General features: G+C 33.2%; 1 protein-coding gene, 2 long non-coding RNA genes, 6 other non-coding genes and 1 pseudogene across 12 annotated transcripts; 2 read left to right on the forward strand and 8 right to left on the reverse strand.

Annotated features, from left to right (window-relative positions):
- Nucleotides 1-801: 801 nt before the first annotated feature.
- LOC137833733 (U1 spliceosomal RNA) lies at nucleotides 802-960 on the reverse strand. Its single transcript, XR_011084801.1, has one exon. It is a non-coding gene; the product is annotated as a U1 spliceosomal RNA (small nuclear RNA).
- A 7,641-nt stretch (nucleotides 961-8,601) lies between these two features.
- LOC137833713 (U1 spliceosomal RNA) lies at nucleotides 8,602-8,762 on the reverse strand. The gene has a single exon (XR_011084782.1). It is a non-coding gene; the product is annotated as a U1 spliceosomal RNA (small nuclear RNA).
- A 3,760-nt stretch (nucleotides 8,763-12,522) lies between these two features.
- On the reverse strand, nucleotides 12,523-12,683 carry LOC137833719 (U1 spliceosomal RNA). Its single transcript, XR_011084788.1, has one exon. It is a non-coding gene; the product is annotated as a U1 spliceosomal RNA (small nuclear RNA).
- Nucleotides 12,684-13,150: 467 nt separating this feature from the next.
- LOC137831108 (uncharacterized) lies at nucleotides 13,151-16,052 on the reverse strand. The gene is made up of 4 exons (XR_011084340.1): nucleotides 15,459-16,052; nucleotides 14,581-14,670; nucleotides 13,832-13,912; nucleotides 13,151-13,419 (listed from the first exon to the last, which is right to left on the reverse strand). It is a non-coding gene; the product is annotated as an uncharacterized lncRNA (long non-coding RNA).
- A 1,324-nt stretch (nucleotides 16,053-17,376) lies between these two features.
- On the forward strand, nucleotides 17,377-21,233 carry LOC137831107 (pentatricopeptide repeat-containing protein At3g49710-like; annotated as a pseudogene).
- A 510-nt stretch (nucleotides 21,234-21,743) lies between these two features.
- On the forward strand, nucleotides 21,744-24,671 carry LOC137831109 (uncharacterized). The gene is made up of 2 exons (XR_011084341.1): nucleotides 21,744-24,040; nucleotides 24,244-24,671. It is a non-coding gene; the product is annotated as an uncharacterized lncRNA (long non-coding RNA).
- A 20,160-nt stretch (nucleotides 24,672-44,831) lies between these two features.
- On the reverse strand, nucleotides 44,832-44,991 carry LOC137833716 (U1 spliceosomal RNA). The gene has a single exon (XR_011084785.1). It is a non-coding gene; the product is annotated as a U1 spliceosomal RNA (small nuclear RNA).
- A 1,053-nt stretch (nucleotides 44,992-46,044) lies between these two features.
- Nucleotides 46,045-46,209, reverse strand: LOC137833748 (U1 spliceosomal RNA). Its single transcript, XR_011084813.1, has one exon. It is a non-coding gene; the product is annotated as a U1 spliceosomal RNA (small nuclear RNA).
- Nucleotides 46,210-48,579: 2,370 nt separating this feature from the next.
- LOC137833747 (U1 spliceosomal RNA) lies at nucleotides 48,580-48,739 on the reverse strand. The gene has a single exon (XR_011084812.1). It is a non-coding gene; the product is annotated as a U1 spliceosomal RNA (small nuclear RNA).
- Nucleotides 48,740-49,659: 920 nt separating this feature from the next.
- On the reverse strand, nucleotides 49,660-63,343 carry LOC137831110 (PH, RCC1 and FYVE domains-containing protein 1-like). 4 transcript variants are annotated; one of them, XM_068638645.1, is made up of 10 exons: nucleotides 59,135-62,341; nucleotides 58,291-58,377; nucleotides 56,896-56,985; nucleotides 56,154-56,234; nucleotides 55,545-55,739; nucleotides 53,310-55,448; nucleotides 51,906-52,052; nucleotides 50,730-51,145; nucleotides 50,192-50,331; nucleotides 49,660-49,837 (listed from the first exon to the last, which is right to left on the reverse strand). In XM_068638645.1, exons 1-9 carry the CDS (start codon nucleotides 59,252-59,254, stop codon nucleotides 50,199-50,201), a joined length of 3,408 nt encoding a protein of 1,135 aa, XP_068494746.1. In that variant the 5' UTR covers nucleotides 59,255-62,341; the 3' UTR covers nucleotides 49,660-49,837; nucleotides 50,192-50,198. The 4 variants fall into 4 exon arrangements, with proteins under 4 accessions (XP_068494746.1, XP_068494748.1, XP_068494747.1 ...); XM_068638647.1 differs by lacking the exons at nucleotides 49,660-49,837; nucleotides 59,135-62,341 and adding exons at nucleotides 62,431-62,538; nucleotides 62,701-63,337 and having other exon boundaries at nucleotides 49,885-50,331; XM_068638646.1 differs by lacking the exons at nucleotides 49,660-49,837; nucleotides 59,135-62,341 and adding an exon at nucleotides 62,701-63,343 and having other exon boundaries at nucleotides 49,885-50,331.
- Between the last annotated feature and the right edge of the window lie 7,889 nt (nucleotides 63,344-71,232).

A 71,232-nucleotide genomic window follows, 5' to 3' on the forward strand; every position in this document is an offset into this window, starting at 1 on the left:
AACACATGCAATTTGCTAAAATCCTCTCGAAATATTATAGTTGAGTTTTCCATATCTCGATTTAGTAACTTCAGAAATATTTTACTTCCTTATCTTGTAAAATAATAATTGAAGGGTACAACACTACAAAAGACATCAAACACCTATAAATACTGCAATTTTGAAAACCCGCTTCTTCAAAAAGCAACCTTGAACACGTTGAAAGGATAATACTTAAAAGAAACAAAAACTCTTCAACATGGTGCACAAACGTGAGCACAAAGAACTTTTGCACATATAAATCCTGAAAAGTTGGTCCCAAACCTTAAATTCCAAAATTTTAGATTCACATAGAAGAAAAAACCTAGAAACTATGTATCACACTTTCGATAAAAGACGTAGCAGAAGATGTATTGTTCCTTTGTTAAACATACAAAGGTAAGGTAAAGATATTTGTGCAATTTGTCGTACCCGACGTAGCAAAAGATATTTTGTGCACTTTGTCGTGTTTATAATAATGAAAAAAAAGGTCCATACTCTACTATCTAAAGTTTACATACATAGGAAGAGATAAAGAACAACGATAAATATAGCTTGTTAAAATAATCCTACAACTAGTAAGTACACTATATTTCATTGAAAACTGAGAGCATATGTTAAATTAGTAATTTTTTTAAAGAATAAAATTACATAAATCTTAAACAATGATAGTATAATATATAGACACAAAAGCTAATTGAACAAGAAGAAAAATACATATTATAGATAATATAATATCACCAAAAAACCATACAAAACAATCAATATTAAAAATTGTATAGAAAGAGCTGCGCGAACGCAAGCTCCATTGCCACAAATTATGACGTAGGCTCTATCATTCTTGACAGACCTTAAAGCAATACCCCTCCAATGTGCAATGGAAGTTACTACCTTAGGCCATGGACCTTCTTGATAAGCCATAGACCCCGTCCAGGTAAGTATGGAAAATAATTGTAGGCACTTTTATTTTATATTCTTTTGTTCATATTAGTTAATTTACACTAAGCAATGTGGGATTAAGACATTTGTATACTTTGTATGTGTTTTTACTTAATCATTTTCATTGACAAGTGATTCTCTTCATCGACATATGTTAGTTTGTAGGAATATGAAGCTTCTTTTATTTCTATAAAGAATAACAAATATTATCAAATTTGGAGTTGATGTAATTTGTTTGTTGCCAAAAAGTAATGAAATACAATAGAGCTACACCTGTTTTAAAATCTATTACACAAATTGATAATGAAGGAAATAACACATACAATTTGTTAAAATCCTCTTTAAATATTATAGCTTAGTTATCCATATTTTGATTTAGTATATTTTACTTCCTTATCTTTTAAAACAACAAGAAGACATCAAACACCTATACATACTATATTTCTTCAAAAAAACAATTTTGAACTTATTGAAAAGATACTTAAAAGAAAAAAAAAATCTTCAACACGGTGTCCAAACGTGAGCAGATGCACATATAAATGTGTGAAATTAGTAATTTTTTTAAAGAATAAAAACACAGTAATCTTAAATAATGATAGTATAATATATAAACACAAGCTAAAGAAAAGATAATGCACAATCCATTCAGTCTCATTATCCTTTGTTTTGCTTCCATTTCTACTAGTTGCATCTCACTGACTTTGCTTAATGTGACCTGCAGTTCGGTTGATGATGGTGCTTCTTCCATTTGAGAGTAACTGGTTATTGGATCCAGTCGACTCTGATTTTGAGTTTGTTTTTTGGATATTCAATCCAAAGAGAGGTGGTGATCTCACAGTTGCATGCACATGCTCTGATGTAATAATAGCTTGGGCACAAGTTCTTATTTTATCACCATACACTATTTGATCAATCAAGCATAAGTTCAACCATTTTTTTTCTCTTTCTTTTATTCATCCCATATTCATCATACACACTTATACTAAAAAACAGAAAAACAACTTCATCACCCACTCCCGTTGCCTCTACCGGTTTCACCTCCAATCACTCACTGCTCGTCCCAGCACAGCTCCACCCTTCTCCACCCTGCACCGCCGCCACGCCACTACGTCGTTAACCGCACCTCCAATTCCCATGCAAATGCATGTACCCCTTTCAAGTTCAAACCTTCCGCAACCTTCTTAAAGCCTGCATAGCCCGAAGAGATCTCATAACAAGCAAAACCCTCCATGTCCTTTACTTCAAGTCTCTCATCCCACCCTCCACCTACCTCTCCAACCACTTCAACCTTCTCTACTCCAAATGTGGTTCCCTCCACAGTGCCCAAATCTCCTTTCACCTCACTCAACACCCCAATGTTTTCTCTTACAACATCCTCATCAATGCATATGTCAAACACTCCCTTATCCATCTTGCCCACCTGCTGTTAGATGAAATTCCCCAACCAGACTTAGTCTCTTACAACACCCTTATAGCTGCCTATGCTGATAGGGGTGAGTGTGGGCCAGTGTTGAGCCTCTTTGAGGAAGTTCGAGAGCTCAATTTGGGCCTTGAGGGGTTCACGCTGTCTGGCGTGATCACCGCCTGTGGTGATGATGATGTTGGATTGGTTCGGTAGTTGCACTGCTTTGTGGTGATGTGTGGGTATGATTGTTATGCTTCGGTGAATAATGCAGTGCTCCCTTGTTATAGTAGGAAAGAGTTTTTTAATAGTAAGGTAAGGTTATGCTACTGCCTTACTAATTACACACCTTAGTCAAGTTTTGGTAAACACCTATCTAGCAAGATTGACACATACACATGATACGACACTGAAAATACAAAATAGAGTTATTATCATAGTTTATTGCAAAAAAAATTACAATAAAACTAAAAAATGTTTGTGAACCAGATTTAAGGTCTGGTGTCGCTTACGTTTATAGGGAAGGTAGTACACCCATATAACACATGTCTGAAAACAATACCTTTAATTAAATATTCAAATTAGTGTGGGTTTTTAAAATGTTATTTTTTCCAAAAAAAAAAAACATATTTAAAAACTAATTAAATATTTTTGGAACGTTTTTTATTTTGGGTTGACAAGAATTGACCTTGGTGCTAACAAAAATTCGGAATTTACAAAGTTATAAAGGTTTGACTACTATTAAAAAGGGTTGTTTCAGTGTAAACTAGGCTTTTGAAAACGAAAAATGAGGCATGACGTAGTTTGGTGGTTTAACATTTTAAAAGAGAGATTTTTTATTTTTTTTTAATTTTGAAATTTTATATATATTTATAATTTTTAGACAATATGAGTTGATGGGTCTACAAATAAAAAGGAGGGGTGTGGTAAATACCCAAAGTTCTGGGCAAGCTGCATAGGCCCTGGGCTTATCAAAATCAATGTGGTGCAGTTATAAAAAGCGTTAGTGACAAATGGTAAAAATGCTGGTGCTCTGAATATATGGAGAACGCAAGTGACTAATAGCATAAATGCTGGGCCAGAGAACGGACCCAGATTTAAAAAAGCTGGTAGGGGCGTTTGTATGGAAAGCGCGAGTGAAAGATAGCTGGACTTTTTCTTCCTGCACCTCCATATCTTCTTCTGCCACCTCCATACACAACATGAAAATACATTTTTGTCCTTCTTGTGTCACCCCCTTAGAGTAGTTTCCGGATTATGTAATTTGGAAACACATTTGGAAAAAGACTTCCGGATTACATATTCCGGAAGTTAAATAATACTTCCGGATTATGTAATCCAGAGAATAATCATGCATCTGAAAAATGGCTTCTGGATTATGTAATCCGGTAGCTAATTACAAATTTGAAAAATGACTTCCAGATTACGTAATCCAAAATATTATAAAGGAGCATTTTTAGAAATTTGAAAACTTATGGAGGTGAGAGAAGAAGGTATGGAGGTGCAGGAAGAAAGAGTCAGATAGCTGATATGCTCGCCAGTGTATAGGTCCAGCAATAAAAGGCTGGAGGCATGTATAAAATGAAAGAAAGATGAAAGGCAATTTCTCCCTGCACCATAACAACTTACTTTTGGAAATGACAAAATTGCCCCTACTAAATGACGAAAATAACCTTACATAAAAGGAGGAGTAAATAAAAATTACTTTCAGAACCTTTTATTTGGAAATATTCCGGATTTCGTTTTCCATAACACATTTTTTAATTTCAAAAATTTTTATCCTGAATACATTTTTAATTTTGTGTTCTGGATTTTTTGTCCAGAATGTTTTTTTTTTTTTGAATTTTATTTACTATTCCAAATTTTCAAATCTTAAATAAGGATAATTTTCAAAATTTGTAAAAATGATAGGATACAGATTAAAATTGATATGGTGCAGGAAGAAATTGCCAAGATGACATATAGCAAAAGTATTCTTGAGCTGAATGGGCTCAGGGTTCAATAGAAACATAGTGGTGCACATATAAGAAAATGTGTGTGGCAAATAGAAAAATGCGGGACAACAGAATGGGCCCTGGGCTTTCTTCTTTTTTTAAATAAAAGGAATGGGATGCGAGTTTAAAAGAAAGACAGTTTCTTCCTCTATCTCTACATTTTTCTTCCTGTACCCCCACAATATTGGGCAAAGACAAAATTGTCCTTATATAAAAACTGTACATTTATTTTTTGCATTCTAGATTACAAAATTTAGTAAATTTTTGGATTGGCGCTTCCGGTAAAACTTCGGATTGGCACGTCCTATAAGTTCTCGGATTGATGCTTCTGATAGTACATGAATGACGGTGTTAATCCAAAATAAAAAAAAATCCAGAACATTCATAATTAAAAAAATCATTCTGGATCCGTCAATCTGTAATTCAAAATATGCATTCTGGATTCAAAAATCCATAATTGAAAAAAATCATTTCGGATTCACCAATATGTAATAGAACTTCTGGATTCAGCAATCCGGAAATCAATAATTTACGCAAACTTTTCTTCCAAAACACCCCTTATCCAGAAAGCAACATGATTCACTTCCGGATTGATGCATCCGTAGTACACTCCCAGTTTCCAATTTCAAATAAAAGGTGTAGGTCAGTTTTGGGATTTAGAAAATTGTGGAGATGCAAGAAGAAAAATGTAGGGCTGCAGGAAGAAAGTTCCTAAAAGAAGAGGTGCTGCAAGAAAACCATACTGAGCCACATAAATGATTCCAATTTTTTTCGTTTTGCTTTTAAAAACCCATGGGACTGTGACAGGTGAGTGCGGGTGTGTGAACAGAATGCTGAGTAAGGGTCCAAGAAAAAAAAAACAGCGTGTGTGAAAAAAAATGCTGCGAGTGTGCGTGTCTCCTCCCAAGTGCGGTGGGGTGTGTGATGTAAGAGTGGGGTGTGAGAAGGAGAGCAGTGAAGTTTGGGAGGAGATGCACTGAGTAAGAGTGGGGTGTGAGAAGGAGATCAGTAAAGGTGGGTTGAGAGGTAAAAAGGGAAATGAAAGGAAAAAGAAGTGATAAGAAGGAATCTCCATGTGTGAATAGTAAATGTCGTCTTTTTTAACTTGTTTTTTTAAAATATTTTAGTAATATGGAAAATTTATCATTTTTAATATATTTTTTCTTCTTCTTTCTTTTCATCTTCTTTCCCAAATTTTATTTGTTATTTACCCGAACGATATCGGGTGTTAACATATCATTACCAATCATCATGATTAAAAAAAATATTTAAGTTTAAATTTATGTAAAGATAAATTAACAACTTAAAAAAAAATCACATGAAGATATGATATGAGATTAAATAAAAACATTCATAATACTATAAATATAATCTAAATATTCTTGTTGATTGTATATAGAATTTCTACCTTATTTCTATAATCAGAATACAAAGTTATAGAATAAGTTTGAGTTTTTAAAAAATCAGGGTATTTGTTATCTTTAAATTGTGTTGTGATTGATTTAGAATTGTTAAAGATCGAAAAAATATTTTTTGAATTGGTCACTTCACCACTACGTATCGTATGAGTGTCATACATGTGTTAGTGTTTGATATTTGTTGATACAGGGACTCACCATTTAATAGATAGTCTATTTAAAGGACACACTATTTAAGAGATAGGCTATTTAAAGGACACACCATTTAAGAGGTATGTCCAAGATTCATAGTTAAACACTTTTTATCACACAAAAGCTTAATTCATTAGCTTGACTTTAAAGCTTACTGAAACAAATTAGAAAGAACTTATTTTACTAAGAATCATTGTGGTAGGAAGGCCATAAATGTTTAGGTAACAAAAGGTTATGGTTGTTATGAACCTTTGGGTTATCAACTTTATTTTTTCCCAAGTATAAACCATCCAAAAGGTTGAGATCTCAATCTGCAGAAAATTGTTGTGTTATAACTTTAGGTGAATAATTTCAACATTGCATGTCATCCCAATTTTCCTTTGTTTTCCTTACGTGAGATTAGAGGGGTATCCATTCATGATGTTATGATGAATGAATTATGCAATTATTTGTTAGCACATTTTTTCAAGACAAGCTCTATTTCTTTTCCTTTTAAAAAACCAAAACAATGTTATCTATAATACAATACCCAATTGCATATACATGTTCTTAAATAATTTAAACTATAGGGTCTATAACATCTAATTTAAGTTTTTTTTAATATTCTTCATCAAAACTAGTTTCATGATACAACCTGTTAGAATGTATGGCTTTAAGCTAGAGGGGGGGGGGTTTGAATGGTTTAAAGGGGGTTTTCACAAACTTTTTAAGATATAATGAAATTCTTTGCAAGAAACCAGATTTAAGAATTCAGTTTGCCAAGAACAAAGCTCAAAACAGAAAAACAACATAAAAACAATCGGTTGTTTCGCAGAAACAATCGGTTGTTTATACCAGTAAAAATAACAACAATTGAAATTAAAGAGTTTAAGGAAAAGAGAAATGCACAAACAGTTTATACTGGTTCACTCTTAACCCAAGAGCTACATCCAGTTTCCCAGAAACCATTGGGGAATCCACTAGGTAATCAAATTCTGATTACATACACACACCACCAAAGAAGTGACCTTGATCCCCTCAAGACACTGCACATACACCACCAAGAATGTTGATCTTGACAACCTCAAGAGAACACAACCCTTCTTGGCTTTACAACACCAGAATGTACACAAATCACAGAATGAATTACACTATTACAAAATCAACTGAAATCAATACAGAGTAATCCTATTCCACTTCTCTCTTGAATAACCAAAGCTCAAGGTAAAAACTCAAATGCTTGAAAACTCTTTGAAAAACTCAAATTTGTTTTTCTTTCTTGTTTTTTGTTATAAAACATTAACAAACTATATATAGTATCCAAATCTTGGTCAAAGCATTTAAAGCAGAAGCGTATTTAGTTATGAAATCAATTAAAGCTCTTTTAACAAACAAAACTATTTCTGTTAGGATTTCAAACAAACAATCAGTTGAAATAGCGAATCAATCGGTTGTTTTGGTTTGACAACAAGTCGACCATCCAAAACAGTTTTCAAACTTTTTCAAAGACACCTAAGTATAAAACAATCGGTTGTTTCGACAAAACAACAGGTTGTTTTTCACTTAGTTTGAAAAACACTTTAAACTTAAAAAATTTGAAAACACTTAAGCTTTAGATTCAACAAAGAGTGGATTACAAATATAATCTACCCCAGATCTTATTCTAAAGCACCTCAGCAACATCAAACACCTCCAGTCTTCCATCAAACGCTTAGAATTTGGATTCTTCAAAGCTTGAACACACTTGATTCAACACAACCATATACTTTTCTTCAAAAATTTTGTTGAGTTGGTTGCTGGCAGAAGTGTGCATACTGGAAACTTTGCACTTTGTTGATAAACAACTAGGACAGACACTATTATATTGGGGAAGTTAGGTCATTGAGAAGATCTCAACTTAAATTTCAATAACTCTTGAGAATTTTTGAATTATGTGTTGTGTATTGTACACACTTGACATCTATATTGGAATACAATTAATTACAAGGTTAAAGGCTTGTTTGTAAAGGATTTGTACACTATTATCCAATCACAAACAACTATTTATGGTAAGTTTATTTTTTTTTACAATAACTACTTTGAAAGTTAAATTATTGATGATTTTTTATTGGTTGATAGTGTAAGTTTTACAATGAATACATAGATGTAAGACTTTAAAGATTGGATATGGTATGAATACATAAATGTAAGAATTTAAAGATGAGATATAGTAAGAATACTTAGATGTACTCTTAATATGATGTGTTAATTCTGAAATTCTCTTTTATGATTTAACATAAAATCTACATTAAGAAAACTTCTAAAAAAATATAAGAGTTTATCTTGATGATAAGATTTTTTTAATTCATTAAAATATATTTTTAATATATTAAAATATTAGAACCATAAGTAGACATGAGTTTATTGAATAAGTTTACAAATATAATTAACATTCTAAAATACAATTTTAATTCATTAAAGTAAAGTGTAAGATTTATATAACTCTTAATTCAAAATCATTTATATGAGATTGAAATATTTTCTACCATTGAGACTGATTTATTTATTTTTACTATAGTTGTTACTGTAGCAACTACAAAAGACATCAAAGACAAATACTAAATAAAGAAAATATATATTATATTATATAATGTGCATTCAAAAATTCATGACTATAAATATAGGGGCTGCGCGAACGCAGGCCCCCTCTGCCACAAATTATGACATAGGCTCTACCACTTGGGCAGACCTTAGAGCAACACCCCTCCCAAGTGCAATGAAGGTCATTGCCCTACACCATAAGCCTTCTTGATCACTTATTGGTGTTGTCCAGGTAAGTATGTTGCCCATTCACACACACTTCTATTTTGTAATCCAAGTTCCTCACTTCTTACTACTTTTAAAGCAATGTGGGACTTGATATACTTCTTTTGTATCTTAAAAAATCAAGCTTAATCATTATTCCCTTAATGTCTCTCTTCATCTACCGCTATCACCAAGTGCATTAAAATACTTGCTTTTTTCTCCACAGAATAATTAATTATTTGAAAATACCAACTTGTAAAAAAAATAGAGAAAAGTAATATTAATTACTTGCACTTGGTGTCACAAAATGATTTTTCATTTAGGACACATCACAACAACAAAGTGCAATCTTATTGTTGGATTACAAACTTAAAAACTAGAATATGTATTAAGATAATTAATTAACAAAGCACTATGATATGAAAATATGAGAGGTATATCCTTATGTTGTAATAATGGTGTCTTCTTCGTTAAAAGCAGGAATATTCCCTCAAACCAACATAAATAACACATAAAAGTGAATGTCTCTCTCCTTTTTTCTGATTCTAACGGTCATAATTCTAGTTCATTTTTGCATAACTGAAATAGGTTTTGATTGAAAAAAAATTGGACATGCATGTGCTACATGAGAGAAAGAAAACACTTTGTTCCATGTTGAATGCAATTATTATTTGAAAACTACATCACTACTGAATAATAAAACTATATCAAAGTTCACAGGTAAATAATGGAAACACATAAATATAAAATATTCATGACTTGTGGGATTTCAATTTAGGTGGCCTATATAAGGTTTTTCCACCCAATCAAACTAGAGTGGAACTATACCAAGCAACATATAGTAAAAGAAAGAGTCTTCACAACTCTAGCTAACACAAACTAAACACATCCTTTACACACACACCAAATGAGTGACATCCTCACTATGCAATGGTCAACTAGTAAATCTTGTGCACTTTGTGATGTTTATAATAAAAAAGTCTTCATTCCATATTTTACTATGTAAATTTTACATATATAGGAAGAGATAAAAAAACAATAAATATGACTTATTAAAATAATCTTGTTATCAGTAAATAAACTATATATATATATATATATTTCATTTAAAACTAAGAACATATGTTAATTCTTGAAACAATGATAATATAATATATAGACACAAAAAATAAATGAACAAAAAAGGAATATATGTATTATAGATAATATAATATCACAAAAAAATAAAATAAAAAATGATATTAAAAGAAATAGTAGAAATTTAAAAGACTGTATAGAGGGATCTGCGCAAACGCAAGTGCCACTACCACAAGTTATGACGTAGAAATGGAATATAAATAAATCTTAAGGTAATTGTAGAAGGTGAAGAAAAATAATATGTATGACTAATCGACGGTGTCGTCAATAGCAACACCCAAACCAACTTTATCAGTACAACAAGCGAGACTACTGTCTAAACCTCTAAAAGTGAAAACACAAATATTCTTGGTTTTATAATAATCTCTTGCTCTTTGTTTAAGGAATGCATCAAATTAAATTTTAGATTTAACTTTTTTTCAAATTATAATCATGACAAACAAATTAATCTATAAAATAAATAGAATAATAAAATGACTACAAATTATGCAATGGGATTACAATGACGCTTCTCTAACTAACAAAGTAAATTATATTTTCTATTACTTCTTTCCTTAATATGTTGTATGTTTTTTAAGGATTTTTATAAATGAGATGATTAATTTAAACTGAAACGAGTCTTTAAGATTTTTTTTTCTTGTATGTTTAATTTTATTATTGTTGTATTTGTTGGAGTGTGGTGTATTTGATAAATCCAATACCTAAATTAAAGACTTTAAAAATTAGATATGTTATGAATACTTATATGTGTTTTAAATATGTTGTGTTGATTAGGTATGTTGTATTGATTAGAATAAATTTTGAATTTCTCTTTTATGATTTGACTTAAAATCTCCACTAGAAAACTTCACAAAATGCATTAGAGTTTAGCTTGCTAATAAGATTTTTTTTAATGGATTAAAATATATTTTTAATATATTAATATATTCTTATATAGGTATGGAATGACTAGAAAAGAATACAATCAATTAGATAATATTTTTAATCGATAAAATCGCTTAGAACCATGATCAATTCTAAGTTTTTTGTTTAATAATTTAGAATGAGGAGTTTATTCTATAATTTTACAAGTAAAATTAACATGTATTATTAATTCATTAAAATAATAAAATTTTAAATTTATATAACTTATTTCAAAATCATTTTATATGAGATTGAAATATTTTCTATTATTAAGAGAGTCCACTTGATTTATTCTTTTGTAGTATTCTTGTTATTGTGTGGTTGTATTTTACCTCTTCTACATAAATAATAAAATCTTCATCAAAATCTACTTCAAATTTGTATAACTAGCAACTACGGAAGACATCAAATACAAATATTATAAAGTGTGCATTAAAAGATTCATGACTATTATTAATATAAGGTTGAGCAAACACATGCTCCATCTACTACAAATTATGACAAGCTTTGCCATTTGGACAAACCTTAGAGAAACACCTCTCCCAAGTGCAATGAAAGTCATTGGTGTCGTCCAGATAAGTATGTTGCCCACTCACAGACCTTATCTTTTGTAGTCCAAGTTCCTCACTTCTTACTACTCTTCTAGTAATGTGTGACATGAAATACTTTTTTAGCAATGTGTGACTTGAAATACTTTTTTTTGTATCTTAAAAAACATAACTTAATCATTATCCCCTTAAGATGCCTCTCTTAGTCTACCTCTACCACCAAGTGCGTTAAGATACTTACTTTCTATCTAGAATAATAAATTATTTAAAAATATCAACTTGTGACAAAAAGATATAAAGAATAATAATAATGGCTTGAACTTGGTGTCACAAAATGATAATTCATTTACGACACATCGACAACAAAGTGCATTCTTATTTTGGTATTACAAAACTCAAAAACTAGAATTTGTAGTAAGATACTTAATTAATTAACATAGCATTGTGAAATGAAAATATGAATGAGATATCCTTATATTGTAATAATGTTGTCTTCTTCCTTAGAAGCAGGCCTATTCCCTCAAACCAACACAAACAACACATACAAGTGACAATGTCTCTCTTTTTCCCTAATTTTGAAAGTTTGATTTCTAGTTAATTCCAGAACAACTGAATCAGGTTTTGGTTCAAAAAAGTTGGACATGCATGTGCTACATGAGAGAAAGAAAACATTTTTTTCCATGTTGAAGGTAATTATTATTTGAAAACTACATCACTACTGAATAATAAAACTATATCAAAGTTCACAAGTAAATAATGGAAACACATAAATATAAAACATAAAATATTCATGACTTGTGGGATTTTAATTTAGGTGGCCTATATAAGGTCTTTCCACCCAATCAAACTAGAGTGGAACTGTACCAAGCAACATATAGTGAAAGAAAGGTTCTTCACAACTCTAGCTAACACAAACTAAACACCTCATAACACACACACACCAAATGAGTGACATCCTCACTATGCAATGGTTAACTAGCAAATCATGTGCAGTTTATTTAAAGTTTACAAATGTAGAAAAAGATTAAAAACAATAAATATGGCTTATTAAAATGATCTTACTATTAGTAAATACATTATATATATTTTATTAAAAATTAAGAATATATGTTAATTTAGTATTTCCTTTAAAGGATAAAATTACAATAATACCACAAAAAAAAAACATTAAAATACAAGATTAAAATTAAAATTTTAAAAACTGTATAGAAGGAGCTGCGCGAACGCATGCCCCACTACCACAAATTATGACGTAGGCTCTGTCATTATTGACAGACCTTAAAGGAATACCCTTCCAATGTGCAATGGAAGTTATTACCTTAGGCCATGGACCTTCATGATCAACCATAGACCCCGTCCAGGTAAGTATGGAAAATAACCATATGTAACTTAATTTTATATTCTTTAGTTCTCATTAGTTAATCTATAGTGAGTAATGTGGGACTAACACATTTTTATACTCTGCAGTGTTTTTTTAACTTAACCATTTTCCTCTACAAATAAATCTCTGTTAGTTTGCATGAGTATGAAACTCCTTTTATTTCTTTAAAGAATAATAAATATTGTCAAAATAAATTAGGAAATTGTTATTTCTAAATTAAGTAATAAATGCTGGGTTGAAACAAGAAGTAATTGGTAAGATGATATATAATTTCAAAATTTTGATATGGTAAGTTATTGATGTTGGCTGACATAGCCAAAGGATAACCGGGTGAACCTTGATGCTTGCTTGGTTTCAGAGACTGAAAATCAGAAGTATTTGAGAGGCTAAGTAAGGTACTAGCAATGACCTATATATAAATATATAATTTGGTTAATATATAATTAATAACCAAATGAGAATAATTTTGGATGTTAAGGAAATAATGGATTCATGGCTGAAGGTATATAACTGGTGTAAAAGAAAAAAATAGTAAATGCATTCGCTTATGAAATTTACATTGCACCTACTTTAAACAAGAGGCTACATATACGGAAAGAATGAAAGTGTAATGAGATTAGAAAAAAAAATGTATGTAATTGATGCCATATTCTTGCTTTATCATCAATGAGCCAGGTCCTCACTCCCGACACCAAACATCAGCTTCATCTTTATCCTTACAAATCTAGAAGAAAAGCATTGATCACAACATTACATAAAGTTTTAGGAACAATATACCTTAATAATACTCAATATAAATTATATTTGAGCAATCAAAGCAGCAGACCAAGCACAACACCAAAACTGACCCATAATATAGCTTGGGAAAAAGTTTTTATTTATTTTGTGACCATAAAATATTTGATCAACCAAGCATAAGTTAAACCAAACAAATAATCTATCCAAGGTTAACCATGAATCTACCACACGTTTCAGCCACTGCCCACCACCCTTTTTACAACTTTGTGGTTGACAGTAGGTAGATTATTGATTAAATTAACTGATACTTAGTTAATCAAATACCTTTTTACCAAGATGCAAATATGGATCATTTTTCAAGAAGATGGGTAAAGGGAGATGAATATAAAAATTTATACCAAGTCTAACGATCTATCATTGTAAAAGAGAGAAAAAGACTGGTATTCCTTCTCAGGCCGCGGATATCTTTGAAAGATTGGCTGAAAAAAATAGAATAATGTTTAATCAGTCATAACAGAGATAGACAAGACAAGCTAATCACTTCAGATGAATTCAGTATAGATGCTCATAGTCAAGAAGAAACTCTGAATATATTTATGATTATTGAATAAACCCATGATCATGTTCACCAAAACAACATGATCGTGTAGTGTATTTTTACATAAATGGTAAGTTATTAGAAAAGATAGGGCAAAAGTACATCAGCGTGTATATAAATTCCTGGAAAGAAGCAGCATAATAGTTGCTATTAGAAACTACATAAATGATAGCAGGGGACCACAATAAAGTAATCATCAGTAGCCAGTAAATCATAATAAATCTGAAGCATCTCCTGAAGGGAAACAAGATCCAAACAATTTCCATAAACAGCCATATAATGGAGAAGATTCAGAATAACAAGAGACCTAGCTGGCAAGCTTCTTAGTAGAAGATGGATAGTGAATGGCATATCGTCTATATATTGACTAAGATAAGAACAAATTGTGAGATGACAATACTACATACATAAAATGCAAGCTTTATTAATTATATCAATTACACAACTACCTTATAACAATTATTTATAAAAATAAGAAATGACATTGTTGGCTAAATCTGAATCAGCAAAACAGTATGAATGATTTCCTTATCATTGTGAAACACTTACTGTGCGTTGTTCAGATTTAATCCTAGAAACCTTAGTTAGTTTAAGGGGCTTCTCTTCTTTCCCCGAGAACCATATCAAAACAGATTCATCCTGAAAGCAACAGACAAATTGAATACTTTTATTGTCAAAAGAAAAAAAATATATCAACAACGAATGTGATATTTATCTATCCTAAATTTAGGATCACTATTTACTATACTTTCATATTAGAAAGTGGTCTTTTAATATCTAGTCGAGGTAGGATCTCCAAATTTGGACTCAAAGAATGTAGAATACTTATTGTGATGAAAACTATATTTCTGGTAAACTACGAATAATTATTGTGATGAAAACTATATTTCTGGTAAACTAATCAAGGTTTCCCAAGGTTTAGCAAAAGCATTATCATGCTTTAACTTTTTCAATTAGATAATTAAAGCTTTGTAGTCAAGCATGGTAATCGTCATTTTTAGTAATTTCACAATGACTGAAAACAGTTTACAAACCTAATATATATGCTGATCTAACTGTACTTAAGCCATCGATAGTTCTTTCTGTAATTATTTGAAACTTTGAGTATGCACCTCACAATGTTTATTCAATGAATACATTTTTACCTCTCTTGAAAAATCACTAACAGTCTTAATCTGTCAACTTCAAGACCGTCTGCTATATTTCTCCCTACTTCTGCCTTTTCAAGAAAGTTTGTTATAATTATTTATAGAGTAAACTAATAATAAAACATAACTAAAAGAAAAGAACAGTTTGAGGCTCTAAGTTTTTATTTGAAAATAATACAGGGACAAAAGTATTTGCAAACATATATCTTAGGAAGAAAAGAGACATGCATTTTCACAAGTATTAATCTATATGTACAGAAAAACAAGCACAAAACTCACATTGGAAAGTCGAAAAGGACAAAACTTGGGCTTCCCTCTTCTTCCATACTTGAGCAAGTAAGCCCCTTTTTTTAAAGCAGTAATAGCCTGTAATTAAGACGAATAAAGAACCTCAGACAGTATAGTCAGCACATTTGGCAAGCATAAAATGTCCTGCCTGAATATCAAATTCCACAACACAAGAGAATAAGCTGAATGCACATCAACTTAGATGAAAATTGAAAAAACTTCTTAGAATATGTTATAATGATGAGATCATTGTCCAACACTCCTTACTAGTCAGAAATTCTCTAAAAAAATCTAATCACCAAAATGGAAGCAGCTAGAATTTTTTAAAATATCTTTGGCAACCATGGACCCATTAGTTTTGCAGAGACTTTTCATTCTTATCCTGATTTCTTTATTAGTAGCATCTCCACAAGCATACATCAAAGTTTAAAGAACATGAACTTGCTCTCATTCTTGACTACAACCTAAATATCACTATCAATATTAAAGGAGCAATAGATCCTTTAGTAATTTTTAAAATCAACTTTATCTACTACAGTATGAGCTCATCAAAACATAAATTATCAGATAGTCCAATACAATGAACAAGTCCTTTACCACTATGCAGGTTTTCAACTACTGATGATGTCATTTTGCTGAGTGTACAAAATACAATGAACAAGTCCTTTACCACTATGCAGGTTTTCAACTACAGATGATGTCATTTTGCTGAGTGTACAAAACAAATTATTAGAATAATTTGTCTTGGTTATATACCTTAACTTGTGTAGATAGTTTATGTAGTCTGTCCTAAAAAGTTGTTTTTGCCTATTAGCATTAATTACCTCAAGATCAGCTAAGAGATAATCAACCTCTTAAGTTTTTATCGTATTTTAAATCCTCTTAAGTTTTTATCGTATTTTAAATCTTAAGTTGGTATCTTAAGTTGGTATCAGAGGATCGTTATTGTATTGTTGTATTTCTAATTATTGGTGGATTCCTTCAGTATGCCTTCCTTTACTCAAATGGATACAAATGTCCTCAATGCTCCTCTTGTAAGAGAGTTGGCCACACTCAAAATAAAAGTATTTCTCCCTACATGGTTATCCTAACAAGACAACAAACATCTTTCAATCTAATAAGGTTGTCAAACCTTGGAATGTCACATTTTTGTTAATGCTTCCTTATTTTCTAATATTTCTCATCCTAAAATTTATCCTATGATTACTCAAGGAGTTGGTCAAATCTCCCTCTCTCATTCTTTGAACCTGAAGTTGTCATCTCTTTAAAGAGAAGATTACTCTCATTTATGATTCAAAAAAATTAAAATGAAAGCAGATTAAGCAATCTAATTCTCTTTCAAACAAAGGGTGAGTGTATAAAGGGCCAGGGATCTTATTTATGGATGCATAAGCCCCTTCCTCTTCATATCCTAACGAGTGTGGGACCTAAAAAACAAGCTAAAATACAACTGCAATGAAGAAAATTTGGAGTCCTACATGCCAAACAAGGCCTCTTCGACCAACAGTTACAGAGATAAAACAAATAAGGAAAATTACAAAGAATTTCAATATAATGGTGTAGAACGCATGTATATTCAATACAGAATCAAACCCATTACAACAAAAGGGTCAAAGGAAACCCAACCAAACTTGGGCAGCTCAAACAAATTAATGAACCAACCAAACTTGACTTCCAGTGCAGTACAAAGTTGACATCATCATCATCATGATTAATCATTTATCGTTTATTACATTTTTATTACATTTGAAAACCTATTTGAATATCCATAAATAGCTAACAATTAAAATCCGTCTAATAGTAACATAATTTAAAACAAAAAATAACCAATTAAAAACCTATTGAATATTAAATATCAATAAATAAACTCTTAACAGTTGAATTTGAATACAGTAGTCACAAACTAACCAATTTACCTGTTCGATGTCTCTTTCCACGGGACCAGTTCTATTAAGATCCGAAGTCGTGATCATCGTATCAGTGCGTGACATCACTCGAAACACAAAATTCACCGCTCAGAAGAAACTGTTCCCCAAACTCACACTACCTCACCCGTTCTCGTGCCCGAACCCTTCCATTCACCCAACAACCCTTCCAAACCCTCACCAAGCCCCTAGTTCTCGCGCACCAACGCCTCCAACTCCTCACGCGCACTCAAATTCGAAACCTCCACCATCATAATCGACCTCCAACGCTCACAATTACGGCCACGTCATCACCGGAAGCATCACAACATCTACACTCCAAGGAAGCTGTGATCTGATTGCGAAGTCGGAGAAGAGAGAGAATGTGAAGATTGAAAAGAAAACAAAGCTTTCTCAACCGCACCTCCAAATCCAATGCAATGCATGTACCCCTTTCAAGTTCAAACTTTCCGCAACCTTCTCAAAGCTTGCATAACCCAAAGAGATCTCATAACAGGCAAAACCCTCCATGCCCTTTTCTTCAAGTCTCTCATCCCAACCTCCACCTACCTCTTCAACCACTTCACCCTCCTCTACTCTAAATGTGGTTCCCTCCACAGTGCCCAAATCTCCTTCCACCTCACTCAACACCCCCTAATGTTTTCTCTTACAACACCCTCATGAATGCGTATGCCAAACACTCCCTTATCCACCTTCCCACCAGCTGTTTGATGAAATTCCTCAACCAGACTTAATATCTTACAACACCCTTATAGCTGCCTATGCTGATAGGGGTGAGTGTGGGCCAGTGTTGAGCCTCTTTGAGGAAGTTAGAGACCTCGGTTTGGGTCTTGACGGGTTCACACTGTCTGGTGTGATCACCGCCTGTGGTGATGATGTTGGATTGGTTCGGCAGTTGCCATGCTTTGTGGTGATGTGTGGGTATGATTGTTATGCTTCGGTGAATAATACAGTGCTCGCTTGTTATAGTAGGAAGGGGTTTTTTAATGAGGCGAAGAGAGTGTTTAGGGAGATGGGGGAGGGTGGGGTCAGGGATGAGGTTTCATGGAATGCAATGATTGTGGCATGTGGGCAGCACCGGGAGGGGGTGGAGGCAGTGGAATTGTTTATTGAGATGGTTAGGAAGGATTTGAAGGTTGATATGTTTACCATGGCCAGTGTTTTGACTGCATTTACCTGTGTTAAGGATTTGGTTGTAGACATGCAGTTTCATGGAATGATGGTAAAGACTGGGTTCCATGGGAATTCACATGTTGGGAGTGGGTTGATTGATTTGTATTCTAAGTGTGCTGCTGGCATGGTGGAATGTAGGAAGGTGTTTGAGGAGATTCATGCACCTGATTTGGTTCTTTGGAACACGATGATATCTGGGTTTTCGCAGTATGAGGACTTGTCTGAAGACGGCCTTTGGTGTTTCAAGGAGATGCAGCGCAAGGGTTTTCGTCCGGATGATTGTAGTTTTGTGTGTGTGACTAGTGTTTGTTCTAATTTGTCATCCCCTTCTGTGGGAAAACAGATTCATTCATTGGCTATAAAATCAGACATTTCTTATAATCGCATTTCAGTGAGTAATGCCCTTGTAGCTATGTATTCTAGATGTGGGAATGTTCATGATGCAAGAAGGGTTTTTGATACAATGACAGAACATAACACGGTGTCTTTGAACTCAATGATTGCAGGCTATGCACAACATGGTGTTGAAGTTGAATCGCTCAGGCTTTTTGAACTGATGCTGCAGAAAGATATTGCACCTAACAGCATAACCTTCATATCTGTTCTTTCTGCATGTGCACACACAGGAAAAGTTGAAGAGGGTCAGAAATATTTTAATATGATGAAAGAAAAGTTTGGAATTGAACCAGAAGAACATTTTTCCTGCATGATAGATCTTTTGGGTCGGGCTGGCAAACTCAGGGAGGCTGAGAGGATTATTGAAACAATGCCATATAATCCTGGTTCTATTGAGTGGGCTTCTTTGCTTGGTGCGTGTAGGAAGCATGGAAATGTAGACCTAGCAGTGAAAGCAGCCAATGAGTTCCTCCGGCTGGAACCTTATAACGCTGCTCCATATGCAATGCTTTCAAATATGTATGCCAGTGCTTCCAGATGGGACGAGGATGCAAACATTAAAAGGATGATGAGGGGAAGAGGAGTGAAGAAGAAACCAGGTTGTAGTTGGATAGAGATAGATAAGAAGGTGCATGTCTTTGTGGCTGAAGACACTTCACATCCAATGATAAAAGAGATTCATATGTACATGGAAGAATTGTTGAGGAAAATGAAGCAAGAAGGGTACGTAACTGATATAAGATGAGCATTGGTGAAAGCTGAAGAGGTAGAGAGAAATGAGAAAGAAAGAAGGTTATTAAATCACAGTGAGAAGCTGGCAGTTGCATTTGGCCTGATCTCCACTGAAGAAGGAGTGCCTATATTGATTGTGAAGAACCTAAGAATTTGTGGTGATTGCCATAATGCCATCAAACATATTTCAGCCATCAGTGGCAGGGAAATCACTGTAAGAGATACTCACAGGTTTCATTGCTTTAAGGAAGGGCAATGTTCCTGCAGGGACTATTGGTGATGAAAAACAATCAATATTTCTATTTCAGTGGGAAAAGGTTATACTACTATCTTGCTAATTACACACCTGAGTCAAGTTTCGGTAAGGATAATGTTTTGTTGACACTCTCTGTCAACCAACACACATTTGACAAACTAAAACGTGGCACAGGCAGACTGACGTGGTTTAAGCAGATGGTGTGGCAATTGCAGTAAAAAATCGAAATTTGAGGGTAAATATTTCATTCGCGCTCACCTGCATTCTCATTCTTCCTCTTGTCGTCGTGTTCCTCTTCTCGCTCACCTGCGTTTTCCGTCTTCCCGGTTGGTGTTTTGTTCCTCTTCTCTTCTTTTTTGGTGTATTCTTGCTTGTGTTGCTATTCTCTTGATGTTGCTCATTGCTTCTTATTCGCTTGATCCTGTCAGTGATCACTGATTTTATTTTATTTTGAAAAATTATCTCATGATCTGGCTGTTGAAATGTAGTGAACTAGGGATTTGGTTATGAGAAAGAGTAAATATAAGTATTAAAAGAGGGATAAGTGAGAAAGAGATCAAGAATGTTGATTGTCACTTGCATGTAGATGATGCACCCTCCTACAAGAATATTAACAAAAAAGAACATATTGAAGTTTTGATATGCCTTTGCTTCCATTCTGTTGGACGAATGCCAATAGCGTTATTGAAAATAGTTAGAGCTTTAGTCTGAGATGAGCGAGGATAAGAATTTTGACTAAATAGCAAATAATGTATTGAAAGTCAAGATATTGTCTTGTATGATGATTCCTTATCTGAGCTGACTTTATTTGTTTATTGTGACTTATTTCAGATTGATGTATTCTAACAATTTATGTTACCGGCACCTTGAATTAGCTTCTGTTGATGTGATTTCCAGATACTTTGCAGTGGAAGTTCAGAGAACCTACAAACTCCACGTCTTTCACATCATAAGTACTCTTCTTATCAAAGTAAGTTTAATAAAATCCTTTTTGTTTTGTGTTGGCCTGTGCGTGCAGATTATGGTTTTATGCTGACTCCTTAGTTCGTACAGGGAAGACAAACCATAGACATTGTTGCTTATTGCCTTTTGCATGAGGTTAAGATGGGGACTGGACTTATGAGAATATGTGTTGAAGAAGATAATGATGATTTTCCATCAGTTCCACTAGGTTTTGAGTCATATACATCTTTCTCTCTGAAGAGGGTAGAAAACAATAAAAAACAAGATGATAAAAACATGACCAGTTGTTGATGAGAATCAAAAAGATGTTGTTAATAGGAAGAATGGACAAGGGCCAAATCATTTAAAGTTCTTCTTATTAGTCTTTTCAAAAGATGAGGCCCAAGCCCAAGCCCAAGAAGGTCAAAGCCCAAAAAGCCCAAGTCCATCTCATGAGGGGCAAGGCCAAACATTAAATAAAAGAGCATCATTTTTACTCTTGTATAGTTGTAGGAGGTGTGGATATTAAATAAAGGAGTGTGAATATGTAAAATAAAGTCACATTGTCCATGTGACTTAGGAGAGTAGGTGTAGGTGTAGTTTTTAGGAGGTGTCATAGTAGAAAAAGGTCACACCTCCCATGTGACTTGTTTTTTGTGGGAATTTCAAATGAGTTTCATTTGAATTTTCCCACTTATTTTTCAGCACCCTCACACTATAAATAGAGGTGTGGGCTCTTGTAAAATTCAGAATTGAATAATTGATATAAAGAAACTCTACTCATTTGGAGAGAGATTTGTGTGAGATTTGGATCTGCTTGCTTAGTCTCATCTTGTGAGCTTTTGGCACAAGACGAGACTAAGCAAGCAGATCCAAATCTCACACAAATCTCTCTCCAAATGAGTAGAGTTTCTCTATATCAATTATTCAATTCTGAATTTTACAAGAGCCCACACCTCTATTTATAGTGTGAGGGCTGAAAAATAGGTGGGAAAATTCAAATGAAACTCATTTGAAATTCCCACAAAAAACAAGTCATATGGGATGTGTGACCTTTTTCTACTATGACACCTCCTAAAAACTACACCTACACCTATTCTCTTAAGTCACATGGACAATGTAACTTTATTTTACATATTCACACTCCTTTATTTAATATCTACACCTCCTACAACTATACAAGAGTAATTCAAATAATGCTCTTTTATTTAATGCTTGGCCTTGCTCCTCATGGGATGGACTTGGGCTTGAGCCTCATCTTTTGAAAAGACTAATAAGAAGAACTTTAAATGATTTGGCCCTTGTCCATTCTTCCTATTAACAACATCTTTTTGATTCTCATCAGTTGTTCAGCCTCTACAAGTGCTTCTGAATCACTATCAACTCGGGTGGGAAATGATGTTCAAGTTCGTGAAACTGCAAAGGTTCCTAGATCCCTTTGCTGAAGACCATGGACAATATGAGAACCATTCAGATAAACACTCTGACTATGAGCGGCTTGATCAAGTCTGTCTCATATTGATTTATATCTTGATTTTGAATACAATGCTCAACATTTCCTATATATTTTAGTGCATTGAATTCTGGTTAGTATCTTACATTATGAATGTTAATGCCGAATTTTTCCTCAAGAGCTTGTCTTCCTCTGGGAGTCATCCATGGATGTCCAGATTGCAGTAATCTCTAAAAGGTCTATTTATAAAATATACATGATTTATTTCTGTTAGAAATTATTATTAGCCTCATTATTGATGAATTAACTATAATTGCCTTCATTCTCCTCTATTACTGTCGTTTCTTTTATTCTTGTTATTATGTTAATAACTTAGTATAAACATACACTAATTTCTTTGAAAGATGGATTTATTAAGAGAAAATGTATTGCCAAGTTTTATGAATTGGTATGGTCCTTTATTGAATTTTAAAATAGAAAGTCAACCTGCTCATAATTGAGTTGGTTATTGTAATAACAACAATGGACTTGAGTTGGTAATTTTATCATATATTATATGAGTTACTTCATTATAAAATAGGTGTTATTGGGTATCTCTCTTGCGTGAAGAGTAATTGACAATTGAAGTATCTGACAAGTTATTGTTAGCTGGCGACCAGAAGAGGCTCGTAGGCCAAATATTGAGGATGCTCCTGTTTTCTACCCTACTAAAGAGATCTTGTGCAGTTCCTATGGCACATTTGAATTCACTTCTGTCCATGCCACTGTTCTGTTTAGTTCAGTTGGCTTTTCAAAAAATCACACCTCTGACTTCTCATTTTTATCCAGGAGTTTCAAGATACTTTTGAAATATATATCAAGCATTCGGTCCAGGGCTGAGCCATATGGAATTTGCCGCATTGTTCCACCATCTTCTTGGAAACCCCTTTGTCCTTTCAAGGAAAAAGTACATGGGAGGGTTCTAAATTTTCTACACGTGTACAGAGAATTAACAAACTTCAGAATCATGATTCAATGAGAAAAATGTCAAGGGTTCAAAGTAATATGAAGAGGAAAAGGATAAGATGCACCAGAATGGGGGTGGATAATGGCATTATTTGTTTCCCTTATTATATGCCGTTCTGTTTCCAGGTGCTTTATAGAGCTGATCTCGAAACTGGAAGCATATTGCTAGAGTTGTACCAAGACTTCTATATCACATGATAATTTGTTGCTTGGAGCTGCAAGGGAAGAAGTACGAGCTCAATGGGAACTTAATTTGCTGGAGAAGAATACTTTGGATAATTTGCTCAGTAGCCTTGGTGCAAACTCCTAGCTTGAGAAGTGTTAAGTTTGCAAGAGAATAGAACCACTAAAATACAGGGAACACTATTGAGACTTTCATCTTTTGGTTCTATTCTTCAAACAAAAAGTAGTCAATTGATGCTTCCAGATTCACAAGATAGCCACCGTTCCCCAGCTTCGAATGGAAAAATAGAGATGAGGGGTTTTGCTTCTTCAAAATCATCAAATTCTGTTTTTGTTGATTCTAAGAAAAAACCTTTCATTTTCAGAGTCTGCTGCAAGATTATCTTGTCAATCAACATCTCCAGTTTCGTCAAAGTCAAGTCCAATAGAATCGTGTGAGGATATCAATGATGATTTAAAGCATATAAATGATATTTTAAGTCAAGAAGTTATAATCTTAAGGACTCAGGTAAGCCTAATCATATATATCTTATTCATGTGTGTATCTATCCTTCTAGAGAACCTTTTCATGTTATATGTATCTATTGCACATAAGTAATATTGATTAGTTTAGGAGTTTGACGCTTCGAAAGAAAATTGAGAGATACATTGGTTGCTTAAAAATCAAAATACGAATCTGACAAATGACATTGCCATAACTCCATGTTTTAGGGTATTATCTGTCATTTGCAAAGTTGCTTTCGATGACAATCTCTGTAGCAGGTGCTGAAGGAAACAACAATCATTAGTTTAGTGACTAAGCTAAAAGAAGAGCCAAGAAAAGAGCGAATCATTAGTTGTTTTCCATTATTCCTCCTCCGCCAGTACCCTCATCTAATCACGTCCTCTTCTCTTTCTTATTTCAGTATTTGCCGCCTCTATAATGTAAACTAAGTTTATCATTTATCTTCATGCCCTCATTTTATGGTGTTTATCCATTCTATTTTTCATACATGTATGTATATTTGTACTTGTTAGATTTAGTTTATCAGTGAACTCGTAAACTAATCGTTATATATTTGTTTAAGTATGATTATAGAATTCTTGAATAGGAGTTGTAAGTATATATATGTCACTGTATTAAATATTTAAAAAGAGAATTTCATAGGATTAAGACTGATAATAGAACAACAATTTATAAACCTAGTAAAGTAAATAACAGAGCAGCAGTTTTATAGATGATTAATGAGGTGCTGAAATGTTAAGATTGGGTATTACTAAAGAAGATCTTTTAGTTCTTCTATAAGCATTGCGACATCCCTGAAGTCCCTTTTAATTCATTTTATTTATTGCTAAAAAAACAGAGCAGCAGATATCAGTTAAGTTTATATCATAATCAATTGAGTATAAGTAGGTTTAGAGTGAAAAAAATTGTGTAGAATAAAGTGTGATCCACTCCTTTGTTGAATCTAAAACTGATGTGATTAAAAACCATTTTGAAATCAAGTGTTTTTCCAATTAAGTGAAAAACAACCTGTTGTTTTATCGAATCAATCGGTTGTTTTACTCTTGGAAGTTTTGAAAAAGGTTGAAAACTATTTTAGTTTGGTTGACTTAACTGTCAAGCCAAACAATCGGTTGTTTCGTGGTTTCAACCGATTGTTTCTTTGAAAATCCTAACATAATTATGTTTTGAATGGTAAATACGCTTTAAATGTTTTTCAACTGAATACGCTCCTTCATTAATTGCTTTGACCAATCTTTGGAAAATATAAATGGTTTGTTTATGTTTTCAAACAAGTAAGAAACAGTTTTGAGAAATTCAGTTTCAGAGATTTGATTATAAGATTTCAAGATCCACATCAAGCTTTGGGTTTTCAAGAGAGAGTGGAATATGATTGCAATTGTATTCAATTTCAGTTTGTACTATGATCAGGTGTAATCCTTTCTTAACCTATTGTATTTCTGGTGTTGTGTTGCCAAAGAGTATTGTGTGCTCTTGAGGTGTTCAAGATCAATACTCTTGGTGTGGTTTGCCAAAGATAGTGTGTTTCTTGAAGGGTTCAAGGTCACTACTTTGATGGTTTGTGTTTTGTAATCTGGTTTGATTGCTTAGTGGATTACCCAGTGGTATTTTGAGGACTGGATGTAGCTCTTGGCTTAAGAGTGAACCAGTATAAACTGTTGGTGTATTTCTCTCTTACCTTGAACTCATTTAAATTTTGTTTTAAGCTTTGCTGATATAAACAACTGATTGTTTCGAAGAAACAACCGATTGTTTTTCTGTTGCTTTGCTGTATAATTGCTTGAATTATTGGCTAACTTGATTCCTGTTCTGGATTTACACAAAAAAGTTGTTAAACCTGAAAATGTTTTCAAAACCCCCTCTTAAACAATTCACCCCTCTCGTTTAAGGCCATATATTTTAACATATTGTGCATGAACATTTTATTGCCTTGATCTTATTAAATGCTTGCACTGCATTCGTCCTTTCCTCACTTTTCAAATGCTCAAAATGTCAACTTCATCAATGAGATTTCCTTCTTTTGTTCTTCCTTGATCCCTATTATTTCAAACATGTTTGTTCTATTTCCCCTGGTTCTTATTATAAAAAACCAGTGTGTTAAAAACACTATCGTTTATTTCTTATAAAAAGGACTAAAGGTAGTATTGATTATTTGTAATTTACAAATCTATTTGTTTTAGTGTATTTTGCAGCTTAGTTCCAACTATGGATTGCCTGGAATGTTTTCTTCCTTGAAGGTATGCAGTTTTGGATTTCAGTATCCCTTAATCTTTTTGTTGGTTCATTTGATGGGAAAAAACACACGCGAAAGCAACACACAATCACAAATCAACTGTAGAAAAATAAACACACAAGATTTAACGTGGTTCGGTCGTCAACTGTAACCTCTGTTACGTACAAAATTACAAGCACAATGATCTCTTTAAATAGAGATAATAAAAGAGACACAATGATTAAACCCACTCACTAAACATGGTGTCTAATCAGCCCAACCCAATTGGTCCTGGCTTCATACCCAACAATCTCCCACTTGAAGCCACATAACAATGTTCACATGTGCTTCAACTGTGTACAATGGTTAAGCCCACTCACTAAACATGGTGTCTAGTCAGCCCAATCTAATTGGTCTTGACTTCATACCCAACAATCTTCCACTTGAAGTCACGGAACAATGTTCACCTGCGCTTCAACTGTGTACATGTACTTCTGTAATCTGTCGACGAAACTCAATGTTCCATCACTAGTTGCCACCAGCCTTCTTAATCATTTTGAAGACTTCGTTAAAACTCCCCTGAGTTTAACACGTCATTCACTGACCACCCGTTCTCTGTTCCTACTGGCTCCCACTTACAGGAACTGCCGAATCCTAGAACAACCTGAGAACAAACACTCTCCATATTCAACAAGAAATTTTCTGGAGAAGTTTCAACAGCTGGAATATTGGTTCTCCTAAGCCACTGTCGTCTAGGAACCTTAGCTGAAGCACGACCCGTGCTCCCATTTCCATAAGTACCTCTGACTGGTCTACCTGAACCTTTCCTTGCTCGTTCATCGTGAATCTGACCTGTGGCTCTAGGTTTCTCTCTTGTAAAGACAACCCTCTTTTACCCACGAGATTCTGCGAACCGAACTTTGTTTATCTTTTGAACTGGGATGGTCACTCCCTCAGACGGTAATCCGACCATATACAACGAACCTCTCTTTCTTCCACAGGCCATGACAAGATTTCCCTTGACAACCTTCCACTACTGATTTCCGAACTTCACTTCATGTCCCTGTTCGTCCAACTGCCTAACAGAAATCACACTTTTCGTTAAGCTTGGAACAATTCTGACCTCCTTCAAAGTCCAAAAACCAACTGATATCTTCAACACTATGTCACCCATGCCCGTAACTTTAAGAGTTCTATTGTCCGCTAGTCTTACCTTTCCAAAGTCCCCAATAACAAGATTATTCAATGCTTCACTGTTGTGGGTAGCATGAAATGAAGCACCAAAATCCATGACCCAGGAATCCACACTGTTATCCGCGCAACAGACTAAGAGGTCCTCGTCCGTGGAATCTTCTGCAATGTTGTCTTATTTATCACTTGGGCATTGATTCCTGAAATGCCTCACCTCCTTGCAGTTCCAACATGTTACACTTGAGCAATCCTGAGTCTTAGACTGACTCCTTCCTTTGTTCTTGCTCCCACTATCTCTGATATTTTTCTTACCTCTGATGACATATAGCGATTCACTAGATCATTCCCCAAAACTCCTTCTTCGGACGTCCTCGCCAAGAATGAGATCACGAATCTTCTCAAAAGTGAATCCATTGGATCCCGTTGAACTGGTAACTGTTGTAACCGTTCCGGACCAACTGTCAGGAAAAGACGATAACAGTAGTAAAGCTTGAACTTCATCATCGAACTTAATGCCCACTGACATAAGTCTGATTAAGATCGAATTCATTTTATTGATGTGCTCAGTAACTAAACTGTCTTCCTTCATCCTTGTGTTTACCAATTCTCTAATTAGAAACACCTTGTTTGCAGCAGATGGCTTCTCGTACATGTTAGACAATGCTTCCATGATACCTTTCGTTGTCTTCTCCTTCAAAATGTTGAACGCAACATTCTTGCTCAAAGAGATTCGAATAACGGACATAGCTTTCTGATCCAAACTTGCCCACTCTGCATCAAACATCTTTTCTGGCTTGTCACCCAAAGCCACGTCCAAATCTTTCTGAACTAGAAAATCCTCAATTTGCATTTTCCACCAACTGAAATCTATACCATTGAATTTTTCAATTTGAAACCTCCCTTCTTCTGCCATCTCAAATGACTAGACGAGATACTCGGTACAACTAATTTCAGATCTTGGCAATCTATTTTTTTTTTAAATCAAGAACACAAAAATTGCACCACCCAAAATCACTCACCAACAGACCTGGTCGCAGTCCCCACTGCACTGGCGCTCTGCATTACCACCGTCGCTGGTCACTACTGTTGTGAAGCAGATCTGGGAGCCTCCTCCTTGCACCACTGTGAAACCCTAAGCCTTGGGACGCCACTGCAACCCCTACGAAACCCTAGCTTTGGGATGCTATTGCCGCCTCTACGAAACCCTAGCTTTGGAACATTGTTGCCGCCTTTGCGAAACCCTAACTTTGGGACGCTATTGCAGCCGCAATTTTCACGTCTCGTCGATTAATTTCTGTTGATCGGATCTCTAGTGTGTAAACGAACCAAAGCTCTTGATACCACTTGATGGGAAAAAAACACACGCGGAAGCAACACACACAATCATGAATCAACTGTAGAAAAATAAACGACACAAGATTTTATGTGGTTTGGTCGTCAACTCCAACCTAAATCCACACGGGCAACTATTAGGTTTTCATTCTATCCTGTTGCGTACAAAATTACAAGCACAATGATCTCTTTAAATAAAGATAATAAAGGGGACACAATGATTAAGCCCACTCATTAAACATGGTGTCTAGTAAGCCCAACCCAATTGGTTCTGGCTTCATACCTAACACATTTGTCCCTTAAATTTTCTGTTACGATAGAGTTGCTTTTCATGTTACTAAGTTGATGTATTGGTCTGTCAATTGAATATTTTTTAAGGAATATTCCAAAAACTATCTTTGAAGCATATAACCTTGTCTCAATGAAAAATTTGTTTGTACTCTTAAAGTTAATTTTGTAAGACAACTTCTCTTAGTGAAGAAAGGCTTAAACCTATTTATGACCTTAATAGATCTATCAAATTTACATTGAAAATGGAAGTGGATCATCCAAAGGTTAAAATTGAGTGAATGAGGCAGATCCACTCATAAATTTGAGTGGGTTTATTTTCTTATGCACTTTAAATTAAACCAGTGAGGAATGCACCTTTACTTGATAGCTTAGTGTGGGGGTGTTTGATTTTGTAAATGGAGGATTTATATATATACTTGTTATAGATAAAGCTCACTTTGGAGGATTTGTATCCATATTTTTAAATGAAACGCTGACACTTGAGACTATTATGGTAGTCTTGGAAGAAATACTTTCTAGCATTTCTTAATTGTAATGATTGATCCTTGTATGGTATTTGAATCTATTGGGTTCTATGATAGCTTATGCATTTCATGATCCCTGCTGAGTGTTTGTTCAACTTACATTGAGGGAAAACTTAAACCAAAAAGATTTTTCCATCTTTTCTAATAGGTTGCATTTTTTTCATCGTTGATGCCTAGTTTCTCTGTTGTTTTATTGTTTTGGTGCATGTAAGTTCTTCTAGGGTTTCAAATAATGATTGGGAACTGTCATTATACATGCCTTTTTTGGGAAAATTTGGTCGTGCTATCAATTGTTTGGGCTCATTAAAGTATCATGTTTATGCCGAGGGCCTATATATTGACTTTATATATTCATGTTTATTAATTTTACCACCAAAAGAAGACCTTGCAAAATCATTTTCAAAGTATAATGTATCTTCAAAACCAAGGCATAGGCGTGTTGGCTTTTTTCAAAGCTTTAATGCAAAATAAGCCTTGAAATAGGCTTTTAGGTTGGGTTAAGAAGAAAAAGAATAAGCTTATTTCTTAAAATAAATTGAACCCAAGCTTTTTTATGTTTGAAATATGGGTTTTTAAGGACAAACGATAGGAATATTTGATATCAATAAGTCATAAGCAAATTTATAAAATATAAAGAACTCACTTATTCCTAACATGAAAAATAGGCCAAATCTATTTAAGGCAAATCTGATGCTACTTATTTCCATGTGTAATTGTGAAAGTAAAGTTATTTTCTCTTTATTTTCTTGAGAAGTTGAAGGATTGACAGGTCTCTTACAGGTAAAAGAAGGATGAAGGATTTATTATTTCAAAAAGATAATTGTTTTTGTGCTGATTGTAATGCTTCAGAGATCCTAAATTGGCTCAAGTGTATTCACCTATGTATTTTTTTTCTTGTATTGGTTTATGGTCATGATTGTTAGAATTGTAAGAGGAGTTTTTATAAATCAGTTCAAGATTTTCAAAATCAGCATTTGTATTATTTAAATAATTTTCCAGAATCTTGATTCTCTCTTTCAACCTATTGTTTTCACTTTTCAACTGGTTATTTGAAAGGGCTACTTTATCAGGTTATTTATAGATTTCTTGGAAAGCATCAAGAAGTTGAAAATAGTTTTTACATTTGCTAGAAGATGTACTTACCTAACTTGATCCAGATTCTTCTTTTGTCATAAGACAAACCTCCCTTCCGGATTCCAAACACTCCTTGGATTCTTGTGATACTTCTCAAGGGTATTCCACATTTTTTTGGCAGAACTACATTCTGAAACCTTGAGCAATTCATTAGAATCAAGTGTAGATACAATGATGTTCATAGCTACCTAGTCAAGATGTTCTCTTTTAGAAGAAACATTTTTAGATATAGGCATCAGATAGCTATTTGTAATAACATTCCAGATTTTTCTATCTATAGATTCAACAAAGAATTTCATTCTTATGCTCCACAGTTCATAGTTCATACCACAGAACAAAGGTGGTTTATTTAAACAGACACCTTCTCTAAAAGAAAACTTTTCAGCCATTTAAAAAGGATTTATGATCAAAACTTGAATAACTTTCAAGAACCTTGCTTTGATACCAATTGTTAGAATTGATGGCTAAAACAAAAGAGGGGTGAATTGTTAATAAAAGTTTTTCGCAAATAATAACTAAAATGAAGTTCTTTAAAGATTTATAGAAAGGAGAATTAGAGAAGTCAAAAGAAATAAGCTATTAAAACTGTTATCAGTAAAACAATCGATTGATATTTCAATATAACCGGTTGTTTATGTCTCAGAGAGAAAAGTAAGTATAAGTAGATTATAAAGCAGGAATATCAACCGGTTGAAAATATGAAATAAGCGGTTGATTGTGACAGCAAACCAAATAACAAACAGATTATAACAGAGAGTAAGATAGAGAGATTCACACAATCAGATTATACTGGTTCACTCAACCCTGAGCTACATCCAGTCCTCAGAACAACCTCTGAGTATTCCACTAGCAATCAAATCCATATTACTACAACACACCACAAAGAGGTGACTTTGAATCCCACAAAGCCTACTCACCATTTTTGCACGAGCACACACCTCAAGCCAGAATCACACTAACTTTATAGGATTTTACATACACGTTTACAATATCATAATACAATTACAAGAAACTAAGTAAGGGTAGAAAATACCTACAAAAAACTAGAAGCCCTATGACCAGTTCTTGCACCACAACAAAGCTTAAAAGAAATCTTGCTAATCTTGAAAAACTTCTTTCAAAAACAGATTGTAATCTCTCTTTTTGATCTTAAATCAGAGTGTAAAACTTATGTTAAAACATTTGAAAGAAGACTATATTTATAGCATTTGAAATCTAATTGTTTAAGGAAACATAACAGATTCAAATCAGTTTTGATCTCATTTAAAACAGTTGAAACAGGTTTTCAAAAAACTGTTAGCAAAACACACTGAAACCACGACTTAACCGGTTGAATGGGTCAGGTAGTTACATAACCAATTCAAAAAACAGTTTCAAAACCTCTGTGCCAGCTAAGTGACAAACAACCGATTGTCTCGACAACTCAACCGGTTGTTTTCCCTTTGCATGGAAAAACACTTTGTTAAAACTGATTGATCAAGCTTTGTGTAGGAATTAGAACTGATCTTAACAAGGATTCTAAACAACCTAATCTAAATCCAAACCAAAAAGCAGCACATCTTTAGGCTTCATGTGGATTTGAAACATCAAAGCTCTCATGTTCAACAATGATCAGTGATTATAATACTCAAAATTGGAGTCTGAGTGTTGACCATTTCCGGGAAGGATTTATTAAGATCCTTGTGATTAAGTTATAGGAAAACTAACTACATCAATTTTGCTACAACAGAAAAATGTGGAAGGCATATTACATCCTAATTGTGAATCATTTTTTTCTAATTGCTTATTTAGATCAGCGAATATTGGAGTTTTTGTATGCTTAAAATGTTGTGGTGTGTACCGAAGTCTCGGTTCTCATATATCAAAGGTAAATTGTTCCTGACCCACTTAAAAGAATAAACAAGCACTCTCAAATGTGTGTAATTACAAAGTATTTTGGTGAACTTTACTTTGCTTGGGTGCATTTAATATTTATTGCCTTATGTTTTATTTGCTGACAGAGCAGCCATATTCTTAGATCTGCAGCATGCTGTGATATCTTGTGAAATTTAGACAGAGAGAGACTAAAATTAATCATTTGAGACTAGAGGTGTAAATTTGCAAATAAGGATTTCTTTTCAATGTACTACTTAGTTATCCTGTAACATATTTATAACAATTGTTCTTTATGTAATATTTTCTGTAATATGCGTTGTTAAATGAAGAGTAATAGGTGTGGAAAATAATTTTTTTAATAGATAAATTAATACAAGGTATCCCTTCTTATGTCTTTTTATGAAATATGAAGCTTCAATTTAGTGTTGCTCCTCAACCAACCAATGGAGTATGCTCTTTGAGTTTCCCTTGGCTTTTATTGTCATATGTGCTTAGTTTTTCACATTTTTCATACATTATTTTAAAATAAAATGTGGAAAACTAGCTCATTTTAATTTTGAATTTGTCAACTTTTGTACCAAATACATAAGTGAAATTTTATATCAAAGATAAGAGAACCAACCAACTCATAGACAAAGGTTCTATATGTAATAATAAGAAGCGAGAAATGAATCTTTGTAACTTTTCATTTCTATTTTGATGATGTTCCTAAGATAGTGAGGCAAGGTGCATGGATTTTTTTAATCATATCTTGTCTTGTTTGCTTTTCAATGAGTTGTTTATATGTAGTTAATAGTGTAAATTGTTGATTTTGGCTTAATCCCAAGTTCCACATCGGTGGGTTCATTGTTTGGGAATGAGGTTTAAGGGTTATAAATTAAACTCTCCTCCTTCACTGTTATATATCCCAATTTGTAATATCTTCTCCCATAATAATAAAAGTGAGTTGTTTTTGCTCTGCTAGGAGATTAGGCTAAATTGGCCGAACTCCGTTAACAATTTTCGGGTGTGTTTTTTCTTCTTTATCTCTTTTATTATTCCGCTCTGTTTATTCAATATTATTTGTCGGGTAGCTCTGTTAGGGTTTTGTTTTAGTGGGAAAATTACCTGTTTCCCAGCAAGTGGTATCAAGAGCCGAAGGTTCGCCCTTGGGTTGTTTGAAATTATTTGTAATATTGAATATTATAATTTGAGTTTGTAATGGCAAATTAAGAAGAAGAAGCGAAGGATGTATCCAGAGTGTCGGGCTCCTCGTCATCATGGTCGAGGTTCCCGGTGTCCACTTTGAAATTGGCGGTGGAAATATTTGATGGCACTGGACATTTTGGCATGTGGCAAGGAGAGGTCTTCGAGTCTATTTTTCAGCAGGGTCTTGATATTGCTATTGAAGGAGAGAAACCAGAAGAGGTAGAGGAGAAAGACTGGAGCATCATCAACCGGTTGGCATGCGGAACTATTCGATTCTGCCTATCCAGAGAGCAGAAGTATGCTGTAAAAAATGAGACTTCTGCACACAAACTATGGAAGGCATTGGAGGACAAGTTTCTGAAGAAGAGTGGTCAAAACAAGCTCCTGATGAAGAAAAGGTTGTTCCGATTTGACTACCAACAAGGTACTACTATGAATGCACACATCACTATGTTTAATCAATTAGTAGCAGACCTGTTCAATTTAGATGTGAAGTTTGAGGATGAGGATTTGGCTTTGATGTTGTTATCATCTCTTCCTGATGAATTTGAACATTTGGAGACTACGCTCCTTCACGGGAAGGAGAATGGGTCGTTAGATGCTGTTTGTTCTGCTTTATATAGTCATGAATTGAGAAAGCAGGATAAGATGAAAACCAAATCAACGACATCAGAAGAAGCATTGGTGGCAAGAGGTCGTCAACAAAGCCAGACAAAGGGGAGGAGAGGGAGGTCTAAGTTTAAAGGTCGAGCTGTTGCCAAAGATGAGTGTGTTTTCTGTCATGAGAAAGGACATTGGAAGAAAGACTGTCCAAAACTGCAGAAGAAAGGGAAGACTCCGTAAGATGCAAATGTTGCAGAATGCAAAAATGATGTGGAATCAGATATCTCTTTAATTGTCTCTCTTTCAGCATCATCGTATCCAGATGAGTGGATATTGGATTCAGGTTGTACCTATCATATGTGTCCCATTCGGGAATGGTTCTTTGAATTTCAAGAACTCGATGGCGGGGTTGTTTACATGGTAATGATAATCCATGTAAGACAGATGGGATAGGTTCAATCAAGTTGCGGAATCATGATGGATCCACCAGAATTTTGCGGGATGTACGGTACGTGCCAAAGTCGAAGAAGAATCTCATCTCATTGGGGGCTTTAGAATCTAAAGGCCTAGTTGTGACGATGCGAGATGGAATTCTTAAAGCAACTTCAGGAGCACTGGTGATGTTGAAAGGCGTGAGGAAGAACAATTTGTATTACTACCAAGGTAGTATAGTGGTGGGGACAGTAGCGGCAACAACTTCTAGCTCTAAGAAGGATGATGAGGCAACGAAGTTGTGGCATATGAGGTTGGGACATGTTGGAGAGAAATCCTTGCAAATTCTTACCAAGCATGGATTGTTGAAAGGTACGAAGGCTTGCAAACTTGAATTTTGTGAGCATTGTGTTCTGGGAAAACAACGAAGAGGAAAGTTTGGCACTGCAATTCACAATACCAAGGGTATTCTGGATTATGTGCATTCAGATGTGTGGGGACCTGCCAAGACTCCGTCAATCGGAGGTAGGCATTATTTTGTCACTTTTGTGGATGATTTTTCTAGGAGAGTTTGGATGTTTACTATGAAGAACAAAAATGATGTGCTTGAAATTTTTCTTAAGTGGAAAGCTCAAGTTGAAAACCAGACAAGAAGGAAGATTAAGGTTCTCCGAACAGACAATGGAGGAGAATACAAGAGTGATCCGTTCCTGAAGGTATGCCAAGATTGTGGCATAGTTCGGCACTTCACTGTTAGAAAAACACCACAGCAGAATTGGGTGTCAAAGCGGATGAATAAGACACTTGTAGAGAAAGTTCGTTGTATGTTGTCTAATGCTGAGTTAGGCAGAGAGTTTTGGGCTGAGGCTGTGACATACGCTCAACATCTCGTCAATCATTTGTCATCATCTGCTATAGATGGCAAAACCCTGTTAGAGGTATGGTCTGGAAAACCTGCAACTGATTATGATTCTTTACATGTTTTTGGTTCTATTGCATATTATCATGTGATTGAATCAAAGTTGGATCCACGGGCAAAGAAGGCTCTTTTCATGGGCTTTAGTCCTTGAGTGAAGGGATATCGTTTGTGGTGTCTAGAAGCAAAGAAGACGATTATCAGCAGAGATGTTACCTTTGATGAATCTTCCATGTTAAATAAGGTAAATTCAGAAGGAGTTGATAGTACTCCACAACAGGTGGAGTGTGCCCGGAAGCGGGTGGAGTTTGAGCCGACAGTGGTGATCCCAACACGAAATACCACAAGTGACTCTCCTATGGCAGAAGAAGAGTCAGATGAGGAAGAGGTTCCTACCCAAGAATCTCAACAGAAATCAACGCCAATTGCAGTTAGAAGACAGAGACAAGATATTCAGAAGCCTGCTCGTTTCATGGATATGGTTGCCTATGCACTTCCAATTGTTGATGACATTCCATCCACTTACCCAGAAGCCATTCTGAGTTCAGAGAGTGGTAATTGGGCAGGTGCGATGGAAGAGGAGATGCAGTCTTTGAAGAAGAACAAGATGTGGAAGCTGGCACAATTACCAAAAGGTAAGAAGGCAATTGGGTGCAAATGGGTATTTGCAAAGAAAGAAGAATTTCCTAATAAAGAAGATGTTCGCTACAAGGCAAGGTTGGTTGCTACAAGGCAAGGTTGGTTGCTAAAGGCTTTGCTCAGAGGGAGGGAATTGATTATAATGAGGTTTTTTCTCCAGTTGTTAAACATTCCTCCATTCGAATTTTGTTGGCCTTGGTAGCACAGTTGAATTTGGAGCTTGCTCAACTTGATGTAAAGACCGCGTTCCTACACGGTGATTTGAAGGAGGAAATCTATATGACTCAACCAGAAGGATACAAGGTTGATGGTAAAGAAGATTGGGTTTGTAAACTTAGCAAATCGTTGTACGGACTGAAACAATCTCCGAGACAGTGGTACAAACGATTTGATAAGTTCATGAAGGATCAAAAGTACAAGAGAAGCAAATATGATCACTGTGTGTATTTGCGCAGACTTGAAGATGGTTCCTACATTTACTTACTCTTATATGTTGATGATATGCTGATTGCAGCAAATAGCCAAGTTGATATTGACAGGTTAAAGACTCAGTTGGGTAAAGAGTTCGAGATGAAGGATTTGGGGGAAGCCAAGAAGATTCTCGGCATGGAGATAAACAGGGACAGGGAGAGGGGAAAAATTTGGCTGTCACAGAAGCAGTATTTGCAGAAGGTACTACAACGTTTTGGTATACATGAAGATACAAAACCTGTAAGTACCCCACTTGCTCCTCATTTGAAATTGAGTAGCCGTTTATCTCCGACGACTGATGAAGAACGAGAATACATGGCGAAAGTCCCATATGCAAATGCAGTTGGAAGCTTGATGTATGCAATGGTGTGTACAAGACCAGATATTTCACAGGCTGTGAGTGTTGTTAGCAGGTACATGCATAATCCGGGCAAGGGACATTGGCAAGCTGTGAGATGGATTTTACGGTACCTCCAAAATACCTTAGATGTTGGATTGACATTTGAGCAAGATGAATCACTTGGTCAATGCATAGTTGGATATTGTGATTCTGATTATGCAGGTGATTTGGATAAGCGATGGTCTACAACTACACTTTAGCAAAAGCGCCAGTTAGTTGGAAGTCTACCTTGCAGTCTACGGTGACTTTGTCTACGACAGAGGCAGAGTATATGGCGATTACAGAGGCTGTGAAGGAAGTAATTTGGCTTCATGGGTTGCTTAAAGACTTGGGAGTTGGTCAGAAACAACTTGAGTTATATTCTGACAGTCAGAGTGTTATTCATTTAGCAAAGAATCAAGTCTTTCATGCACGAACGAAGCACATTGATGTTCGTTATCACTTTGTGCGTGAGATTCTCAAAGAAGAGGAGATTGTTCTCTAGAAGATTCACACTACGGAGAATCCTGCAGATATGCTCACCAAGGTGGTTACAAGAGCCAAGTTTGAACACTGTTTAGACTTGGTTAATATCTTGCACATTTGAAGTTGGCGCCCGGAGGCGCAAATTTGAAGCACTACAAAGTTTGTTTTTGTTATGTTTTGAGAAGATTTGTTTTAGGTGGGACTTGAAATTAAGCCAAGGTGGAGATTTGTTGATTTTGGCTTAATCCCAAGTCCCACATCGGTGGATTCATTGTTTGGGAAGGAGGTTTGAGGGTTATAAATTAAACTCTCCTCCTTTACTGTTATATATCCCAATTTGTAATATCTCCTCCCATAATAATAAAAGTGAGATGTTTTGGCTGTGCTCGGAGATTAGGCTAAATTGGTCGAACTCCGTTAACAATTTTCGGGTGTGTTTTTTCTTCTTTATCTCTTTTATTATTCCGCTCTGTTTATTCAATATTATTTGTCGGGTAACTCTGTTAGGGTTTTGTTTTAGTGGGAAAATTACCCGTTTTTTCCAACATAAATAACTTATTTATGTAGTCATGCATTAAAACCGTAGAACATCTTATTTTGACTTTCAGGTTTTTTGTGACATTGGATGAATGATCAAGTGATGAAATAAATGCAATGGTTGAAGTTGTAGGAAATTCTCCTGCTAATTCAATTCATGAGGCTCACTGAATTATACAAATGTTATCTTAAACTGATGGGTATCACATTTTAACTTTATATCATTTATTGTTATTTTACCAAACTGTAGGGACAATAACATGTTATGCACCAGATTAGTCATCTTGCTGGTATGATTCTTAGAAATGTTACTCTACAACAAAAGAGAAGAGAAATAAGGATAAGATGCAATGGGTGATGCGACAAAGAAATAGAGAAAAAAAATTCTTGTATAAAATATGAACAACATAACTCAATTCATAAATTAGATTATGTTAAATGATTTGGATTCAAATGACTGGACTAGTTGTAATTGAAGTTTTAAATATCATGACCATTTTTTCTACCGAGAATCGTTGTATGGCTTTCGATTGAGGCAATTGTTTCCTGCACCCAACACTTTTGAACCTGTACCCAACACAATTTAAAAAATTCTAAAAATATCTTTTATTCCAGAAATAAAAATCTGAAATTGAAAATAATACATTATGGAGAAGTAGATCTAGAAGAGATTATTGTGTTTTGGATATAAAAATCTAGAAACAAAAATCAAAATCCCATTCCGGATAAAAAAATCCATAATTGAAAATAATACATTCCAGAAAAATTTATCCGAAAGAGATTATTGTGTTCTGGAAAAGGGGGTCTGGAATGTAATTTTATAAGTACCCCATTTTTTAAGGTTATTTTCGTCTTTTCACTATAATTGGGTGCAGTGATGTGATGCAGGAAGCAATTAACTTCGATTGAATGTCTATCAACCCGCAAGAAAAATAGTTCGTAGTTTCATAAATCATGATAAAAAAAAACCAATTTCTTGAATTTGTCTTCAAATACATAAAACAAAAAACTCACTCTACACATCATTCTTGGATTTCTCTTAACTAAAGATTTTTTAAAATTTAAAATTAGCAGTTATCTTTGTTACTAAATTATAATTACTATAATTGAAAATTAGTTAGTTGTATTCAATTATGTGAATAAGTTGTGTTAGTTCATCAACATGCATACAATGTTTAGAATGTTTACTAAGTATATTAGTGATAAAGGTCTTAAGGAAAAATAATTTTTCTTTGGAGCTATAACAAATTTACTAATAAGATAAAAATAATTAGATTTTCATTTATATTCTTAGAAAGAAATGGTGATACTAGATTTAGATTTAAAAGGTTATTCGTATAAATTGTGATTAATTGAGTGCATCACCCCACAACATTAAAAATTAATCTTTACTTCTCATTAACTTCCAATTTCGTCATTACAACCATTTGGGCTAACCACGGTGTTACCCAGGCACAGGTTCCTACACACCTACTGTGACAGCCAAAGTGGTTACCCGTGTGTGTGTAATTGGTCACTTGTGATATGTTTATAACCACCAACTATTGACACGATGAACTGTCTCCAATGAGTCAGAAATTAGTTTTGCATCACCCCTGGAACATTAAAAACTCACCCTTACTCCTCAATCACTTCCAATTTCATCATTACAACCCTTTGGACTAACCAAGCTGACACAAGTTTTTGCACATCTACTATCACATGTCTTTTTTATAACCACCATGTAACAACTTTTACTCAAGAGAATAAAATCTCATTCGAAAACAGAACTGAACATTAATCTTTTATCTTTAACAAAAAATTCACCTATCACGGACACCAATTATCTTCAAGTGCTAACATGTTAACGAAATTTCACATTGATTAATTTCATGGCTAGTACATTACTTAATTTCACATTGATTAAGAATGTTAGAGAAATTCGGTTAATTTTCTTCATTTCAATAAATAAATAAGTACTTTTTCTAAATTACCCTCAATCATATTTATTAGGATGGTATGGTGCTCAAGTTTAAACATAAATGGATTTTTGAAATAATAACTTTAAATAGGATTAAGTTGGATTGACTTTGTTTATATTTAAGTTCAATAAACATGGCTCTTTTCTTGCTTATATTTGGGTCCAAAGGAAGTATTATTTAACTATATCACTAGACTATTTTATGCACATATATACATGACATTAATTACAACATTTCTTACAACCTAGAAAATAATTTATCAGGCACAATTGCAAGTATATGATATACCTTTGGAATCAACAGCCACCATGAAGTCCAACAAATGCAAAAATTGAACCAGAAGAAGAACATTTTTCCTGCATGATAGATTTTTTGGGCCGGGCTGGAAAACTCAGGGAGGCTGAGAGGATTATTGAAACAATGCCATTTAATCCTGATTCTATTGAATGGGCTTCTTTGCTTGGTGTGTGTAGGAAGCATGGAAAAGTAGACCTAGCAGTGAAAACAGCCAATGAGTTTCTCTGGCTGGAACCTTATAATGCTGTTCCATATGTAATGCTTTCAAATATGTATGCTAGTGCTTCTAGATGGGACAAGGTTGCAAACATTAAAAGGATGATGAGGGCAATAGGAGTGAAGAAGAAACCAGGTTGTAGTTGGATAGAGATAGATAAGAAGGTGCATGTCTTTGTGGCTGAAGACATTTCACATCCAAGGATAAAAGAGATTCATATGTACATGGAGGAATTGTTGAGGAAAATGAAGCATTGGTGAAAGCTGAAGAGGTAGAGAGAAATGAGAAAGAAAGAAGGTTGTTAAATCACAATGAGAAGTTGGCAGTTGCATTTGGCCTGATCTCCACTAAAGAAGGAGTGCCTATATTGATTGTGAAGAACCTAAGAATTTGTGGTGATTGCCACAATGCCATCAAACATATTTCAGCCATCACTGGCAGGGAAATCACTGTAAGAGATACTCACAGGTTTCATTCCTTTAAGGAAGGGCAATGTTCCTGCAGGGACTATTGGTGATGAAAAACAATCAATATTTATATTTCAGTGGGAAAAGGTTACTACCTTACTAATTTCACACCTGATTGGTAAATACTTATCTAATAACACGGATACCGACACATACACTATAAACAATACTGATACAGACACTTGTAATCTCCAAATGTAGGACACGAGGACATGAATTTATATATTATGTTATAACAATTGGAATCATGACGACGGAATGATGAAATAAAAAAATAATTTGAAAATAGAGAGAGATGGCGTCTTCACCATAGTTTATTGCGGAAAACTATGAAAAAACTAAAAAGATATTTGTGAATCAAATTTAGAGTTCGGGTGTCGGTTATGTATAGGAAAAGTGTTACACCTATACAACACCCGTATGAATATAATACTTTTAATTAAATATGCAAATTAGTGTGGTTTTTTAGAACGTTATTTTTTTCGAAAATAGAAACAGAAAATATTTTTAAAAATTAACTAATAAAATATTTTTGAATTTTTTTTATTTTGGGCAGACAAGGATTTACCTTGGTCCTGGTATTTTCGTTTCTAAAGGTTTGACTACTATTCGAAAAAGGATTGTGTCAGTGTGAGCTAGACTTTTGAAAACAATATTTTGATGAAAAGAAAATCCGATAAGGACTAATCTCGTTCTTACATATTTTTGTTCATAACAAAAAGATGAGTCATGACTTAGTTTTTGAGGTTTAACATTTTAAAAATTACATTTTTCTGTTTAATTTTGAAATTTCTATATATTTTTATATTTTTTTAGACAGTATGAGTTGATGGGTGTAGAAATAAAAAGGAGGGTGTGGTAAATACCCAAAGTGTTGGGCCAGTTGCATAGGCCCTAGGCTTTTTGAAATCATGGTGGTGCAGTTATAAAAGGCGTAAGTGGCAGATGGAAAAAATGATGGTGGGTTGTATGTATAGAGAACGAAAGTGACAAATAGCAGATATGCTGGGCCAGAGCATGGACCCAGATTTAAAAACACTTGTGGGGTGTTTGAGGCTTCTTCTTCCTGCACCCCTACATTTTTCTTGCTGCACCCCCACAATTTTCTAAATCCCGAAATTGGCCTTAATATTTTATTTGAAAAAGGACACCGTGGTTACCGGAAATAGGAATCTGGGAGTGTGCTACGGATTCAGAAATCCAGAACTGAATTTTTTTTTTCCGGATGAGGGGGTGTTCTGGAAGCAATTTTTGCATAAATTATTGATTTCTGGATTGCTGAATTTGGAAGTTTAATTCTATTACGGATTCATGGATCCAGAATGCTTTTTTTTTATAAATTACGGATTTTTGAATCCAGAATGCATATTTCTATTACGGATTGGTGGATTCGGAATGCTTTTTTTGAATGATGCATATTTTGAATTACGGATTGGTGGATCCGAAATTTTACCAGAAGTGCCAATCTGAAATTTTTCCAGATTCCATAATCCATAATGCAAAAAATAAATATAGTTCAAGTGCATTTTAGGGTTTTTAAAGAATAATAGGGACAATTTGGTCTTTGCATAACATTGTAGGGGTGCAGGAAGAAAAATGTAGGGTGCAAGAAAAAACTGTCGGTGTTTGAATGGAAAGCGCAAGTGACAAAAAATTAAAATAACATTTATAATTAAATAAGATATTAAATTTACGTAAAGATATGACAAAAGATTAAATAAAAACATTTATAACACTACATATATAATCTAATTATTCCTGAATGTATATAGAATTTGTACATTATTTATATAATCACAATAGAAACTTATATAGGAAGTTTAAGTTTTTAGAAAATCACTGTATTTGTTATTTTTTAAATTGTGTTGTTATTGTGTTAGAATTGTCAGAGACCCAAAAAGTATCTTTTGAATTGAACACTTCACCACTACTAGTCGTACGAGTGTCATACGCGTGTCAGTGTCTGATATTTGTTGGACACAAGGACTCGCCATTTAAGAGACAATCTATTTAAGAGACACATGTTTAAGAGGTATGTATGAGATTCATAGTTAAACACTTTTTCATTAGATGTTTATCACACAAAAGTTGAATTCATTAGCTTGACTTTGAACCTTCCTAAAAAAAAGTCAGAAAGAACTTATTTTACTAAGAATCATTATGGTAGGAAGGCCATAAATATTTCTTTTCCTTTTGAAAAACCAAAACAATGTTCTCGGTAATCCAATACCCAATTGCATATACATATTTTTAATAGTGATGTGATGGGGTAGGATCGACCCAATGGACATCTTAATAACATGTCTATAATTATTACAGACAGTAAGATGAACACAACACCGTTAACACACACATCTACACTTCTATTTTATTGCAAGAGCAATTCATTGTCTAAGATGAAAGTGAGGAATCAAAAGTAGAAGGAATGTCCAAGTAAAGAAATTTCAACAGTGCGGCTCGGAGAGAAATAAATGATAATTTTCATGGGAGTAGTGCCATGAAACCTTTTCCATGATTTAGAAAATAATAATAAAAAGTAGGAAATCCCTTCTTTACTCATACTTTACAAGGGCGACAACCAAAGGATTGTAAGTAGAGGGAAGGTCAAATGTTTATCCTCAATAAGATTTTCTACAATGTATCAAGCCTCCAGCAACCAAGAAAATACCAATTTAAAAGTAGCAACACTTCCAAGCATAGTTTGTCTAATATGACCAATTTTTAATAGTCCATGCACCTACATGAAAATCAATGTATCAATAGATAATAATGTTGCTTTGTATAATGAAGGAAGTAACTCTTTTTCAATTTTATGATAATTTGTCCAAATATTAGCACAAAGAATTCAATATGTAAGTTTTACAACCGTATATTTTTCTTTAATTTTTTTTGTTGAGGTGGTTGATGGCAGAAGTATGCATAATGGAACTTTGCACTCTGTTTAACTGGGACAAACACTGTTATGTTGGGGAAATTAGGTCATATATTGGGAAGATCTCAACATAAATTTCAATAACTTGGAGAATTTCTGAATTATGTGTTGCATATTGTACACACACTTGACATCTATATTGGAATACAATTAATTACAAGGTTAAAGGCTTGTTGGTAAAGAATTTGTACACTATTATCTAACCATAAACAATATTTATGGTAGGTTTGTTTATTTTTACAATAACTACCTTGAAAGTCAAATTATTGATGATTTTTTATTGGTTGATAGTTTAAGTTTTACAATGAGTACATAGATGTAAGACAATAAAGATTGGATATGGTATGAATACATAGATGTAAGACTTTAAAGATTGGATATGGTATGAATACATATGTAAGATTGCAAAAATTATGATATGCACACATAGATGTAAGACTTTAAAGATGAGATTTGATAAAAAATACTTAGATGTATTCTTAATATGGTGTGTTGTGTTAATTAGGATCAATTGTGAAGTTCTCTTTTATAATTTAACATAAAATCTACATTAAAAAAAACTTCTCAAAAAGCATAAGAGTTTATCTTGATGATAAGATTTTTTTAAGTCATTAAAATTAATTTTTAATATATTAAAATATTATGCAACAACTACAAAAGACATCAAATATATTATATAGTGTGCATTCAAAGATTTATGACTATAAATATAAGGGTTGCGCGAACGCAGGCCCCCTCTACCACAAATTATGACATAGGTTCTGCCACTAGGACAGACCTTAGAGCAACACCCCTCCCAAGTGCAATGAAGGTCACTGCCCTACACCATAAGCCTTCTTGATCACTCATTGGTGTTGTCCAGGTAAGTATGTTGTTCATTCACACACACTTCTATTTTGTAGTCCAAGTTCCTCACTTCTTACTACTCTTAAAGCAATGTGGGACTTGAAATACTTCTTTTGTATCTTAAAAAACAGAGCTTAATCATTATCCCCTTAATATGTCTCTCTTTGTCTCCTGTTGTCACCAAGTGCATTAAGATACTTGTTTTCTTCCAGAATAATAAATTATTTGAAAATACCAACTTGTAAAAAAAATATAGAAAAAAGTAATAATTATGACTTGCACTTGGTGTCACAAAATGATTTTTCATTTAGGACACATCACAACAATAAAGTGCAGTCTTATTATGGGATTACAAACTTCAAAACTAGAATTTGTAGTAAGCTACTTAATTAATTAACAAAGCACAACGAAAGCTACTTATTTGAAAACTACACCACTACTGAATAATAAAACTATATCAAAGTTCACAGGTAAATAATGGAAACACATAAATATAAAATATAAAATATTCATAACTTGTGAGATTTCAATTATAGGTGGCATGTATAAGGTCTTTAGTGCTCCACCCAATCAAATTAAAATGGAATTGTACCAAGCAACATATAGTAAAAGAAAGATTCTTCAAAATTCTAGTTAACACAAACTAAACACCTCCTTTACACACACATACCAAATGAGTGACATCCTCACTATGCAATGGTCAACTAGAAAATCATGTGCACTTTGTGATGTTTATAATAAAAAAAAGTCTCCATTCCATACTCTACTACGTAAATTTTACATATATAGGAAGAGATAAAGAACAATAATAAATACGGCTTATTAAAATAATCTTGTTATCAGTAAATATACTATATATATTTCATTAAAAACTTAGAACATATGTTAATTTAGTATTTTTTTTTTTAAAGGATAAAATTGCAGTATTCTTGAAACAATGATAGTATAATATATAGACACAAAAGCTAAATGAACAATTAGAGAAAAATATACATATTATAGATAATATAATATCACAAAAAAAGAAAATAAAAAATGATATTAAAAAACAAGATTATAAATTTAAAAGACTATATAGAAGGAGTTGCGCAAACACAAACCCCACTACCACAAATAAATTATGACGTAGGCTCTACCATTTTTGACAGACCTTAAAGTAGTACCCCTCCAAAGTGTAATGAAAGTTACTACCTTAGGTCATGAGCCTTCATGATCAACCATAAACCCTGTCTAGGTAAGTATGGAAAATAATCGTATGCAATTTCATTTTGTATTCTTTGGTTTTCATTAGTTGATCTATATTGAGAAATGTGGAATTAACATGTTTGTATACTCTACAAGTGTTTTAACTTAATCATTTTCCTTTACAAATGATTCTCTTCATCGGCATATGTTAGTTTGCATGAGTATGAAACTTCTTTGATTTCTACAAAGAATAACAAATATTACCAAAGAAATAAATGTTGAGTTGCTGAGAAACAAGGAGTAATTGGTAGGATGATATATAATTTCAATATTTTGATATGGTAAGTTATTGACATTGTCTCATGGAACCAAAGAGTAACCAGGTAGTGTATGTGAACCTTGATGCTTGCATGGTTTCACAAATTGTGAAAATCAGAAGTATTTGAAATGCTAAAAGTAAAATACTAGCAATGATTAGTTCCAGATATCAAGAGTTATTGTTATGAGTATTGTGGTATCTTGAGAAATTGTACTTTCTTTCTACTTGTAGTGAAACAAATCTAGATCCTCTGAAGTGAGCAATTGAACTTAGAAAGTAAAAAAGTAAACTTAATCATTGATATTGCATACACATATGGATATTTCTCATCAATGATTGAAATGACTTATTTTATTTTACTCACTTTATATGAATCATATCCTAGTAAAATATTTTGATCTTAATAATTATGTGATTGAAACACTATTTCATCTTGTTTGACAAATATGGTTATTAAAAAAACTAAGTGCACATGATCCGAAATGAAGGGGGAAAATGAGATTTTTCTTATGCTTTTTATTTTGAAATTGGAACAATGCTATTGTTTTAGTGTCAAGTTATTCTTTCAAGACCTCTTCATAACTTTTATTTTGAATTCTTATTTGAAAACTTTGGATAATGTTGATTACTTTTCATTTAGTTTCATGTTTGTCTTGTTGGTTGGTCAAATGTCCAATTTGAAAAGATATAAGAAAGTGGAAGCTTAGATTGATTTTCTACTCACGAAACTTCAATGAGTTGTACAAACTAATTAAAAGTATTGTTGCCTGATTTATGGAAGACTAAAAAGATTATGGAATAATGGATTTTTTTGTATTTAATGTTGATGAATTGCCCCCAAAGAATCTCAAATGTAATGCCCAGTGCTTATGATAACCATGTGTTAGTTATACTTTTGCTTTAGAAGTATGCACCCTGGATGAAATTATTAGCTTCTTTTCCAATACAAAATTAAGATAAAGATAAAAATAATGTTATCCTTTTAAATTTTATTTACTTTAAATATTTTTTTATATTTTATATTATTGGTAGTAGCAAACCATAAACAAGATTGTAGGTTAATTTTTTAATTTGTATACACTTTAGGTTGACAAAATACTCTGCACTCATTCTATTAAAGAAGAAAATGAATATATTATAAACAACTTAAGTGTTAATCATTGAACAAATTATTTAACATCCTACTTATAAACTGAGGATTGAATAGAAGGAATTAATGTTGATAATTTGATACATAATTTAGAAAATATTCATCAATATAGAAATTTGTAAAGCCTAGTGTACCACTTTCTACTTTATAGTAATATTGTTATATATCATCAGTTGAAAAGATCCTCATACATTCAAATCATTTTATATTGAAGACATTTATTCTATTATTAAAATATTTTATTCTTCAATTTTTTTCCAATACAAGGTTAAAATGGAATATGCATCGTTTTGTTGATAGATTAATACTATTTGTTTTGACTTTTCTAGTATCAACTACAACAACCAAAATGTATATTTTTTAGTTATGAAAATTATAAAAACAAAGTAACATATTTTTTTAATATTAATTATAGGTATATCTTTTTCTCGATTTTTTTAAATTTCTTTTCAAGTAAGCTAACATTATTGAAAGATAAATGACTTGTTGATGAACTTGTGTTTCAGAGGTTATTTCATTTTATTTTTTCTAATATAAAGATATTATTTTTTTGCTATTTTTGTTATTTGTTTTGAGAAGATTATTGTTATTATTTTGATATCTATGTTTTTTTGTCAGGTCTTACCCTTAGGTCTTACCCTTCTGTCATACTTATCTCATACTCAATATAATTATATATTTATCATGTATATTAAAACATATTTCACGCAAGATATGAATGTTACTTTGTATCATGAACGAAGTAACTCATTTTCAATTTTATGATAAATTGTACAAATAACAACACAAAGATTCAAGATGTACGTTTCTACAACTAGTATACTTTTCTATTGACGTGGTTGTTGGTTGCAATGTTCATTACTGAAAATTTTGCAACTGGTTGATAAACAACTGATATGTTGGGAAGATTAGGCCAAATATTGAGAATTTGGAAGATCAAAGATTTTGAGACTATTATCATAAGGTTGCGCAAAAGCATATCCCCTCTACCACAAATTATGACATAGGTTTTGCCACTTGGACAAACCTTAGAGCAACACCCCTCCCAAGTGCAATGAAAGTTATTATCCTACATCATGAGCTTCTTAATCACTCATTGGTGTCATCCAGGTAAGTATGTTGCCCATTCACAAACCTTCTCTTTTGTAGTCCAAGTTCCTCACTTCTTACTACTCTTTCAACAATGTGTGACTTGAAATACTTTTTTTGTATCTTAAAAAACATAGCTTAATCATTATCCCCTTAAGATGTCTCTCTTAGTCTACCTCTACCACCAAGTACCTTAGGATACTTGCTTTCTTTTTAGAATAATAATTTATTTGAAAATATCAACTTGTGACAAAAAGATACAGAGAATAATAATAATGACTTGAACTTAAAGTCACAAAATGATTCTTCATTTAGGACATAGGTAGCAAAGTGCAATCTTATTGTGGTATTACAAACTCCAAAACTAAAATTTGTAGTAAGATACTTAATTAATTAACATAGCAGTGTTAAATGAAAATATGAGTGAGATATCCTTTATGTTGTAATAATGTTGTCTTCTTCCTTAGAAGCAGGCATATTGCCTCAAACCAACATAAACAACACAAAAAAAGTGACAATGTCTCTCTCCTTAGTAAATACATTATATACATTTCATTAAAAACTAAGAATATATATTAATTTAGTATTTTTTAAAAAGATAAAATTGTAGTAATCATGAAACAATGATAGTATAATATGTAGACGCAAAAGCTAAATGAACAATAAAAAAGGAATATACATATTATAGATAATATAATATCATAAAAAAATATACTAAAAGTCAAGATTAATTTTTTAAAAAAAGAATTGTGCAAATACTTTCATTTTATATTTTTTTGTTCTCATTAGTTAATCTATAGTGAGCAATATGGGATTTACATATTTTTATACTCAGAGTGTTTTAACTTACCATCTTCCTCTACAAATAATTCTCTTCATTGACATCTATTAGTTTGCATGAGTATGAAACTCCTTTAATTTCTTTAAAGAATAACAAATATTGCCAAAATAAACCAAGAAATTATTATTTCTTAATTAAGTAATAAATGCTAAGTTGCTGAGAAACAAGAAGTAATTGGTAAGATGATATATAATTTCAAAATTTTGACATGGGAAGTTATTGACATGGTCTCACAGAGCGTCAAAGGGTAACAGGGTGAACCTTGATGCTTGCTTGGTTTCAGAAGCTGTGAAAATCAGAAGTATTCGAAGCTAAGTAAGGTACTAGCAGTGATTAGTTCCAGATATCAACATGTAAATATATAATTTGGTTAATATATAATTAATAACCAAATGAGAATCATTTTAGATGTTAAGGAAATAATGGATTCATGGCTGAAGGTATATAACTGGTGTAAAAGAAAAATTAGTAAATGCATTCGCTTATGAAATTTACATTGCACCTACTTTAAACAAGAGCCAACAAGCTACTACCAATTTACATTTCTCACCCTCAACCCCCAGACAAGCTACATATACGGAAAGAATGAAGTGTAATGAGATTAGAAAAAAAATGTATGTAATTGATGCCATATTCTTACTTTATCATCAATGAGCCAGGTCCTCACTCCCGACACCAATTGTTGACTTGTCAATCGTCCGCACATTGTATTGTTCATATACTCTTCCCCGATTCTCCGCCCACCATTGTTCTGCTTCTTTCTCACTAAACCGTTTCCGACTGCATTTACCATTGCAAGGTTAAACCCAGGTTGTATATGATATAGCTAACATTTCAAATGCAACAGTTATCTGAATTGCTAGTAAAGCTTTCTTTTACATCATAAACCAAAAAAAGGATAAAGCATTTAGGTAGGAAATTGCTTCTCAAACCTTACAATACATTACACACTCCTTCCAACATAATTGGTTAAAATTCATGTAGGTTCCACTAGTAGTTCTACTTATTTCTATAATGGTGACACCCACATGAATTCCAACTAAAAATAAAGAATGTGATGGCAAAAATGTATTAGAAATTGCATTCCTAGCATTCCCCTACTCAACATTACCAAATTTGGAGGTGAAGTGTTTAGTATGTTGACCAAAAAAATGTAAATACAGTAGAGCATTCTATACCTGAAGCGAACTCTTTTAAGATCTATTACACCTCCTGGTAGGGAGGTGAGAGTAATATACACACCAGGTTCATCTTGCTCAACCCATTCAGTCTCACTATCCTTTGTTTTGCTTCCATTTCTACTAGTTGCATCCGATTGACCATGTTTAATGTGACCTGTGCTAGTAGCATCTGACTGACTTTGTTTAATGTGACCTGCACTCCGGTTGATGATGGTGCTTGATCCATTTGAGAGTAACTGGTTATTAGATACAGTTGAGTCTGATTCTGAGCTTGTTGCTTGGATATTCAATCGATCCAAGGAAGCATTGTTAAGGTCATTGGAACCAGGAATTGGGCCAAAGGAAGCAAGAGAGGGTGGTGATCTGACAGTCCTGGACACTCCTAAAGGAAACCTCTCGCCCATGTCCTTCAACTATTTAGTGCAAGAAACAGAGACATGTAAGCTTCACGAGACCAGTTCTGATACATCCAGTACATATACACAAGGAATAAGTTTAAAATATAAAAATTGAAAACCCACCAGTTTAGTTTAGTTGAATTGAACCCAACCGTAACTTATTCATGCTTTCCTAAATTGTATAGGATATTAAATTTTGGTAAAGTTATGTCAAACCAATGCATAGCTTCTGTTCTGTGATATTTTCCTCATTCTTGTAGTAGTTTAGGCATGTTTTCCAGAGGTTGGTCATCCCTTTAATATGTACACTACTTGTTCTCCAAGCAAGATTTGTATTTGAATGCAAATTTTCTCGATAATATTTATGATAAACAAAAGCCAGTTATAATTTATAGACCAAGGTTCATAACTACTTTCCTGTAATAGGGATCAATTACAGACAACACACAAATCACATTTATAGTGGCAATGGCTTATTTTTTTTCATCTACTAGCCTACTCATCCTACTGAGTTAGGTCTAATCAAATAACTAAAGAAAGCATCACTAGGGATATAATCTACTTGAATAAGGTTTCTCTAGATATAGTTAGCTTATTTTAAATGGAAAAACTAAAGTAAATGTTACCAATCCTCTCTACCTGTGTGCAAACCAATATGAAAACGACTTTTTTTTTTTTTTGGGTTCTCTGAGTTTTGCTTTCTAAGTATCTGAGAGCTTGTAGCTGTTGTAGGAATATAGTTCTTAAAAGTGGCTCGAGCGGTTAGAATTTCTACCTGGGCAGTAAGTGACTTGATCACTTCCTTTGCTGCTTTGCATTTGGCAGTTTCTTCACTTGCAATTGCTATCGCTTCTTTTAACTGTTTAGTTGTTCTATCCAACTCCACTTCTTGATGCTGTGCTTTCCGAGTCAGGTTTTCCACCTAAACAGGGACAAAAAATTCATCAGGCTCACTACAAATAAACGTACAGGAGATTTAATCACATTGTGGTTCGGAAAATAAATTAACAGAAGACGTAAACTCTTCCACCAAATGAAAGTGAGTTAAACACCTTCTGGGGTATAAATAAGATGGTTAACTCCCTACCCAGAGCTATTGCCGAAGCTAGAATCCGAATGGAACAACAGAAAGAGAAAAATAGCCCTTCTGTCTTACGCCTCCTTTATAACTACCTGTCCACTATCAGTGCATCTCAACCAAAACAGAAACATAGCATACCAGATTATGCGCCTGTTTTGAGAAACTTCTTCGTAAACACTTTTAGAAGAGAAAAATAAGGAAAATGAAATTAACTCTTCCATAGTTAAAATTAGTTTATTCGTAAACTAAATAGTAGATGCTATTTTGTATTAGTTTCTCCAAAATCTGAATTTTAATCATTTATAACCTAATTGTTACTCATTTTCCCTTCTTATTTTTCTCTTCTAAAAGTGTTTATGGAGAAATTTCCTCCAAACGGACCCTATGTGTCCTGTCCTGGCCTAGTCTATTTAACTTTGTTTTTCCTTTTACATTTCTTCTACATCCAAGGTCCGTCTCCTTGGCCTAATACTGATGGACCTCTATCAGAGCCAAATCTATAAAAGTTCAAGCTCAGCTCATTGACTTAAAGAAAGTCAAATTTTCAATTTTCAATTCAGACTCAGCTCATGAGTTCATGAGCCCAACTTACTTACTGAACTTTTAGCTAACTGCCTCTTGTACAATTAACGAGCTAGCTCAGCTATCACCACCCCCTCCAAACAGTTGCATGCACATGCTCTGATGTAACAATAACTAAAAATTAAAATTTACATGACAATATTACTTCTCTGCATATAGATTGAAATTTTATATTTTCTGGCTCGTAAATTAATATTCAACTCAACCATTAGCTGATAGTATAATACAGCAAATAATGTGGCTACTTCCAACTAAACATGCATTTAGCTAGAAACAATCAATGCATAAAAGCAATTGGAATAAACTCCTTTCTTGCTTGTCTTTCTTTCTCCCCATGGTATCCGGGTCATTTATTCAAACACAATCCACATTAAAATAATATCATTAACAAGAAAGACCTAGTTTCAATACAAGAGAGAGAGTCAATGACATCGAGCTTTTTTACATTATAATTCTGCTAAAAAAACTAGTTCAGTAAGGAATACCATCTATCAATAAAAGCAAGATATAAAGTACCTGCGATCTTAATTTAATAACCTCCTGACTGAGGTTATCATTGGTTCTCTTAGCATCATCCACAACTACCTTTGGGGATGAAAGTCCTCCTACTGTTGGGGTTGGAGTAGTTGAACGAGGTGGACTAGGTCGTCTAGATATTGGGGATGTTGCCCGAGAAACAATTCTAGATCCAGGAACAGAAGCTGAAAAAAACTTCTTCGATGATCCAAAAACAGGATTAAAAGATTTTGAAATATTCACTGCTCCCCACTGTGAACCACCACTTGGAGCAGGTGAGACTCGGCTACTGTTGAATTCCAATTTTTTGTTTTTCTTCGAGGATCTGCTGTCCACTTGTTTCAAGGATTCAATTGAAGAAAACCTGGCAAGTTGATTATGAGATCTGGAATCAAATTTGTCATCCTTACCAATAAACTCAAGTGACCCCTGATTAACACTTTCTCTTCTGATCATAGAAGACTGAGATGAAGAAACAGTTTCAGTGGTTTTCCTTAGTTTATTAAAACAATTATCACAGACGCGATAAGGTTTGTTGGGGTTTGGTGCCATTGCAGCCTTGATAGATTTCTTACTACTGCATGAATGACAAAAAACAAGTCCACAATTATAACAATTATGGCGTTTCCTTTTGAAATTCAAGGGCAAGCGGCAGCCCGAACACATAGACTGGTCAACACCACATACCCACTTATGCAGGCATATGGCTGCCGTGAAATTTGTACCACAAGCAATACTTTTTACTTGTTTGTCTTTCAGAGCTTCCACTAATGTTGGGGTGCTTCGGTCGTCAGTATCACCATGGCCTAAACGACCATTAGCACCCTTCCCCCACGTGAAAACTTCAGTCCTTGAAGTTAAAACTGCTACATGATATGCACCACAAGCTATCTCTTCCACAAAACTCATTGAAAGTTTTCCTTCTACACGGGTTGGTAGCTTCCCATCAGCTTGAGTATTTCCTAACTGGCCATAGACACAACTGCCCATTGTATAGACATGGCCTGATCGAGAAAGTGCAACAGTCATACTATGACCACATGACACTTGACAAAAATTAGGTTCAACAAGAGCCACAACACAGGTTGGAACAAGTTTTGATTCCTTGTCACCATGCCCAAGTCGACCTTTGTCTCCATCACCCCATGTAAACAGCTTCCCTGAAGAGCAGTTGCTGGAACTTGAATTTCCAACCATGACCTCCACAACTGCGGCAGTATGCCAAACCCCACAAGCAGCCTGAACAGTACGAAGACCCTTCAAGGACTCTATTTCTCTAGGCAAGGAAACACTTTTTCTGTCTCCATGACCCAGAACACCAAATGTCCCATCACCAAAAGTAAATAATTGCCCAGCAGAGGTTACAACAGCAGTGTGCCATGGACCACAAGAAATAGATGAAACATGTATTCCCTCCAAAGGGCCATTTACCCTTTTTGGGACCCAGTGGCTCACCTGATTTCCATGCCCTAGAAGACCATAATTGTAAGTGCCATCACCCCATGTATAAAGATCACCAGAAAGTGTCACAGCACATGTATGATATTCCCCACAAGCTACAAGTTCGATATTTGTATTACTTAGAGATTCGATAAGCTTTGGATGGGGAACATCTGAATCAACTCCATGCCCAAGCCTTCCTCCTGATTCTTCCCCACAGGAAAAAATTTCACCTTGTTTGGTAACTAAGGCCGCATGTTTCCCACCACAAGCAATATTCTGTACATCAAGAACTACTGCTGATTCCAAGGCTTTGGGCAACAGAGAATCCATTTTGACACCAAAATCACTCCCAACTTGGTGAGACCCACCACCCAGTACAGCATCACCTGTGCCTTCCCCCCAAATGAAAACATCCCCTAAGGCATCACCGTCATCATGACCAGAACCTTGGCTAGATGAGCTAACCGCACTTGATAGACTAACTCTAAAAGCATCCATAGGCATTGTCTTCATTTGACCATGCATGCTATCTGATCCTCCTGATGACACGGAGTGGAGTGAGCCACTCACAGAATCTGGAGGGAAGAAACCCATTGGAGGAATAGGATAAGAAATCACATCAGAAAATGCTTTATCCAAACCATTCTTCGGGGGACTTTCATATGGGCAATGAAGGCGAAGATGATCTCCATTGTCCTGAGTATGGAAGAGGAAAAAATCCTCTTAATAAACATTGTAACTGAAATGCAGTCAAACAGGGAGAAAATAAAAGGACACAGAATATAGTAATACCTTTGGCAAATTTTCATTACTACCAAATGGAGAATTCAAGGGAGAACTTCGTCTAGTGTATGCTCGGGGACTACTAGCTTCAGATGGAATACCATCACTTTTTGACTCAGGTTTCCACTTGCGGTGATGACTGCGCGAGATTAATGCTTTCAATCCACTGAACCAAACCTCAGCTTCATCTTTATCCTTACAAATCTAGAAGAAAAGCATTGATCACAACATTACATAAAGTTTTAGAAACAATATACCTTAATAATACTCAATATAAATTATATTTGAGCAATCAAAGCATCAGACCAAGCACAACCCCAAAAAAATGGCCCATATAATAGCTTGGGAAAAAGTTTTTATTTATTTTGTGACCATAAAATATTTGATCAACCAAGCATAAGTTAAACCAAACAAATAATCTATCCAAGGTTAACCATGAATCTACCACACGTTTCAGCCACTGGCCACCACCCTTTTCACAAATTTGTGGTTGACAGTAGGTAGATTATTAATTAAATTAACTGATACTTAGTTAATCAAATACTTTTTTACCAAGCTGCATATATGAATCATTTTTCAAGAAGATGGATAAGGGGAGATGAATATAGAAATTTATACCAAGTCTAACGATCTATCATTGTAAAAGAGAGAAAATGACTGGTATTCCTTCTCAGGCCGCGGATATCTTTGAAAGATTGGCTGAAAAAATAGAATCATGTTTAATCAGTCATAACAGAGATAGACAAGACAACCTTATCACTTCAGATGAATTCAATGCAGATGCTCATAGTCAAGAAGAAACTCTGAATATATTTATGATAATTGAATAAACCCATGATCATGTTCACCAAAACAACACAATCGTGTAGTGTATTTTTACATAAATGATAAGTTATTAGAAAAGATAGTGCAAAAGTACATCAGCATGTATATAATTCCCTGGATAGAAGCAGCATAAGAGTTGCTATTAGAAACTACATAAATGATAGCATCGGACCACAATAAATTAATCATCAGTAGCCAGTAAATCATAATAAATCTGAAGCATCTCCTGAAGGGAAACAAGATCCAAAAAAATTCCATAAACAGCCATATAATGGAAACGATTCAGAATAACAAAAGACCTAGCTGGCAAGCTTCTTAGTAGAAGTGGATAGTGAATGGCATATCATCTATATATTGACTAAGAACAAATTGTGAGATGACAATACTACATACATAAAATGCAAGCTTTATTAATTATATAAATTACACAACTACCTTATAACAATTATTTATAAAAATAACAAATGACATTGTTGGCTAAATCTGAAGCAGCAAAACAGGATGAATGATTTCCTTATCATTGTGAAACACTTACTGTGCGTTGTCCAGATTTAATCCTAGAAACATTAGATAGTTTAAGGTGCTTCTCTTCTTTCCCCGAGAACCATATCAAAACAGATTCATCCTGAAAGCAACAGACAAATCAAATACTTTCAACTTTTGAAAAACCAACAATTATTGGAAGGAAAAAAACTGCATAAAATGGAAACGGTCAAAAATCAACAATCCCCAAAACTTAAGTTGTCATGTGAATGAAGATGCATGAATAATTTATGCAGCAAAACATTGAAGGTGGTTTTAGGATAGATAAAGAAATTATCATATCGTCTCATAGATACTTATTTGCTACTTTCCTATTGTCAAAAGAAAAAAAAATATATATCAACAATGAATGTGATATTTATCTATCCTAAAATTACCTTCACTATTTACTACAATTTCATATCTCCCCTTACACTCCATGCAAAACACTTTGGGCTCGAAGAATATAGAATGTACAAACCAATCTACACCTTGTGCTAAATGCCTAAAACATAGCTTCTATATAGAAGAACGAGGGTAGTGAGGATCAACCTCCAAACCACATGTTCCCCTGACCTTATAAACACATCCTGTAATAGAGGTTCACTGTCTTTGAACTTGTCATTCTAAGCAATGAATCATCTCACTCTGTTTCTATTAATTCAATACAGCAGATCTTGATATAGTTAAGAAGGTAATAGTATACTTTCTTAACTCCAAATTTAATGGATACGGCCTTTGGCAAGGTAAAGCTTCCATTTTATAATACTTGCATAAAGGGGTCTAACACATCAAATCCTTCTGATGGCTGAGAGAAGTCCCTCCTCATCTTCCCACTATGAATACTTATTGTGATGAAAACTATATTTCTGGTAAACTAATCAAGGTTCCCCATGGTTTAGCAAAATCATTATCATGCTTTAACTTTTTCAATTAGATAATTAAAATTTTGTAATCAAGCATAGCAATCGTCATTTCTAATAATTTAACGATACTGAAAACAGTTTACAAACCTAATATATATACTGATCTAACTGTAGTTAAGTCATCGAGAGTTCTTTCTGTAATTATTTGAAACTTTGAGTATGCACCTCGCAATATAATTTATTCAATGAATACATTTTTACCTCTCTTAAAAAAATACTAACAGTCTTAATCTGTCAACTTCAAGGCCGTCTGCTATATTTCTCCCTACTTCTGCCTTTTCAAAAAAGTTTGCTATAATTATTTATAGAGTAAAATAATAATAAAACATAACTAAAAGAAAAGAACAGTCTGAGGCTCTAAGTTTGTATTTGGAAACAATACAGGGACAAAGTATTTGCAAACATATATCTTAGGAAGAAAAGAGGCATACACTTTCACAAGTATTAATCTATATCTACAGAAAAACAAGCACAAAACTCACATTGGAAAGTCGAAAAGGACAAAACTTGGGCTTCCCTCTTCTTCCATACTTGAGCAAGTAAGCCCCTTTTTTTAAAGCAGTAATAGCCTGTAATTAAGACCAATGTCAGCATAGTCAGCACATTTGGCAAGCACAAAATGTCCTGCCTGAATATCAAATTCCACAACACACAAGAATAAGCTGAGTGCACATCAAGTTAGATGAAAATTGAAAAAACTTCTTAGAATATGTTATAATGATGAGATCATTGTCCAACACTCCTTACTAGTTAGAAATTCTCTAAAAATATCTAATCACCAAAATGGAAGCAGCTAGAATTTTTTAAAATATCTTTGGCAACCATGGACGCATTAGTTTTGCAGAGACTTTTCATTCTTATCCTGATTTCTTTATTAGCAGCATCTCCACAAGCATACAGCAAAGTTTCAAGAACATGAACTTGCTCTCACTCTTGACTTCAACCTAGATATCACTATCAATATTAAAAGAGCAGTAGATCCTTTAGTAATTTTCAAAATCAACTTTATCTACTACAGTATGAGCTCCTCAAAAGATAAATTATCAGATAGTCCAATGCAATGACCAAGCCCTTTACCACTATGCGGGTTTTCAACTACATAAGTCAAATGATGTCATTTTGCTGAGTGTAGAAAACAAATTATTAGAATAATTTATCTTGGTTATATAACTTAACTTGTTTATATTGTTTATGTAGTCTGTCCTAAAAAGTTGTTTTGCGTATTAGCATTAATTACCTAGATATAGCCTTTTCTTGTACCTCTTGGTATTGCTCATGTAATTTTCTTCTATAAATAACAAGGAACAGCTAAGAGATATCCGCCACCTTTTTCTTCGATGACCACCGGATCTGGTGCAGCTCGCTGTGCGACATCCAACCCACCTGGTCACATCCCTGAATTCTGTGCCACACACTGCCATGGGCTGCCACACGCATCATTTCCATTTGATGTAGCTCAGCGCGTGAAGGTCACGCACCACCTTCTCGTCACTGGAACAATCTGTTTCGACAGTATCAACTTTGATTGAGAGGCTCCTCCCTCCTCTCCCTCGGGCTTCATCTTCTCTCATACTCTTCCTCCACCATTGTTTGTCGTCTTTTACAATTGGCACTAAATGTGGAGTGTAGATTGTTGTTGTTTGACTTTTGGTACTCATTGTATTTTGAGAGAGATTCAAGGTGTTGGTTGCAAGTAGATATTGGTTTAGTGTTGGTGTTGAATATTGGTTTGTTATGTATACTAACTTGTTGAGTATTCTTGATTTGAGTGTTAATTTGGACCCTATATGTTGTTGTATTTCTAATTATTGGTGGATTTTTTCAATATGCCTTCCTTTACCCAAAGTGGATACAAATGTCCTCCATGCTCCTCTTGTAGGAGAATTGGCCACACTCAAAATAAAAATGTTTCTCCCTACATGGTTTTCATAACAAGACAACAAACATCTTTCAATCTAATAAAGTTGGACCACATTTCCTAAGCTTGCATTTGTCAAACCCTGAAATGTCACATTTTTGTCAATTCTTCCTTATTTTCTTCTATTTCTCATCCTAAGTTTTTCATATTATTACTCAAGGAGTTGGTCAAATCTCCCTTTCTCTGTCTTTCAACCTAAAGCAAGTTCTTTTTGCCCTAATTGTGCTTTCATTAAGGAGAAGATTACTCTCATTTATGACCCAAGAGAACAAAAAGAAAGCATTTTAAGCAATTCAATTCTCTTTCAAACAAAGGGTGAGTGTACAAAGGGGCAAGGGATCTTATTTATAGATGCATAAGCCCATTGCTCTTCATATCCTAATGAGTGTGGGACCTAGAAAACACACTAAAATGTAACCGCAAATGAAGAAAATTTGGAGTGCCTACATGCCAAACAAGGCCCTTACAAAAATGGCCTATTGCACATGATGTGGGACTTCTACTCCATGCTCTCTTCTGCTCTAGTGTTTGGCCAGAGTCCGTAGGGTTCTTGGCTGATTTTTCCAGCCCACTTCAAGGCCCAAATAAAACCCACATATGTTTCTACAAAATTCTACAACACATTACAAAAGAAACTACACCTATACAATATCTATAAGACTAAGAAGAAGGAAGAAAATCCTAGTATTATACTCTTCATGTGTAGAGTTCTCCTCCATGAGGCTTTATTGGCTGGATGGTTTCCATAACAACAATTCTACATCCTTCTTTAATAATTTCCTTTAGAATCAATATTTCTTGGCCTACCTGCACCTCTAGTTATTAGGTTATCCTCCATCTAATCAACACTTCCAATAGGAGCCTCTATTAGTCCTCTTCTCACATGTTCAAACGATCCTAGACAGAATTCTACCATCTTTTCCGCAATAGATGGCCCTCCAACTTTCTCTCCAATATATTCATTCTTAGCATAAATAATTAAAAAAACTTAGAATTTAGAATCTGTTTACTGGCCCAGTACTCTATTTCACCTTGTGAATAATAAATAAATATATACAAGCAAAATTACCTACTTCTGGTTTATTCAATATGCAACTTTAAGGAAAAGTAGCATTATCCTATTTACCAGTAAGACCAACCCCTTTTTAGGTTAAAAAGCCAAAGAGGCAGAAAAAACTGACACATGGCCTGAAGGTGAACAATTTTCAGTGCCAAGATGGTTTGCCACTAAGAAGAAAAAGCACCAAAAGGTACAAGCTTACAACTTAGTAAAACTACTTTTCTTTTTCATACCACCAAAAACAGAGTTAATGGTGGAATGAAGCAAAAAGAGGCAACCCGCAAAAATGCTGTAACAGAATTATGGATCACTGAGCAAACACTACAACAAAGATAGTGTCTGAAATGAAAAATAAAATAAAACTAGTAAATTGCAAAGACCAAAGCTCAAATTACAGTATGAAAATGCACAAAAATATCGTAATGAAGAAAATACCAGAGATGTATCCTTCATTGTCCTGTGGCACAGACACCCCAAAATTACTCAATGATTGTCTACCTTGTCACCCTCCCATATCTTTTTTTCTCCTTTTTATCCTTGCCATACCTTTTCGCCTACCCTCTTTTCCATTTAAGCAAGGTTGAAACAACCAAAATCCCTCTTCTGCCCCTCACTCATATAAGTCACATGATCAAGCATATGAATGCCTAACCATAAAGGACACCAAATTTATAATCTTAATTTTTTTAAAATTTTATACCTTCAAATGAACAAACAGTTTGAATCCTAACAACAGCAGCAGCAATGAAATTTTTTGAACATTTGTAAAATCACACCAAAACGATTATCCTAATAGGTATAAAATTTATACCATTAAAATAAACAATTTGTTTAGTATCAAAATCATATCTTTCGTATTCTGTAGAAACAAATTATAAAGCGCAAAAGATGTAATTCAAGATATCATAGACTTGCAAACCCCCTTTTTTTTCTCATTATATGTTATATGTATAATAAAGGCAACTAGGTTTTACATGTTAATAAGGGCAGCCTTGTGTATGAGACTCCCACCTGGTGGTGTTATTTCATAAAGGTAGATGAACATCACCTTAATTGTTTGTAAAACATGTTCTAGCTAGTTTTTCTTTTTTACTAGATTGACACAAAAATGACCCAGCAAAATAACCCATTTATAATAAAAAAAATCACTCCCTTTACTCAATTTAACATTTTATATAACCATATTATAATATAACTTCTTGCAAAACCGTTGCTCTTCTGCAAGTTAAAGCCTTTATCCCTGACGTATCTACAATGAGTGAAATGCTTCTTTCAAACTACCAAAGCAGAATGTTAGTGATAAGATCTACAAAGCATCAGATTTCTGATTCCACCACTGATCATTCATTTTCCCAAATAAAAGAAGATTGCAAGCATGCATCATGCAGCACACCACCCCCTTTTACCAAGCATTACTACTAATACTAATGCCACCCAACATTCCCCCTCACTGGACCGAATGTAAGTTTTTAGATTTTACCCCTCTCCTACCAACAGTTAGAGATAAAACAAATAAGAAAAATTACAAAGAATTTTAATATAATGGAGTAGAACGCATGTATATTCAATACAGAATCAAACCCATTACAACAAAAGGTCAAAGGAAACCCAAAAATACTGACTTCAGCTGATGACACACCCTACCTGGCAGTTCAAACAAATTAATGAACCAACCAAACTTGACTTCCAGTGCAGTACAAAGTTGACATCATCATCATCATGATTAATCGTTTATTTATAACATTTGAAAACCTATTAGAATATCCATAAATAGCTCACAATTAAAACCCTTCTAATAATTAGATAATTTTAAACAAAAAATAACCAATTAAAAACCTATGGAATATTATATATCAATAAATAAACTTTTAACAGTTGAATTTGAATACAGTAGTCACAAACTAACCAATTTACCTGTTCAATGTCTCTTTCCACGGGACCATTTCTATTAAGATCCGAAGTCGTCGTCATCATCGTATCAGTGCGTGACATCACTCGAAACACAAAATTCACCGCTCAGAAGAAACTATTCCCCCAACTCACACTACCTCACCCGTTATCGTGCCCGAACCCCTCCATTCAACCAACAACCCTCCCAAACTCTCACTAAGCCCCGAATTCTCGCGCACAAACGCCTCCAACTCCTCACGCACGCTCAAATTCGAAACCTCCACCATCATAATCGACCTCCAATGCGCACAATTACGGCAACGTCGTCACCGGAAGCATCACAACATCTAGACTCCGAGTTGCTGAGCACGGCGCAAGTCCCGTGATCTCCGGCGGTGATCGGCGCCGGATGCAGCTTCTAGGGCAAAGAGAAATTACACGATCGAGCGACGAATGGAACACTGTGCGGATTCCGGCGATTAAACTGAGCCGAGAAAACGCGAGAAAATAGGCATGAAAGAATCTCCAAGGAAGCTGTGATCTGATTGCGAAGTCGGAGAAGAGAGAGAATGTGAAGATTGAAAAGAAAAAAATAAGCATAAAAAAGATTCAGTGTGGTGTGGTGGCTCTGTAGCTGATAGTGCGGAAAGGAAGTGAAAAAATAAAGAAAGGAAAAGAAAATGGCGAAAGGGAAAGGAAATAATAAAAGTGAAGGGGCGGAGAAAATTGACCTGAGTGTTGGGTGAAACTTCGAGTTTGCCCCTGCGCTTTTCCGTTTCGTTCGGAGATTCTCGCGAGAAAATGGAGAGTGTTTAGGAAGAAAAAGGTGGAATTGACTGTTAATTAAATTGTGAAAGAAATGGGTGAGGGTCTTCTTCAGTCAAAGCATGGTGTGTATTCAAAATACTAGTATTCTTCATCTTTATATGATTTTTTTTTTCAATTTTTCTAATAACTTAGAAATGCTTATTTTTTATTTATTTATTGTGAAAGATGTCCATAAATGGAAAATAAATATATTTTGCAACATTAAAACCACAATGAGATATTATTCTTAAAAAAAATATTAAATAATAATTAATTTAAAAATAAAAAATAATTAGTCTGAATAAATTAATATTATTTTATAAATTAAATCATTTATAAATTAGTATTTAATCTTAACTACTTGATTATTATAAATTACAAATTAATTACTAATTAAATTATTAAAGACTATTTCAGAATTTAAAGTAGTTAGTAGTTAAAATATTTATAATTAATATTAACTAATTTAGAATTTATTTTATACATTTTTATTAATAATAGAAACTATTTTAGATATTAATAGTTTTTTAAATTATAAAATAATATTTAATTTAATAAATATAATAATTAATTATTTTTATCTCAAAATTAATTGTTATTTAATAAATTTTTGTGATTAGTAGATAATGTAAATATAGAAGAAGAAAACATACATATAAATATATGAAATAACACACCTAATAAAATTAGGGATTAGAACTCATAATATGATCTATAAATTTGATAGGAATGAAAAATGGATTGTTAAATAGGTACTAATGAGCCATTTTGATGGGTGGGAAGAAACCACTTCAATTTAAATTTTTGGGTCATTTGATGATTTTAGTTTTTAAGTATAATAAAAAAATTATTCATTTTTATACAATAAATCTTATTGTTGTTTCAGTTTTAACTAGTTCATTGACTATTAACTACTCATTTTAATGTATATAATTAAAGTGATGAGAATTTTATTTATTTAACTTTCGTTTCACATATCTAATATTTGACCGTTTTTAGTACATTTATGATTTGTTTTAGTATATTTGCTAAAAAAATTGACCAATTTTAGTTCAACAATGGTTTTAATGTATTATTTGAATTAGTGTCGTTAAGTGATGATATGAAGTTGAATTTAGTAATACTTTATTAGCATAATGAGTACCGTTTTTACATTGTAGGAAATGTTTGATAAAAGCCTTTATTAAAATTAAAACAATTTATAGCAATTAAAACTTGTTAGAAATTACTACAAATGCGTCGCATTAACAAGAAATAATGGGATTCTCTAGTTTTCTTTTATTGGTTATAACATATACTAATTTGTGGGATAAATTTTAGGTAGTTTTCTTAAAGATTTGTAACTTCTTCTATTAGTAATTTGAATTTTAAAATTAATAAAAAAAATTGAATTGCAATGTTAGTCTTCATTTTATATTCTTGTTGTTTTTAAAACCTAAATAAAAAATAACAAAGGATTACTATAAGTTTTTCTCTATAATGAATTTTTTATTTATTTTAAGTACTATTACTTTTTAAATTTTATTAAAAACTTTTGCCAAGTATTTTTATAAGATAAAAAAAAAGTTCAAAAAAATTGACTACTAAATATAATAAAACATTATTAAATTTAGCATCTCCTTGTCATTATGGTATATCTCCTTGTCATTATGGTATGATAATTAAAAGAATATATATTAAAATTATGGATGAACCAATATATATACTAAGTGTTGTGGAATAAGATGTATATGTTAAATGTTACGTTTGAATCGCCTATAATATGATGATAATAAATAATAATATATTTTGATATATCTATCATCAATATGAAATCGGGGTAACATACTAAGTTTAATTAAGATGTTTTTTAAAAAAATAAAAGCATAACAAGATTAGATAAAGTCTTCGAGTAAGATGAACACAAAAGCTGAAACTATATCTTCTTGTTGTCTTAGAAGATGCAAGAAAAACACATTAGATAAAATTTACAAATCTTTAAAATAAGACCTATCTTTTGATGAAAAAACATCTAAATAAAACAAATTGATCTAGAACACATTCCAAATATGATTATGACAAAACACTTCAATTGTATGCTCAAAATTATGTTATTAGAATAGCAAATAAAAAGGTTGTCCTTTTTTAAAACACTTTAACTATAAAAGCTACAAATTAGAAAAACATGTTAAAACACAAGAAGGAAGAGTTGAATTGTGTTTTTAAAAACCTTTTGAAATTTTCATAATGTATTGTCTGATGATGTTCTATCAGGTGATGATTTTGCTTTGCAGATGCACTATCAAGTGATTTTCTTAAGAGATTGCATATAATAAGGAAATTCAAACACAAATTCAAATTTGGTATATAGTTTGTCTAAAAAATATGTTTTTCAAGAAACTTGTTTTCACAGAACTCTCTTTTTTAGATTAGTTATAGTTAAATACCATGCAATTTAAATAGGTTAAAGATAAAAAGGATTTGTAGTGTGTTTTTATACTGATTCATTTGTTAACGAAGACTACATCTAATTTTCAATCAACAAATTGAGTTTCATTAAGCAGACGAGTGTTGTGAGATATAAATCAATATTATTTAGACCTTAGCCACTCATGGCTAAAATTGAGTATTATTTTGACAACAAATACTCTTGGATAAACAAAACGTATTATTTAGAATGCAACCACTATTAGCTAAGACACAAAATATTCTTTAGAACTCAACCACTTTTGGTTAAGCATAGAGTATTATTTGGAACGCAATTACTCTTGACTAAGACCAAATATTGTTTGGACAACAATCACTCTTGGCTAAACACAGAGTATTGTTTGGAACACGACCATCCCTGAATAAACAAACAAGGTTTGTATAGAGAGATGTGATAACAAAAATCACAAGGTTGGATTAGTAGTGAGGGCTTGCAACGTATATAAAGTTTACTCACTCTACTAGTTTGTTATTTGAACACAAATAGTATTCTCATGAAGATTTGGACACTTACAACTTAGAGCAATGAAATTGATAATATTTTTGCACTTATGACACTTGTTCTCTTATTCTTCAACTTGAAAGATTTCTTTGAATATTGAGTTGAGAAAAAATTCAATGCAAATCTTTTTATGCTCGTTAAGATCTTCAAAGATGCCTTCTTCTTTTTCTTTTTGTGTTTATCCATGTTCAAATGGAGAAATATGTTAAATGAACTTCCAATAGCATTAAATGCTTATCTTATCATCTTCAGGCAACATCTTGGAAACTAGCATAACTAGCTGGAGCTAGGTTAGAGACTATTAATCAAATAGTCCTTTCAAGGTTGACAAAAGTTGCATTAGGATGCTTGTTGGCATGGATCAACTTTAAGCTCATTTTCTAAGATATATTTTATGTTGATTTAAGCTTTTGAGATCTTCTTATGAGATGAAGATATTCTTCAGCAAACATAGATAAGCATATATAATATTCGAGAAGAACGTTAGCTTAATAATTGTGTTTGTATCGTCTAACTAAAAATTTTGTTTATCAAATGAAAAAAAAAAAACAAAGCACTGGCTTTGATGCTTAAAAAGAAGCTTGTGACTGACAGATGAAATATAATCATGCTTTATACTTTGTTGTTTTAATAACACTTAATCAAAATAAATAGGGTCTAATGGATTTTTCTATGACATAAGTGTTAGCATAAAGTCAAACATATTCTAAAAAAATGTTGACACAAAAACAAGTTACAACACACAAGCTTCAATATTCTAATTTGGGACATCTAAAAAAGGAAGCTTCGACTAATGAGAAACACACATATCTTACCTGAACTTGTTGTTGAAGATGGGAAGTTTTGATGTGTCAAATCCTCATGAAGCCTGAAGCTGTGTGATGTTTTAGGTTTAGGTTTTGGTATGGGGTTTAGAATCTTTGTAAGATCAGTATTGATTCTCAGACAAAGCTTATTTTAATCTATTTTAAGGATTAAAGTGTTTTTCCATGCAAAGGGAAAAACAACTAATTAAAGTTTCGAGATAATCAGTTGTTTGTCACTTAGCTGGCAAAGGGGTTTTGAAACTGTTTTTTGAATCAGTTGTATAACTGACAAAACCATTCAACCGGTTAAATCGTGCTTTTAATCGATTAAATGTATGTGTTCATAACAGTTTTTTTGAAAACCTGTTTTAACTTATTTGAATGTTCAAAACTGTCATCAACGGTAACTTTTCAAAGTTTATAAAATGAATCTTCTTTTGAACATAAAATGATTTTTGTTTATGAAAAATAGAGAAGGTTAATACTCTGATTGTGATTGATTTGTGAAAAGGTTTTTTACCAAAGTTTAGCAAGATTGCCTTTGTGCTTTGTTGTGATTCAAAGAACTGATCATTAGGGTTCTGGTGTACTGTATCTCCAGGTGTTTTCTAATCCTGTTCAAGTTCTTGTAATTGTTCATATAACTTTCTGTATAACTGTTGTAAATCCTGTAAAGTCAGTGTGATTCTAGCTTGAGGTGTTTGTTGTGTGCAAAGAGGGTGAGTAGGCTTTGTGGGATTCAAAGTCATCTCTTTGTGTGTGGTGTATGTGTAATCTGTGATTGGTTGCATAGTGGATACTCAATGGTTTGATTGAGGACTGGATGTAGCTCAGTGATTGAGTGAACCAGTATAATCTCTATGTGTAATTCTCTCTATCTCTTCTCTCATTAACTGTTTGTATTTTTCGTTGTCATAAACAACCGGTTAAATCGCAATTTTAATCGATTGAAATTTTGATACCGGTTTTTGTTTGTCCATTGTATTGGTTTTCTGAATTGCTTTTCTGAGTTGATTGTTAAAGTTTCATTCTAAGAAAAGTATTTGAGATAATCTTTTGAAAACAATTTACCCCCCTCTTGTTCTAGCCATCAAACCTAACACTTGCATGTCAAAAAAATTTCAAAGCTTTAAAGTGCTTAGCCTTATTGTTTTATCTAATAAATATTTAGAGAGTTCTATAATCTTCACTTTTATGAAGTTAAGACTCTAGAAGGAAAGAGCATGCTTTTGTATTATTTCCAAGCGAGAGTTTTTCCTTGTGAAAGAACTTCATTATTGTAAAGCCTATAAAGATTTTGTGTACATAGTCTAGCATGCACTTGTTGCTTAATCTCATGGAAGGTAAACTAATAACAAAGACTGACTTTGTGTGTAAGACAAAAATGAGTTAAACTTACAAGATGAAAGCCTTAACACCTCAACAATTATATAGTAATTATTATTTAATTAGAAATTGAGAGTAATTTTTTTTCTTTGAATAATAAGATTTTTTTATAAGAAACATTAATCATAACATAACATCGTACATACATATGTATGTCAACATCTTTTATCTTAATAATTATTCACAGTATATTACAAAGCATATAGATTTTGTACAATAATAAAAGTTCTATGTAAGAATAGATGACCATTTATATATTAATATCTTCCAATGATATTAAAACTAAGCTCTCCATGGATTGACATCCTAATATTTACCTACTTGGTAAATACTTCTCTAGATCCCACCATGCTCCCTACCTTTCATCCCGTAGTGTACCAAACTGTGACTTCCGAAACACAAACACTTATATGCATGGTCTTAACTCATTGCAATGAGACCTAAAACTCTTTCTCAACTAACATACTCTTTAACATTTTCAATGATCACATAACGTGATAATATCTTAACCAATATTCTATACACATTCAAACATATACAAAAACGTATAAAACTAATAATAGAGAATATAAGTAACCTTCTTTGATCTAAATTCAATAAAAACACATTTACTTTTACTTTTTATTATTATTACTTTATATGTTTTTCTTTTAATTATAAAAGGAGGGTGTTTAAAATAATACGAAATAAAATAAAATAAGAACAAGAACTTTAAGTAGATAATTAGATATGAGTCGGTAAATCACAGACAAATTAAATAAGAAAAATAAATTAATAAAGATGATCAATGCATAATTAGATATAAACTAAATGATATAATTAAAATTTAAAAAAAAAACTAATATATAACTAAAAATAATTTAAATGACATAAATATAAATTTAATAAAGAAGACCATTGTATAACTGAAAATAAATTAAATATAAATTTAATAAAGATGACATTATAGAAAAATTAAATATAAAGTTAAAAAAAGACTGATGGGAAATTGAAAAGAAATTAAATTATATAAATATAAATTTAATAAAAATAAGAATGTGTAATTAAAGATAAAAAGATTAAATAACATAAATATAATTTTATAACAGGACTAATGCATAATTATAAATAAATTAAATGACAGAAATATAAATTTATAAAGAAAATAATGTATAATTAAAAATAAATTAAATAATAGAAATATTAAAAAATAAGGAAAGTAAAACAATAATGCTTCAAAATAAATAAAAAATGTTAATAGAACACAATCATATTAATATTAGTATAAAACACGTTATCTTATTGATTGGAGAAGCTTTTAAAAGGTTAATATTTCTTGAATCTCACTCCAACTGTTTTTTTTCTCTTCTATCCTACCTCTTCATCTTTTTTCTCATCTTCTCTTTCACTTCATATTGATAAGCCAAATTTCTCCAACTCATGATTATATGCATTAAATGTAATCAAATCTCTTCTTTTCTTTTTCTTTTTCTTATCTTATCTCTTATTATTTATTATCTCTTGATATAATTAGAAAGTTACTTTAAATAATTTTTTAAATTATTAATTAATACTTTAATTAATTTTTTTTCTTATTATTATTTTTTATTTTAGTTAATCATGCTTATTAAAAACTATTTGATTTGTTTCTAATAAACTTTATTAAGATAGTATATAAAATATTTTAAAATATGAAGTATTATATGTCTACATTATATTATATACGCAAATATATAATCCATTATGTCATATCATGATTGATTATCTGATTGGATAATTTTTTTTTGTCATTTTCAATTATACAATCATCAATTAAAATATAATTTTTTTACTGTTATATTATAATAAAAAAATAAGAGCAAATATATAATTTTTTTTCTTTCACATCCTTTAGCTTGTGTTTGGATCTGGGGGTGGCCTGGTAGCACGAACGGATTATAGGGTGGTCACCTCTTTTGGTTCTGTGAGAGGGAGAGGGTGAGGGTGAGTGGAAAGGAGTGTTTTTTGGGTAATCTGAAATATGAGGAGAAATGAGAGTGGGAAGCATGAAAAGCCATGTAGGATTGGTTGAATGACCATGGTGCCCTTATTCACGTTACAGAAACCTCTTTTACTTTGTATTGAAAGCAGCTGCTGCAAGCACCGCACCACAGTGGTCAGTGAGTACGCATGAGATCCCTGATTTTGATTCAAGAATCTCTTTGACCAATTTGAATGGAAATGAATGCAGGAGTGTGTTGGTGAAAGAGTAGGTGCATCATAATTGTGATGCACCATTATATAAGGGTCTTCGAAGCTAATGAAGCAAATACCACATCTGTCTAGCCTTCACACAAAGAGTTGCATTGATATAAGGTGCTTGGAGAGGGTCTTCGGTGAGCATAGAGGTAGGAGAGTGAGTTTGGTAGTTCATGTTTGCCTTGGGGTTACATTATTTTCATTTTAGTTTGAAGCATAATCGATTATCATTGAAAAATAACGCACTACATAATCGATTATGTATTTAAAAACAGTTGATAATCGATTATAATCGTGACATAACCGGTTATATGAGAATTTTTGACAAGCATAATCGATTATGGGACCTTTGTTATTTTGACCATAATCAAT

This window comes from Phaseolus vulgaris, chromosome 6 (genome assembly GCF_000499845.2).
Source record: "Phaseolus vulgaris cultivar G19833 chromosome 6, P. vulgaris v2.0, whole genome shotgun sequence".
Taxonomy (NCBI): Eukaryota; Viridiplantae; Streptophyta; class Magnoliopsida; order Fabales; family Fabaceae; genus Phaseolus; species Phaseolus vulgaris.

Coding starts and splice junctions, on each gene's coding strand:
- LOC137831110 (XM_068638645.1), bottom strand. CDS start 59,254: ATGGAAATGATGCGTGTGGCAGCCCATGGCAGTGTGTGGCACAGAATT. Junction 58,378..59,134: donor GGTGGTCATCGAAGAAAAAG/GTGGCGGATATC, acceptor TCTTAATTACAG/GCTATTACTGCTTTAAAAAA. Junction 55,449..55,544: donor GTAATGAAAATTTGCCAAAG/GTATTACTATAT, acceptor TTCCATACTCAG/GACAATGGAGATCATCTTCG.